The sequence below is a fragment of the Chroicocephalus ridibundus genome, chromosome 2 (assembly GCF_963924245.1).
Source record: "Chroicocephalus ridibundus chromosome 2, bChrRid1.1, whole genome shotgun sequence".
Classification (NCBI taxonomy): domain Eukaryota; kingdom Metazoa; phylum Chordata; class Aves; order Charadriiformes; family Laridae; genus Chroicocephalus; species Chroicocephalus ridibundus.
Genome location: NC_086285.1, coordinates 103,748,965 through 103,820,597, shown reverse-complemented (window position 1 = coordinate 103,820,597; position 71,633 = coordinate 103,748,965). Strand labels below are relative to the sequence as shown.

Below are 71,633 nucleotides of genomic sequence, written 5' to 3'. Positions count from 1 at the left end.
ATTAATTTCCACTTATGATACTTTAAACAAATTAGTAGCGTATGAATCATTGATTAGCCACTGATGTGTCTGAGAACTTTGCTTCTTTTGGATTGCACTCTATTGTACTGAATTGCACCCGTAGAAGACAGACCCTCATTTTAAGAATTAATACAACTCTGAGTAAAGAATCATAGGATCATAGAATGTGTTGGGTTGGAAGGGACCTTTAAAGGTCATCTAGTCCAACCCCCCTGCAGTAAGCAGGGACATCTTCAACTAGATCGGGTTGCTCAGAGCCTCATCAAGCCTGGCCTTGAATGTCTCCAGGGATGGGGCCTCCACCACCTCTCTGGGCAACCTGTGCCAGCGTCTCACCACCCTCATTGTAAAGAACTTCTTCCTAACGTCTCATCTAAACCTACCCTGCTCGAGTTTAAAACCATTGCCCCTCATCCTATCGCTACATGCCCTCGCAAACAGCCCCTCCCCAGCTTTCTTATAGGCCCCCTTCAGGTACTGGAAGGCTGCTATATGGTCTCCCCGGAGCCTTCTCTTCTCCAGGCTGAACAACCCCAACTCTCGCAGCCTGTCTTCACAGGTGAGGTGCTCCAGCCCTTTGATCAGCTTTGTGTCCCTCCTCTGGACCCACTCCAACAGGTCCATGTCCCTCTTGTGCTGAGGGTTCCAGAGCTGGACACAGTACTCCAGGTGGGGGCTCACGAGAGCAGAGTAGAGGGGCAGAATGACCTCTCTGGATCTGCTGGCCACGGTTCTTTTGATGCAGCCCAGGATGCAATTGGCTGTAGACAAAAAGACAGGAGACAAAAAGGCAGCAAAGTGGTGGTCATGCAGATACTGCAACTTGGGTTGGTTATAGCACCCAGAGTTCACCTGTGGTACAGCTGCCCCTGAAAAAAAAAAGGTTTACAGAGAGCTGGAAATAATAACTTGGTAACAACCAATGGTTGAAATTAATTTCTTTATGGAAGGAACTGTTAGGGGACCTTGTATCACGCGAGCAGATTGGCACAGATGTGTTGTTCTTCCTTATGCAAATCCTGCTAAAGTGGTGCCTCCATCTTTAATGAACAGGCCTTTACAAATGGCACATGCTCCTTTATTGTAGTTTTTCTTAGCCAGTAGTTTAAATAAGGCCGTTTAAAAATCCATGGTCCTCCTCCCATAGGTAAAGAGGAATATCTGATTAGGACACACAGGGATAGCTCTCAAAGTGGAAATATACAAAATTAAAATACAGCATTTTCATGGTTGTATAATATCTATATCTTATACATGGTGGGTTATAGAACAAAGGATGCAAACTCCGTTCCTCTCTTCTTATATGAGGTATTTGTCTGAGCCGTGGGATATCTGATCCGTGTACCTCTGAGCAGCACTGCTCTTTTAACGCTCTTCCTTCATTCAATTTTTCTTTATATGTTAGTTTTCTTTAATTCTAATGTTTGTTATTTTTATTTTCTACTCTGCTTGTATCAGGGCTTCTGTAATTATGATGCATCTTTATCCCCATAATTTCTCAAGTCTCTCATTTATCATTTTGAATTACTTAATGTTATAAAATATCTAAAGTTGCAGATTAAATGCAAGTAAAATTCTATGTAAGAATAGGACAATTAATGCTATAGGTCCTCTTCAAAGTGACAATAAAACCAAACACGTCACTTTCTTTGTACATATTGCTACAGATCCTTCCTTCAAAACTGCTAAAATCTTTTGGTGCTTTGTTGGTATAATTTATTTAATATTCCAAACAGCTCATCAGGAAATGGCGATGAAGTCTGGCAAAGCCATGGGGAATGAAAGCTTCACAAAGTTGCAGAGACTCTATACGTGATGATCTTTTACCCAGTCCTAAACCACAATTCATAACGGATACACACAAAGTTGTTTAACAAAAAATAGTTAAAATTGGATAAAGTAAAAGAGTTATTGCAAGCAAAGTGCCTCAAGGCAACTAATGATTGGCAGAGACATCAGTTAAAAATAAGGGAAAGGAGAAATTAATAGTAGTCTCATGAAAACAAGGAGAAGAAATTTAGTGTAATAAGGAAAGGAAAGCCACTGGGGGGATTCAAGGGAAACCTCTGTTTACAAGTGTGCCATGGACCTAGTCAGCAAGGAGGTGGCTCTAAAATCTGCTACATGGTTGCAGTGAGTTGGATGAGGAACATGTGAGTAGGCAGAGATAACAAGGTGCTAAACACAGCAGAGCTCTGCCCACCTTCATGCTCTTGTTCCTGTAGTGGCGCGGAAAATCTAAGTTATAGAGAAGTTCTGACCTGGAAGGGGTTTGCTTTTACTTGCTTTCAGCTTATTATGAAAACCTGGGACAACCTCTTGTATGAAAATAAAAAGAAAAGAAGGTCAATCTCTTGTATGTGTGTCAGGGCTCAGCCCGCTATCAGGTCTTAACAGGCCTGGCCAGCCTCCCCTGGGCATTCAGTCCCTGCCTGAGCCATGCTGTCTGCAGCTCCATCACAGCCATACCTCATTGATCCAGACTGAGCTGCAGCCTGTTGACCTTGGACCTGCCTGGTTGGCAAGGATAGACTTGCCCAGCAATCACTGGACTGTGACTGACCCTGTCTACCATCACCATGACTGAACGTGATTTTTTGACTCATGTTTCTGGCTTAACCGTGGACTTTCCTCACCACTACACACTTGCCTGATGGTTTGGATTCTCGGTTCACCCTGCCTGTCATCTCTGGGTCTGCTGTGCCTTGCTGTGCTGTGGCAACGTGTGACATGACTAACATCACAGCCTCCAGGTTAAAAATGCCCAGTGTCATTGCTGAAGTGGGACAGGGAACAAGAACTTGGTCCCTGCACCCACAGCTTCCAGAGGTCTTCTCCCTCCACCGATCCATCCAGAAAGAAGTCCTTCTCCTCTGTGTGCTGTCAGCTTTGCGTGAGATGTTTCCCTAAATGATCCCCTGCGTTTTTCCACTTTGTTTTACTGGTATTTCTGGTTAAGAAGTGTAACTTCCAAGACGTTAGGCAAGTGTAGTTGATGTGCACAGAAGCACTAAGGCAGCTGTAAGTCTTTGTGGACTGTTTGCCAAAAATCCAAGCAGTGATAATTTAAGAGCCAAACTGATGCCACTTCTAGTTACAGTATGGAAGGAAAGAGAAAATAACTCATTTGTATCACCGAGCCTGACATTATAACAGTAAATTGGATCTGGGAGAATATCTGAGTAATTTCCCTGCTCCAGAAGCTAAAAATCTGAGGAGAGGAGATGACCTGAAAAGCATCCAGCGGCACTCTAAGCCTCAGAGAACAGAGAGTCAAAGCCGTGAATACCAAGAGTACAACTGCCTTTATTTTCAGTGTCACTACAATTTCAGTAGCCTTAGGTGCTGCAGCATTTATACATGTAGCTAACATAGTTTGATGTTTAACTCCCTGAGTTTCAGGTTCAAATGAAATCCTTTGGTGTCAAAAACTGTCCAGACTGTGTGCTCTTTGAAAGGAATTGGAAAACCAGAGGCTTGATTGGAAGTACTTTGAAAATTTGAGCCATGGGCATCCTTCCCTTCTTCAATTAAAAATATTTAAAAAAAAAATAAATAAAAAATGTGCTAAACTGAGAAAACCAAACAAATCAACACAGCCAGATGTACATGCGACCCTTCTGTATTTTGCTCAGGAATGACCTTACTCACTTGTGTCTGTGGATATAAACTGCTGTGTCTCTTTCTTCAGTACATTTTCCTTGAAGTCCTCACTAATGTGCCACTTAGAGATATCTTCCTCACAGTGAAGCCGGGCAGCTCATCACAGACATTAATCTCTGCGTAGCCTGCTTTTGGTAGTCACCTTTTTCATTCCAATAACATGTTCATTGAAGTCACTTTTTTATAAACATTTTCCCATAAACCTCTGTTTCAAAAGAGATTATTCAAACAGCTTTTAAACAATTACTCTTTTGAAGGGTCTAATTGAAGGAAATAAACCTGCAGAGAATCTGACTGAACCAAAGATCCTCAGCAGCCAAGATTATCTATCTGTCACCCTGTGACCTATTTCCTTCACACTACTTTTTAATTTTTGTAGCAATTATAGTGTATATGGATAATACCTATTAGCATATTTATGGTCATTGCTTCATATTTATTGTCTGCACAACTCATTAATCTTCATCTAGTGTGTGAGGCTGACAGCTCAATCTATTTTGCAATCTCTGGGCAGCAGCCATATCCAAAAAGCTTTTGTTTCCCTGTAAATAAACTGTGTTCGGGACCAGAGGACAATGGTACATCATGCAGTGATTGACACAAGCCATGGCTGCTAATCAAAAGTAGATTTTATTACCAGCTGAGTCAAGTGCATTATGGGGCCATTGTTCTAGTGCTGTCAGGGCAAGAGCATACGTAGTCAGTCACCTTCTCAAGATGGGTTGATTGTTCTCCAAGATTAGACAGAGTTGCCTTATTATCCATCCCAGACAACAAGGCATCTCACCCAAACAGACGCCTTTACAGAAACTGCCTGTACATTGAATTGATTTGAATTGCTAATGCATAATCTGTCCAGCACAGATGTGCAATGAATATTTGGATGTTGTTTTGCATGTCAGTGGAGAAGGCTGAATGATGAGGTGATGATCATTCAGTGATGGGTACTGGACATTTGCCAACAATTGAGTTTGAGCACTTTCCCTGACAGTAATCAGATCAGCTTCCAAAACGTCTTTTCTTCAATTCACTGACAATTTATGTTAGAAGATAATGCAACTCTCTCACAGTTAACACAGTTGGCAGCAATTTGCATTTTTTTCATATAATTAAATTTTTCATTTCGCCCAAGAAGAAATACATACAAGCCACTTATAACCGATATACAGATTCCAAGATCCTTCCAAAGCAACTCCACTTGAATAAGAGGCTATCTAGATAAGTCAAGAACGTTGAAACTCTCCACAATACAGGTGGCACTAGTTTTCTTAGTTATAAAGCTACATTTGCTGTTAAAAATTAGGAACCTTGTTATCAGGCTGTATTAGGTAATCTCTCCAAAAAAAGCAATTAATGTAATAAGCACTTAACATATGACCATGGTCATGCTTAGACAAGGTCAACAAACACAATGTTCTAATTTAAAAATTTTCAGTCTCTGTCAGGAGGATCGACTTAGTATAAAATAGGAACAGAAATGAACACCACAAGACTTATATTATGACATCAAGGGACTGATGTGAGCTCATATAGTGACATCCCATGATTCGTGGCAGTGTGAAAGAGGTCTTTATGTAGTCACAATCATAGAATCATACAGAAATTTAGGTTGTAAGGAAGCTCTGGAGATCACCCGTTCTAGCCAGGGACCTACCCTGTTACTTGCTTAGACACTCACTTGGTTGAGTTCTGACTATCTCCAAGGATGGAGATTCCACATCCTCTCCGGGCAACTTGCTCCAGTATTTGACCACCCTCATAGTGACTTTTCTCCCTGTATTCCTAGGCAGAATTTTGCAGCTTATGTCTGTTGTCCTTTCTCTGTGCTCCTCGGAGGAGATTCTCTGTCTTCTTTATATCCCTCATTCTTTCAGATCTAAAAAGCACAGTTAAAACTCTACTTTTAAGACATAAGTAGCAAAAGAGCTACTGATAGCTTAGGAAATCAGGGGCTTATGGGGACACTTCTGATACCTTAAAAATTTTACTTTCTGACTTTATTTAGGTGTGCGTCTAGTGTATCTCTAATCATATAACAAAATGCTTTACCTCAGAAATAAATAATAATGCTTCTCAAGAATTTCTAGAGCTCTTTTTAGAATATACATTAATTAATGTAGGTTTGTTATCTGTCTTTCCAAGGTAAAGATAATTACTCCTGAGTGTGTGGTAGAGGGAAGAATCAAATTAAAGAAAACCTTTAATTTGCCGGTCTTCCCACTAGTGAAATTTACTATAGCTAAGGAAAGAGAGGGAAGTGATTCAGCCAGAAGTTTTACAATCAAGGTCAGAAAGGATTTTATGGCTAAGTCTGATTTTTCCGTGTGTCAGCGTTGTTCAGGGTTAGGCTCTCATTTGAATTTTTATTATCATTTTCATCTGTCAAAAGCATGACACTATTATCCCTGCATTACAGAAGAAACAAATCACACAGTTGCACTGGTGGCCTTTTGGAGGAAGAACATTCCAATTTTGGATGCCTTAATTTTGTGTGCTATTAAAAAGAGAACCGTGTAATGTGTAATACCTGTAGACACTGCATACTTATAATATCAGCTGAAATTCCATGGATTTTCCAGCTAGAAATCCAGAAAAAAGCCTTTGAGTAAGTGGCCTAAGAAGACTAAGTTTAGATCTCGAATCAAGTTAGATGGCAAAAGCTTACCAGATGTCCACTTCGCACATCTGAATTCCAGCCTGCACCCCTCAGGGCTCCCCCCAGTTGGATCCTACCCCACACTGGCACTTCTGCTTTTGACCTTACCATTATGTTTGTGAGCACAGTCAGTCTTGATGTTGTAGTTTAAGCCCTGACTTTTGTCCGTAATCCAAACATATGGGAGGAGGCCCTGCTCAAAACAGACACTGCAACAGAAGGAGCAGTGTTGCCTTGAATGCAGTATCCCAAGCTCAGAGGATTCACCCTCATCAGGACTCGGCCCTTTGAGAGCAGCACCATAGGAACCGGGACTAGAAGCACCACTCAGCCATGGAGTCATATTCCCATTTACTCTCTGCCTCCAAAGAAGTCTTCGTTATTTTGTTGGGCTTCCCGCTGATCCTTTCATTTCCCATCCTCAGCTATCACATGCTTTTGAGGCACTGAAGTGAAAGCCTGGGCATCATTCTCAAAGCTGTTAGTTTCTGCTGCAGGGAGGGTGGTACTTGAAAGATGTCATGGAATAGCTAGAGCTTAATGCTCTTAGTGAAACTAATTTTTTATCCCAAGACATTTAACACAAACGATTATTCCTGCACTGAAGGATCCTTTCCTTAGGGCTAAAAGTCTTATTTTCCAAAGCATGGAAAGTTACTTCAGCTGACAAATGAATGTCAGAGGCATGGTCTTTTATTTTTCAAGCCTGAAAATGGAGGTAAAGATACACAAGAATTGTCCCCTTATATATTCTGTTAAAGAAACATATAGGTAATTGGTAAAACTGTGTCATCTGATGGGTAAAAGTTCCACTTGATCTTGAGGTTGTAGTCTTCCCATGAGCATTTATATTAACAAAACCTCAGAATACAGGAATACAGATTATTCTAGATTGTAGGAACTAAAAGAGTATTACACAGTCTTGAAGAACAGATGTATAGACATGAGGGAAAATTGTAAGTCTTTCTGGAACCTAGGAAGAAGATTCATGAAGGCAATTGACCAAGCCACTAATTGATTTTACCTCTCCCTTAAGAGAATATGAGATGCTTTTTTTTTTCTGGAAGAAATTTGGTGAAAACAAAAATAAAATATGAAGAAATGGAATGAATGGCCAAAGTGCTATTTTTAACAACACTGAGCTCCCACTGCTATTCAAATGTAATCACAATTGCTGTCTTAATAAAGCCATTTCAAAATACACCATCTACAAACATTAAGCAAGCATACATAAGCACAGGAACTTTTTCTAGTTCATGGGTGCCACATGGATAAGCCCATGGCAAAGTATGTGCTCCATGGTAAGTGGTGAGCAGGTCAGAATGGCTCAGGTCCCTCAGGGCAGCTGCTTCCTCAGCCAGGGAACCTGATCCAGCAGATGCTCCTAGGGCAGACCTGGTGGGTCCAGTTCCACAAAGAAGCAGCTGACAGAAAAGAAGGTTGTGATGCCTACCATCCATAGTCCAAGACAGAGGACATGAGTTCAGTGGTGGTCTCTGCTATGTGGGTTGTCAGCTCGGGTTTGTCAGAGCTAGGTTGATGGTTGGACTAGATGATCTGAAAGGTCCCTTCCACCCTCGTCGATTCTATGATTCTCTCTTCCTCATCTCCCATACTGCAGCTTCTGCATCCAAGGAGTGCACTCTAATCACGTGTGTCTGTGGTCAGCATTGCAGGGTCGAAGGGACCAAAACGAAGTAATGTTTTCAGAAATGAAAGGGCAAGTCTGGTCAAAAGATGAAAGCTGAGCACAGAGAGCTCAAAACATACAGACCTCTCCTTGCCTGTAAGCTGAAGGTAATATTATTTTCCTATTCCCAGGAGATTTCTGACACCACATATATTATGCTACTCAGGCATTATGGTAATAAGCATAGTATAAACATTTGATGTAGATAAAGAGGTTTAAAATGCTGATACGAGTGAGTATCTGTGAAAGCATAAGCGCTAGAAGTGCTTTTATGGGTGCTTTGAAAAGCAATTAATGACAAAGTGGCCAATGTGTTACATGGGCAAGGGGTCTGAAGACCAGATGGCCTCATTTACTTCTCAGCTCCAACTGCAAGACACGTGGACAGGTTTCAGGCCATGCTTACAAAGGACCAAGAGGTTTTCTTGGAAGAGCAGTAAGAGTGGCTGGTTCTTTTGGACTCTTCTAGGCCCTTACAGCCTGTTTCAGTGAGGAAAAGCCTCTTATGTTCCTTGGTAACTTTTGCATATGAAGGATGTTTGGATTTGGCATTAGACTTTTCTGTTTTGAGAATACAGGCTACATGTTTATATGACTTACTCTGTTATGCTGGAGTCTGAGTACCATCTGATTGAGGCTGGTGAGTCTGCTTACTGTCGTTGTTACAAATAAATATAATTCAGCATCTGAGGTATTGTAAAGGGTAGACAGTTATAGCAGCATGAGTAAAGATGAAGTGCAGTGAGAAAAGCACACAGTGAAAACCCTCCTTGGAAAGATGATGGAACGTGTCCTCTCGGCATCCATAAATAAGCACATGAACTATGAGAAAGCAACCAGCAATACTCAACGTGTATTTGCCATGGCCTTTGTTGTGTCAAAATGCCTGGTATCCCAAGTGCTGTGGAAGCTTTCGTAACAGAAAGGAAAAAAAATTCTCAAAAAAAAGCTATTCGTAAAGAAGTTTGCAACTGTAAACAAAAGAAACAACTTCCTCATCTCTACAGTATTTAGGGAAACATGTCTGCCCGTGAAGGCTGGACATGGATAAATGCATTAAAGTAATAGTGCCTTCAGCAATTAGGTAACTTGCTGGACATCTGGACATCTGCTGGACATCACCCATTTATGACGACGTAATGCAAGCTTTACAAAAAGGTTCTTCAAGCAGATCTGAATCCTTGTGGCTAGTTCTTAAATGGGAAAGAAAGTGCTTCTCTATTTATAATGCTAAAGCTGCTGGGCAAGACACAGTGGAAGACTTAAATTAAATGTCAAATCACGAGGTACTAACAATAAATAATGGAGAGATTTCTGTTGCCTTTGGTGGCTGCAGATAAGCCACTGGATAAACTATTTACTGCAGGTAGGTTGAGCAGTCCTAGATGGTTCATTCTGTCCTAGACGGATCATCTATGTGTTTTGTTTCTTGGATGAGTGAGCAGACTGGTGTGAGCCTGTGCTGCCCACATATCAGGGTCTTTACGGTCCCAGGCCCTGTCTGTACTATAAAGTGGCTGGGAATGTACCAAAGCTTCATGAGAAATCCTCTCTCATCTCTTCTCCTTATGCAATGTAGACCCATCTAGTGTCCTAGCCTTCCCTACTTGCCTGCATCATGTGCAAGCTGTGGTGGTGGCAGCATGCTTTGCAGATGGATGTGCCATTTGCAGGATGTCTAGTAGGAAGAGATGCTGATCCATGATCCAGCAGGGCATTAGCAGACAGAGAGGGAACACGAGATGACTTAGAGACAGGGATGTGATCCATTCACAGTGCCCATGACGTCTTCCTGCAGGATCTAACTGCTATTCTGTCCCTTGGGGGATACTGACACTTTCAAAATTTGGCTACCTGACCCCCTGGGATGTATAGCCACAATCAGACGGTGTTCGGGTGTCTCAGTGAGGCTGTGAACTCCTGCCTGGCAAAATCTAAGACTTATCTTCATCTTGTTGACTGCAAGGACAAGCTAAATGCCAACAAGTTTTACCACATCCTTATACGTGCAATTTGTTGCACCTTTTGTGGTTTCTGCAAAGCCTGGGAAAACTCTTTCACCAGGTATTAAGATAACATGACTATAATTTTTCAGGGTGCTGCACAAGTGCAGATGGCACCAAGGTGTGAAAAAGTGTTGATCCGGGGTTTGTAGAACTGTGGATTCCTTTACAAGGTCTCACCCATACATCCAGTCCCAAGGGGTCGTATATCTGCAAGGAAGCAAGTGAGAGAGTTCCAGGAGGAAATCCATGCAGGAGCAAAGGGAGGTTCATTAGCAAAAGAGTTCCCAAACTTTCTGTCCATTTGCCATTTGTGCTCGTCCCCTGAGCCCACTCTGACAGAGCAAATGGACAGGCTCACCTCATCTCATTCTATTGTCCTGAGACGTCTCTACTTCTTGGTAAGGCTGATAATCCACACCGGAGCCTGTCCTGAGGAAGGCTGTACCTGGTTTGGCGTAGCTATTAGAGCATAGTGGAGAAACCTTTCTTGGATAAAGCTGACTGAGCAGAAGGCATCTTTCACCCTCACACGAGGAGCAGGGGATGGACAGAGGAAAAGGCACAGCATGGATGCTTCTGTAACACTTGTTACTTCCCAAGAAATAGTAACTGCAGTCCTTGTAGGTTATGGTGGTTCTGCTTTCTGAGACTGTCCCCCCCACTAAGTTTGCAGACCTAGTGCCTGTCATAGCACCTGGGATGAGTGGTGGGGATGAGAGCTGTCAGGAGACACTGCCCATGGCCACAGCTGCAGGCACAGTGAGTGGCTACGAGGAAGCCACTCTGTGGTGTGTTTTTTCTCTATGCAGCAGCATCAGGTAGACACTAACATCAGGTAGACAGGAAAAAATTAGGCTGTAGGACCTGATTAATTGCAAGAGGTCACAATATCCCCTGGTGTATGCTTATTGCGTGACTGCAAAGGGGAAGAAGCTGCTGGAAATTTCCCTGGACACCATGATCTAGTGATACCTAAATCAATCTGTTTCTTACCAGTATCTGTCCTTTGTGCCCAGGTCCACTCTTGTTGGTCTGTTCTATTAAAACACTGGTGTGTGATGAGAGCATTGGAAAAAGGGAATGAGAGATGTCCCGGCCTATGAAGAAAATCATTCCTTGGTCTCTTGGTAAACACAAGGGTCTGTTTCTCAGGCTGAAGCATCTGCCCAGAAACCTCAGTCCTGATGGCAGAGCATCCAATAACTCTTTATTCCCCACAGTAGAGTGATATTTAGAAAGGTGTGCCACCCTGATGGGAAAGCCATGAAAAGTTCAGTTTAAATATCAGCAGCTATTCTAAGTGAAAGCGTGAATTGGACATGTTTATAGAATGCCAAGGAAGCTGCTGAGAGGAGTTAGTGCCATGGGAAAAAGCAGGATAAATGTGTAATATTTTCTGGCTCTTCTTTGATACAGAGGGGATAGGACCTGAAATCTTATTTGTTCAGCAAGATTTTGACACTTGTCAGTTCCTGACACGGTTATGTCACAACTCATGTGAAAGTGAGTTTCATCAGCTTAAATGAGATGTCATCTAAAAGCCTATGGATAACTTTCTGGCTGTAGGCCCACCTCCATCGATTTCTCCTGCTCTTTCCCTCTGTAGGGGTTGTAATATTGTTTGCAATTAACAAAGGGAGTCTTTCACTGGAGAATGCAAACAGCATGGCAAAGGGGAAAAACTATTTTTATCCTTCCTGTCCCTGTCCAAGACCAGCACCAGGCATAGTCTAGTGGGCAATTGGAATATTTTGAGGAGGTGAGAGTTTCAAATTTGAATTTAGTTACTTTGCTCAGCTTGTAACGGCCTGGAGTAAGCGTGATAATAGTCTATCATTTTGCAAGCGCCTTAGGAATCAATTGCTTGGCCTTTTGTGCATTAACTCTTAACAGCACAGTTCTATGGTGAACTTTGAGCCTAGAGTCACTATGGTGGAGGAAACATGTAGAGTCCTATGAAAAGGAAACACTTGTCTTGAAACCCGCTGTGGGAGTCTATTGACATAAGTAGATCCTGCCTGAGTTTTGTCTGTTTAATGCTCTTAAAGTTTTTTTTAACTCACTGAAACTACAGCATTTGTTATGTGTTCTAATCAGCTTTCTATTACCATTGTAAATGACCTTGCTCTTTGCCTGGGTGAAAGAATCTGATATAAAAGGGTTCTAAAGAAGGAAGGTGAAAACTAGAAGAATCCTGCAGGCAAGAGAGAGGAGATTTGAATTAAGCTGTAAAAGGAGTTGATCTTCCCTCCTGTTTATCATCTGCTCATCATCCAGAGGAGTTTGCATCCCAGCAGCCGCAATATTGCAGCGACTGTGTACTGTCGTCTGAGCACCAGGGATCTTTTTTTCCACATTCATACCATGGTCATCAGAAGAAGTCTCACAGATCCCAGTGTGTTGTAAATTTAATCTTTCTTTCACTCTTCTGTACAGCTTTCACAGGCTTGTAAGAGAACAGTGTCTCAGTGCCACATACAATTACATGAAGCATTAATCACAATAGGCAGCAACATCTGCTCCTTTCTTCTTGCCCTTGGTGACCATGCAGGCCATTCTAGGATGAAACTATCTGAGATGAGGAGAACAGCTTCCTGAGTATTTTGTAATAAGAAGGTGCCTCGTGTATCGTAATAATAAAGAGATAAAGAGATGCAGGAAATGAAACCTGATAAAAGCAAAGAGTGTATTAGGTGAGGAGAGAAAGAGAGGGAGAGAGAGCAAACACAGAGTATCGATGCCAATATAACCACTGCTTATCACAGTGTGACTCTGGACTTGAGGTGTGTCTGCTCGCAGCACAATACAGCTTGTTTTTAGTGTGTTTCTTCGTCTCTTCTGAACCACTCTTTAGCAAACGCAAAGCGCTTACGATGCTGCTCGCACATACAAATGATTTCATAGTTGGCAAGCCGAAGAGATGTTCTATCAGGTTCTAGATGAAGACATGAAGGATGTGACTGCATCCAGATGAGTTCATAAGAAGGTCTTACTATTAAATATTTTCTTAAATTGGAATGTATTTATCTACTTGAAATTTTGGTGAAGAGGCTGTGCCTTCCTCCAGTTCATTAAAATGAATCAAATACAGGTACACGCTTGTATATAAATTCTGTTTCCTATTACTGTGAAGAAAATTATGTGTAATTTCTTATACATGTATACTCACTGCTATTACTCCAAGTTAGTTCTTTAAGAAATGAATGTAATTAGGGCCTATTTTACGTCTGACTGAGAAAAATGCCTTTTAGGAGACTGGTTGAAGGAGGAAGCCACTTACTCTGAAGAAAAGCATATTTCTTGCTGAAAATCCTGCCTTTGTTATGATCACTTCTGGAAGTCTTGATTTTTCCTGAATCTCAGTTTGGAGAAGATCTTGGCACAGAGTGTTTTATTTCAGGCCATTACGTATCTTTCTAATCCTTTTTATTAGCCATTTATTTTAATACTTTTTGTGATTGCTTTGTGCTCAGTGGATTTGCTTCTTCAAAATGGATCTTTCTTCTTTGAAATTTACTGCTCCTCTGTATACAGTGGTCTCAGGTCTCTCTCTTGACCTTTTATAAGGATTATCAGAACAATGAATCATTTCTTGGTAACTGCGAGATCTGGAGCACACGAGACGGTCTCCTTTTGCTCAACTACAGAATTTTTCTTTAAGTTACTTTTGGGGACAACATTCATGCTTGGAACCACATAAAAATCAAGGAATCTTCTACAAATGTAGGTACCAGCTTCTTTGCACCTTAAAGGAAGGAATGTTAATGCTTAATCGTTCCTATCAGATTGATGCGTGTTCTCTAGTCCTTCTGGACTGCTGTCTATTAAGCTTTTAAAAATCTGCCTCTGCAATCCTTGTTGAGGTGCTTTGTTTGAGATGACCACAGGCGATATTTTTTCAAATTATGTCTTAGGGAACCTGTTCACCCACGTGAGTCAGATTTTGTTTTGCCTAATTTTAGTTAAACAGGTCCATAATCAAAATCTCTTGTCAAATATAGAAGTTTGTTAGAGCTGCAGGGTTACACTACCATGTTAGATTAATGGCAGGTGCCCTTACTCACTGCAGAGAACATTTTAAATTTAATTCTAATTTATATCTACCTCAGCCTCTAGAAACTCTCCATAACCTCCAAGTTCTAGGAACTGAATTCCCTTTAAGAACATATAGGCCGAAAGAAAATTTATATGAGCATTTTTATCAGTACAGGGACAGCCTGGACTGGACCTCTCTCACTCGAAAGGTTAGATCTTCACTGTGGGTTTGTATGTATACAAAGTATTTTGAGACTTAAGCATCCCAGATTATTTATGAAATATAGCAGGAATGCAAGCTGGGGAATTTTACCCAGTCACTTGTCATGAACTTTCATATAGCTTTAGGTCAAAAATTCATAGATGACGTTTTGCAATACTATTCACTTTATTCACAGTAAATCACAGATTGGTAGCTTAATTTAAAAGTGCCAATTTCTTGTCTTGAATTCACGCTGAAGTGTTAGAAGAATACTTCCACACAGAAAATGAGATGCTGCTGGAATAGGTGACAAGGCATCCTCTCCTTAAAGTATTATTAAAGCAGACACTAGCACTGGATGCTTAAACATCCCCCCTCAGCAGAATTCTCTCAGTGTATTGCTGTTTAGGATGATGCATAGATTTTTTTCTGTGAGCGGAACGGTTTCAGGAAGGGAGTTGTCTGTTTTCATGTCCTTTAAGCACCGTGTGTGCTCTTTGGGTGCCTTCTTGATCCATTTTTCCATGGTTTGGGATATCTAGGGATAAAGAGGTTCTGCCTAAGAACAGAATTCCAAATATGGGTCAAAAATGAGATTGGGTTTATATTCTGTTTTCACTATTACGTTTAGTGTTACTTGTGTGCTATCTAATACAGCTTCTGGCTTCTGATGACCTTCTAATGACTTTCTAAGCAATGACTGTATTTGGATCATCACTTTTTAAATCAGCCTCTTTGCCTAACCCTTTTTTGAGTCTATTTTTGGCTTTTAGTGTTATTTTAGAGATAAGGAAAAGAGTTCCCACAATATAACTGTGCTGTGAAGAAAAAGACTTCCTGTTTTCGCTTTTAGGCTGCAGTAAGCCTTTAGAACCTGCCGTCTAGTGCTAATGTTAAAACAGTGTCATCATGCAGAGCAGAAAGCAACATAATCAAACGAATAAGAAAAAATATTTAGTATTTTCTTATTTAATGTTGCTTTTTTTTGCTGCTAGGTATCTGCACAAGTTTAACACAGAAGCGTGGCATTGGGTTTGCTACATCTAAAGCTAAGGAGCAGAGTGAAACATGGGAAGCAGTAGCAAATAATTTCCATTCATACAGTGACATCCAGTGAGTCCCTCCAGAGGCTTTCTTCACATTTTGTTCCCATCCTTTGAGCAGGAATAAATAGTCCTGTTAGTATCACTTTCAGATCACAAATTCAGACCACTGGGACTTCTCACAGTGCCAGAATATAGCCCTCATAGATAAATGGAATTAACTGGTTGCTCAATAGCTGTGGACAGTACACACAGAAGAGGCTGTTTAGGGTTATTTTTTTACATTCACTAGACAGCTGCTCCCAAGCCAGTCAGACCCCAGCCTGTTCTGCTGCTTAGGATTATTCTGTCCCAAGTGTGGAGCCTTACATTTATCTTTGCTGTCTTCAATTCTTGTTGGCTCAGTCTTCTAGACTGTCCAGAATTCTGTGTATGATGGCTCTACTTTCCAGCATATATGTCTCTCCTCCCAGCCTGGTGTCATGTACGAGCTTGGTGATGGTGCTTTCAAAGATGTTGAATACTATTGGACCCAATAGTGACTTTTGAGGTACTCCACTCATACTCTCTGGCCAGAGTCCGACCTCCTGCTCAAAGCAGAGTCACCTATGAGACCAGACCAGCCTGCTCAAGACTTTATCGAGTCAGGTCATGAAAACCTCCAAAGATGGAGACTGTGTTACCTGTCTCGGCAACCAGTTTCATGGCTTGTCTGTTCTCATGGTGATCAGAGGTTTTTCCTTATATCCAGCTGGAACCTTCCTTGATTTGATATATGCCCTTTGTCTCCTGTCATCTGACTAGGCACCAGGGTGAAGAGCCTTGCTCCTTCTTTCCAGTAACCCCTTACAAGAACTGGAAGGCTGCTATTAAAAAGCTCACTTCCCTCAGCCTCTCCTCACAGGGCATATGCTATTCTTGGACCAGGCTCTTTTACATATTCTGTGCATGAAGGATTTAATATTTAACACCAAGCCTACTTTTTTTTTAAGTTATCTTATGTTATATGGGATTTTGATCTATCAGAGTGATACAGCAATGTACTGCAATCACAATACAGGTACAAATCATACTCAGGAGAGTATCACGACTGTAATATGCAGTTGAGCCACAATATAAATGTAATTTCCATTACTAATCTCTATAATACATTCACTGTCACGATGCTGGGTGTTCCCAGCCTCTGGGAAGGAATATGTGGGTTGGAACCCACTCAAGGCCATAGCTCTCTTCAGAGTTCTTCCTGTTTGTTGTTTGTATTTTATTATCTACATTGCGCTGACCTGTGCTGATATATTTGCATTCTTTTGATTAACTTTGGGACCAACAGCTACACAGCCAGTTCATTCACACAGCTGATACAGCCATTTGCCTAGAACAAAGGCAAGCTTCTGCTGCCCTTTCTGTTGAGGTAAGTTCACAGTTGTGCAACAGCTGCGCTCCCCAGTTCACACATCCTGCCATCCCCAGGCCTGCCCTGCTCACCTTGCCTGCATACTGTGGGATGGCCACCTCGTTATTGCATGCTGCTCCTGGCTCCCTGACCCTTAGTGGCCAAATGGCCCTTGCTGCTTCCTGGCAGTCTAACTCTATCCTGGCTGGATCTGGACAGGTGATGACAGGTAAGAGAAAGGATTGACTGGAGGGAAAATTAGATAGGTGGAGACTGAGGCAGGTGGTCCTAGATATCTTCCTGGTCATTCTGAATTACATTTCCTCCGTTAGGACCAAAGATGGCTTCATTCTCCATGACCACTAATGAGCCTCTGCTGAACATCAGGCATCTTCATTCAGATGCTGCATTACCTGTGCTGCTCCTCTAAGAGCTGTGGTTGGACCTCTCTCACCTTGGTGGAGGGTCAAATGGCCTGCTAGTCTCCAGTCACTAAGTCCCTCTGAGCAGTCCTTTGCCATCTTAGTCTTCTTGGGTTTCACTTTTTTAAGAAAAGGTTTTTTTTAAAGGGGCATGAAGGACGCAAATGGTCGGTCTCATGTGCCAGGTGCTCAAAGAGGGGTGCTAATGAGAGATACATTCCTACTAGATTTTATGCTTCCATAGTTCTCTGTCCTCTTGTCCTGTGTTCCTAGAGGAGGTGATGGTCAGGATCTCTTCCTGCAACCAATCATTATAGAATCATAAAATAATAGAATAGTTTGGGTTGGAAGGGACCTTAAAAGGTCACCTAGTTCAACCTCCCCTGCAATGAGCAGAGACATCAACTAGATCAGGTTGCTCAGAGCCCCGTCCAACCTGACCTTGAGTGTTTCCAGGGATGGGGCATCTGCCACCTCTCTGGGCAACCTGTGCCAATGTTTCCCCACCTTCATTGTAAAAAATGTCTTCCTTCTATCTCGTCCAAATCTTCCCTCTTTTAGTTTAAAACCATTACTCCAGGTGGGGTCTCACAAGAGCAGGGTAAAGGGGCAGAATCACCTTCCTTGACCTGCTGGCCACACTTCTTTTGATGCAGCCCAGGATACGGTTTGCTTTCTGGACTGCGAGTGCACATTGCCAGGTCATGTCCAGCTTTTCATCCACCAGCACCCCCACATCCTTCTCAGCAGGGCTGCTCTCAATCCCTTCATTCCCCAGCCTGTGTTGATATGATTATGAGGTTTAATGTTTGTTACTACACATAGCATCACGTTCAGCTGTAGGTTTGTTTACAGGGTTAATTCTAGGCCAGGATCAAGATCAAAAAAGAGTAAATCAGACAAAGTGTGGTGCTCCTGTGATTTGTTCTACACACTTGTAAATACTTAGAGACACAACCAAGAATTATGCTTTTTTTTTCACTTTTGCCTGGGAATGACTGAATGACTTCTCAATTTTTTGCCTTTTACAAATGCCTTGCTATACAGTGCAGGAGTTCTGTGTATAACTGAGAGGGAAAAAGTTCATTAAATTAAAATATAGTATGTGCCTGTAGTTGTTTGTTTGAAGGTTAATTTCCCAGTGATTTATAATCTTATGCAAGGGTTCTAAAATTTAGCAAGTCTTATTCCCTTTCTCCATGTAAAACAACTCCAAATTATTTCTGTTTTCATTTTCTCAATCGTTGTATTTTTCTTCTCTTTCAGTGCACAGGAATTGGAGTCATAAAGATACCATAATGTTAATAGATTTGTCTCAAGAGTTCATGAGGTCAAACTTGTTGGTCTTCCCATATGACTAACAGTGCAAAAATCTGGAATCAACTCAGTTAATCTCGGGCATAAAATAACCAGCACTGAAGAACTGCACATCCATAAATCAATAGACTAAGCTCTGATTTATTTCTTTTCTAGTCACATGTTCTACTTTAACCATAAAAGCAGATAAAGGTAACTATAATTAAAATGTCTATTTCCTTCTCTATTATTTGTGTTAACATTCATGCTATTGAATATACCCCTTCCATAATACTATATTTTTTCAGTATTCTACAGTTATTGTTTCATTAAAAATACCCCTGTGATAATAACTTTACAATAAATTACAATTCAAAATAAAATATCAGCCATTTCATCCATGAGAGAGAATAATACAGCCATAATAAAAAGGAATAAAGTTTAGCAATATGATAATATAGCATGAGGTTTTTATAGACTCCATGTAAATGTTAAAATCTATAAATTTTTTATATTGTGTAAAATTGTAAAAAATAGTAATGAAAGGAGGTGGGGAGAGGGAAAAAAGCAGGCTGGTTTAATCTTGAAATTGCTGTTATTCCAATTTCTTTTTATAATCTGAAAAAGAATGTATACAAATTATGCATATTAAATGATTTGTTCGTGGCTTATCTTATTTACTATAGGTATTAAAGGTAAATTGAAGAAGGAAAACTGGGGTTTTCCACTTTCCAGCCCACAGTATTGGTAAGTGAAGAGACTCTAAAGCCTAATTACCTTTCTTCTCAGCTTCCTTCGTTCATATCTAGTAACTCTGTATGTAATTTGCCCTTATTTTTCCAAGTATTTTCTTTCTTGATTTGGCTTCTTTTTATATATTTGGGTTTTGTCTGAAGGTAGAAGGATGTGCAAATATGGGGAGGAGAGGATAGGACATGAACTCCTCCTTGCAGCCATTTTTTCTAGTCGAATCATCCTTCACACCCCACTGGTGGGCTAGGAATTTAAAACCTTCATTTTCTTGTAGTCTAATGATAATTTATTTAATTATACTAGTCCAATACTTAATATTTCTTCTGATGGAAGATCGCAGTAGGAATTTGCAATTTGATTTCAATAAAACTCTCTTAAATAAACTTCTATTTAAACAAAAGGGGGAAAGATATACACAGAAAGAGTATGCATTTCTAAAACAGGTGCAATACAGGTACAAATAAATATTGTTTTAAAAACCTGCCATTTTGGAAACCCAACACTAGTTTTGCTGTGTTCTGCTGGTCTAGAGACAGCACAAGAAAATGTACTTGACGTCCCCTAGAGCATGCTGACTTTTAAAATATGGGGACGCTCATTGTCCTCTCACAATGGAGCTTCATCTATTTAATTGACAGACGGCTCCTCACTGACAAGGACATCATGCATCCTACTTGCATAACCGAGATTCTTGTTGGATTTCCAAAAACAAGGAGAGGAAGTTGAGAGGAAATAAAGCTACACTGGCATAAAATAAGGAACTGACTGAGCACGTGCACTTCTGAAACAAAAAGTTTCTTTCTTCTGTAAACCTAAAACTTTGTTTTCATGTGTGGGTCTTTAAAACAGCAGTAGTGAAAGGATGGTATGGGGTTAGATGAAGAGACACTCAAGAGAACATAATCAATATGAGTCACTGCATAATCCAAAAAATATTTAAGGACAACCACAGCTTTAATCTCAAAGGCCACAGCTCTGAGACACTATGTAGTATTAGAACATAGTTAGCTTTCCTCACGCACAGCAGTAGCACTCAACAGTTTAAGACAGAAAATTAAGATAAATACTGGACACAGCAAAAAATCCTGAGGCAATTTATACAGATGTAATGTTATTCTTCAAGATGCAATCCACCCAGGACTACTGAGGATTACTGAACCTAAACCACAAAGAGCCAAAGAGGAGTTGATTTGTACCTCTCCTGTCAAGAGGTAACCTAGGGCAGATTGATTAAACAAGAAAAAAACAAACATCATCTTTATATCTCCTGCCTTATCCCATGCCAAGGAGATGGGCTCTGGGGGAGAGAGCACAGAGTTCCCCTCCAGCAGGAGAAAGTGAGAAGAGATGGCAAAGAGTGAAGCTTTTACAACTGTACTGAGGTTATGAATGGTGTGGAGAAAATGGATAGGGTTTAATTGTCCACTCCCTTCTAAAGGAAAAATGAAGAGGCTTAAATGAAGCAAGCAGGAGGTCTTGAAGAAGGTGGTCTGCATGCTATGGGTAGTTAAACTGTGTAAGTACTTGTAGCTGGGTGTTACACATTTAAACATTTCCATGAATTTCAAAGGGAAAATGGAAAAAATTGATGGGGGAGAAATCTATTTGAATAACAAAAAGAAACCACAACTGGCTCAAGAAGTCCTTCAGCTGTCAGGGAGCCGCAAGAGTCGGGGTGCTCCGTGAGGGCCAGGAGCCAGCAGTTGAGGGTTATCCTGGCTCACAGGCCAGTAGCCTCACCAGCCAGGGCACAGCTGCGATGTACCCAAGCAGCTTGGTGGCAGTGACAGGGTCTCTCAACAGTTCAGCAGTCATTAAACCAACAGGCCTTACTGGCCGTGACCAGCCCCACCTGGGGCCTCCACCCACCCCAACTGCTCATGGGTACAGGGGCTCCATTTCCACTCAGGCCAGGGTCTTCACCTCCTGCGTGAGCTGTGTTGTAGCTGTACCTCTTTCTAGTACTGTCCTTAAGCTGTTTGCCTTTCCTGGTTTGAACCTGGACCCGACGTGTTACCTTATTTCTGCCTGATGATCACTGAACTGTTGATAGCACCTTCTTTTGACACTATCCTTTCTCTAGTTGCCCAGTTCAAGAGCTATGGGACTGCACCTTCTCAATGAGATCATTTGTTGTGGCCATCCTTGGTTCCTGGCTTGTTCTCCATTGTGCAAGAGTCTTGCTCTTGCTGCTCCCTGGTGGTTAGCTCAGGCCTTCTCAGGCTCTGAGCTGAGTACCATGGATCCTGGCCCTCAGACTAAGCCAGGGCTTGCCCACATAGCCTCCCTGCAGCTAGGTGTCATAAGACTTGACCCCATGACCACCCTGCAGTTTCTGTTCCAACCCCAAGCCCCACATGGAACTGTGATCAGTATGCAGAGGCAGATCACAGCCCTGTAGGCTTCTCTAACCTCCCCTCAACCCAAGCTGACACCCCCTGCCCACCAACTCCTTTAGCACCTTTTGGAAGCATCTAGGCTTTGTCATGCTCCAAATCTGCAGCCCTCAAGGAGCATCTTAAGCACAATCTGGTACATGGGTTGATCTGCCCCTCTACCTCCACTGCCAGTGCCACGTGTTTTTTGTCAAAAAGAAGTCTGGGGATTTCTGGCCCTTGATGTAAAGAGCCTGGCAACTTTAGGTGGCTTCAGTCTACCTGGAATCTTCATGCCAGCAGTTGGAGTCCACCTGGCACCCCAGGAACTCAACCCTGTGGTGTTGAAAAGAGCAAATGATGGGCTTGATGTGGAGCCACTATTGCACAAGTGACTCGGGCCTTCCCTGGCATAGTCTGTGTGCCTGTTGAGCATCAGACAACATGAAGATGTCAAGAATGCCACTAATAGTTATCAAGCAGGCTGTGCAGGACTCCACTAACAAAATGATGGAAGGTGCTCAGAGCACAGAAGAGGCCAAATTGTATCACAAGATCCTCATAGTGTCTGTATCTGGTTCAGAAAGCAGCTTTCCACTCCCTCCCTTCTAGCATGCAGGGACTCCAGAGTTTCTTAGAATTTGCCAATTTAAACCTGTTTTACAGTATCATGGTTCCTATAACAGCACGTACTTGGAAGGGGCCTCACTTTCTATGGGCATATGAAGAACACACAGCTGCTGAGGAACTGAAATGGGCATTTACCAGAGCATGCCTCACAGTCCTGCCCAGGCCCTGGCTGGCGTTTTATTGTGGAAGCAGATGCTTCTGTGTCATAGGGGCCATACTCTCCCAGAAGCTGGCCCAAAGCAGGACCCAGGATCCTATGTCTATTTCTCTAGGCAGCTTACCCCCATTGAGAGGAATATGACCTCTGGGACAAGCAGTTCCTGAAAATCAAAGCTGCCTCTGAGGAGTGGTAGCACATTCTTGAGGTAGCAGAAGAACCAACAGTGGTGCTGACCTACCACCAGGACCTGGAATACAATTGAGGGATGAATTGCTTCTCTCCTCACCTTGTCAGACAGGCTTTTCTTTTTCCACACTTTGTTAACTGTGCATTCGTCATTAACTTTGGTTTCCAACCGAAAAGTCTGCCAGCCACAGCAGCTGCCTCATATGTACCTGCACCAAGGGACTGTCAGAGCAGAGGGTTTGTTGGTGCAACTGACAACAGTTGCCATTTCCACCACAGTAAAAGCAATCCACTTTTCTCCATCTGTGTTCTCATTCTTGGGATGTGGGGTGAGGTAGATGGTGCCTATGTCCATGGCCTCTTCCTCTGGGGATTGTAAGGAAGGTAGAGCAAAACGTGGTGGAGGTCTGCATATGGTCTTTCTGGTAGAGACAGGTGCTTCTCCAATGATAGGCCTGTCTGACAGGCTGCTCCTGGCTCTGGGGTAAGCCAGTCCTAGCCATCTCATTTTTGAGGGCCTCAGACAGCCCTAGTCTTTAGAGGGACAGATGGGCTTGCTCTTCACACAGTTTCCACAATAAACTCCATTAATTGAATTGTGTAGTTACTGGACAACTACTTCCCCTGCTGGAGCTCCAGCAAGAGAGTTTTGCACAGTCGCCATGCCCCCAAAACTGCTCCAAATCACTGGATAAGTCATCAGGTTCTGGAGCATAGAGCCATTGCCTTCCGCGTGGTCCAAATCCGCTGTTGGGTTGCCCCGACAGCTGGGAGATCATTACTCCTGAGCATCTAATGTTCCTTGGGATATACAGCCTCTGGATAGGTTGCAAAGATTAGCCGCATCTGACTAGTGAATCCAGATCCCATTGTCCAAATTCCCACTGAATGGTTCTAGAAGTTGAGGAGCAAGAGAGTTGCTGAAGCAGCCTGAAAGGCTATGCCACACCTCTCCATAGCTTCCCGCAGGAATTTGGGGTTAACCTGCAGCTGATGGGCAGCCTGAAGGCCAGGTTCTGTGACAGTCAGCTCAGGGCTTGAGATGGCCCAAGCTACCTGTCAGGAAACAGCAAGACTAGGGCTGCTCTGCAAGAGATAACAGTCAAAAGCTGAAAGAGATCACACCACGGGACAGCAATCTCACCAACCAGGGCACAGCACCCATGCAGGGCAGCCTGGTGACAGTAACAGATTCTATTGACAGTCCAGTGATAGCCAGGTAACTGTGAGATGGCAGGTGAACTCCCAAGTGCAACCCATGAAATCCACTCAACAGGAGCTGCGGGGCAATAGGGCTAGGCACACACCTGCCAGCAACCCAGCTCGGAAAAGGCGTGGAGGCCAAGGCTTGAGCATCAATGGAGCTATCGCTGCAGCTACACTGGCAAGTGTGCACGGACGTGCGCCTTAGGCTCCAGGTTAACTCCAGGGCAATGTGGAGAGAACTTAACATAAGCTAAGCAGCCACGGGAATGAGCTCCAACCATCTTGCCCCTTTCTAACTGGAGCTTAAAGCCTAGGCTGAACACATCTTGAAGGTATTAACGTCAATGACCACAGATAATTTTCACACTCTCCCGTTCCTTCAGTTGGTCATTGCTACGCTCATGCTGAAAAAGCTGCACAAACATTTAGGGAAACTTTAATGCAGGAACAGGCAAGAGAGATGATAGATTCAGGCTTGCCAGTTCTTCTGGCATGGACACAAATGTTGGAAATAGGGCCTGAGAGACCACCCGCTCCCAACCCACAATGAATAACCATCATAGCACCCCATCTTCCTGATTAAAGACAAGGACAGATTTTGCTTGTGGATTTGTGTTTGTTTTACTTTAAATAAGGCTTATACTGTGACCTGGGTTGCAGTCCTAAACCACAGAACATCTGGTTTCCTTTTGTGAAGTATTAAATGTGAAAATGCCTGAGACTATCTTAAATACAAATTGCAGAATTCAGACTACAAATTGTATAGATAAAACTGTATTTCAAAGAATGAGGAAACCGTATAGTTACTCAATCCATTTTAAGACTGCATAGATTGTGTTATTGGAAACCAAACAGAACAATCAACTAATAAAGATGCACTAAAAAGAGAGGTAGATAAAAGCATCACATATTCCTTGCCCAAACATAGGTATTATACTTGAAAAAAAGGAAGTCTAATTACTCTCAGTGTGCGGTCACTGCATTAGAAGTGTCCCCCAGATAAACTATTCAGTAAAGTTATACCAAAAAGTTACCACCAAAACAGGCAAAATGAAATGTCTTTACAGCCTGCTCCGGATTAGCGCCTTTCTTAAAAGTGTGCTGTCATTTAGAACAAAACATTAAATAAAGGGGATATCATTTAAGTCTCCACAAACCGGAAACTCTCAAATTAACATTACATCCTTAAGCACTGCAGATATCTGCATAGACAAAGAATTTCAGCACTAACGTTTTTGCCTGAAGTAGTCTGATGTCCTTGGTTTTATTTTAGTTTCACCTTCCTCCTGCTGACATACCTGTACGCTTGTTTATGACACCCGGTGTGACTACATGATGCAATTTAAGAAGTACAGTAGAAGGTCGATCATTTTAAAACCATACCATTCACATCCTTAACAGTGATGGCTTTTTTTAAACATGCAATTGGACTGCGCAATTCTCTCCATACTTTAACTAAGATGGCTCTTTTACTTAAAACTTACTGATGAACATTTCAAATACATAAAGTTGTCCTTGTCTTAGCTGTACAAATCCACATTCCGTAAAATGAGTCAGCCATAACGTACAGTATTAAAAGTATAATGTGGAATAATTTCCCAGTAAGTTACTGCCATTTAACTATGCATTCTTCCAAGGCACAGTACAGAAAAGAACTCCTACAATGGTGGATCAGCCTACCACATGAAAATTTTAACCTTTTAATGAGACAATGGAACATATTTTGCTCATTCTTTGTATTGAGTGACATAAGGCAGCACAAGAAGCATAACAAGGAAATTCAGATATCCTGGGTTCTTCATCATAGTCACAATAAATACTGTTCCCCTATAAAAATGAGAGATACAAAGCTGTAAAATATAAAATGGGAATATAATTTTATTGTGTTAATCTACATATGTATTGGTACAGCTGTTCTGTGAACACTTCTGAGGAAAATTTTTCCATAACTCTGGCTCTCCCAGCTGCTCCCATTGTGTCCTTTAAGAGAGGATCTCTCACAATTTTTTCCATGGCCTCAGAGAATTGCGTTGGCAGAGGATCACACAAAAATCCTGTAACATTATGCAAGACTGATTCTAAAGGACCGCCTGAATTAACCGCAATAACTGGACATCTCATATACATTGCCTCCAGAGGAACAATGCCAAAATGTTCATTGCTCGGTGTGTAAAGCACACATACAGAGTTACTAAAAAGAGAGATTTTCTGTTCATCTGAGAATGATCTCAGAAAAGTGACGTGGTCACTAACATTAAGCTTGGCTGCAAGTGTCCTCAGCTCTTCGTAGTGCTCCACATTTTCCAGAACTCGTTTATCATAACCACCTGCCATAACTAGGTGAACTTCACTCCACTCATGAGCATCAAGTCTTCCTTGAAGCTCATGCAAAGCTTCAAGAGCCAATGCTAGATTCTTTTTTCTCTCATATCTATTAATGGAAAGAAACAAGAACTTTTTCTTTTTGGGTATCAGGTCAGCTATGTCTGTAGGAACTACTGTTTCAAAGCTACTGATGTTGAGCGATGGGTAGAGGACATCTGGGTTTATGTGAGATAAAGACTTAAATGTGTCCTTGAACACTCTGGCAGTGAACTTGCTGTTCACGACAATGCAGTCTGCCATGCCAGTCGTGTACTCTTCCAGCCAGTCCAGTGGTAATCTGTAGATGCGCTTCAGGAGAGATTCTCTCTTGGTCAGAAGCTGGTCAGGAAAGTGACAGTAGAACAAAACCTTCTTGCGGGTTCTGGCCAGCCTAAGCACGGGAATGCAAGCAGACACCTAGCACAACCAGGAGAGACAGGACAAGAAGGGACATTTGTCATTTGTGTTAGTGACAGTGGTGCCTACACGTGATTTCAAAGACACGGCCCGAGAGCCGGCGCTTTGCAAGCCAACTGCCTCCTCCCCCTCCCCTCCACAAGCGCATCAAGCTGAACTCCCTCCCCCAGGGCCTCTTGCTACGGCTCCAATTTCCTTCCTCGCCTCGGCCTGCGAGACCGCCAAAACCCCCTTCCCCACCCAGGCCGCACGAAGCCACCGAACCTCCCCACACGGAGCCGGGAGGGCAGCCCAAGCGGCGGCGGCGGCGGCTCCCCCAGCTGCCCCGGAGCCCGCCAGCACCCCCCGCCTCCCCTCTGGCCTCCCCCCGCCGCAGCCGCGGGTCGGCAAACGGCGGCAGCGGCACCTGGTCGCAGACGAAGGCGTCGGCCGACTCGTCGCTGAGGAGCAGGACGTAGAGGGCCACGAAGGCCATGCGCAGGGCGGCGCACAGGGCATGCCCGCGGCCCCACAGGCTGCGGGGCAGCCAACTCCCGCACCGTCGCACCACCAGCTCCCGCGTCTCGGCGAAGCAGCGGGCCGGGTCGTAGTGCGCCGTCCAGATCTGCACCCGGCAGCCCCGCGCCTGCAGCGCCAGCGCCGCGTCCACCACCAGCCGCTCCGCGCCGCCCAGACCCAGGTCCGGGTGCAGGAACAGCACGGACGGGCCCTCCCCGCCCGCCTCCGCCGCCATGGCTGCTGCGGCGGGGGACCGCCCGCCGGCCACGTCCCGGGCAGCAGCGCGCAGGCGCGGCCCGGCAGCCCTCCCCACCGGACACGTCAGCCCTCTCCCGGGCCTTCCCCCTTGCCACACCCTCCGGGCGGCCCACGGCGCTGCCCGACACCTCCTCCCGCGCCTCCCCCGCTCGGCTGCCCCGGCCCGGCCGCTGGTGGGGGAGTGAAGGGGAGCGAGGCGTCATGCGGAGGGGGCTCCCTCGGAAAGCGGCCGCTGGAGGGAGGTGGGGGGGGAAGAGCGGCCGGCGCTGCTCAGGCATGGTGCCGGGCAGCCTCCAGGCCCCGGGAGGCGCGGCGCGGGGCGGGGCCTGCTGCGGGTAGAGACGTGGCCGGAGCGGCCGTAGAGGATCGTGTGTGAGGCCGTGCCGACCCTCTGAGCCAGCGCCGCCGCCATGGTGAGGTTCTGCCCTGGGCAGGGGGTGGCTGAGGTGCTCCCTCTCCGTCCGGCTGTGTCCGCCGCCGCCGCCGCCTCACACCCCCTGCCGGTTCTCTTCTCTCTCCCCAGCCCGGGCCCAACCCCAGTGCCACTAGCGTCGGCTCCTCCGGCCGCTCCCCCAGCAAGGCCGTGGCTCCCCGAGCGGCCGGCTCCACCGTCCGGCAGAGGTACGTGCGGGCAGGGCGCCGGTGGGGCTGTCTCCTCACTCCTCCGTGCACCTGGCTGTAGCCCTGGGCGGTGCTGTGCTAGCCACCGTGCTTGCCTGGCTGCACAGGCTGGTGTCCTCAAGCGTCCTGCCTCTGCAGAGTCTCTTGGGGTGGTTAGTGCTGGAAGCTGGCAGGCTGCTAATGTGTTTCCGTCTTTCTTTCATGCCGTTGTCCCCTAAAGGAAGAATGCCAGCTGTGGGACAAGAAGTGCAGGCCGCGCCACTTCCACGGGTACCGGTGGGATGTGGCGGTTCTACACTGAGGACTCTCCAGGGCTCAAAGTGTAAGTTGGATATGTGGGTGGTGGCAGGCATGGGGCTGTGTATTTCACCTACTTATGTAGTCTTTCAGTCTTTGAATGGAGAGGTCGATGTTCTGGTCTGCATGGGGAAACACGCTGAACTGATAGCTTCTTGGATAGATTTGGGATGAAACATTTTATTTCATTTATAAACCTGTAGAGGTGGTTTCTAAAGTTACAGTGGCTTAAAAAAGGTAGGTACAAGTTATATTTTGTAATTGGCTAGACTTACCTTAAGTGGTCTTTGAAGACTGCAAGCAATCCTTTTGAAGTTGGAAAAGATTACTTGTCACAGTGAATTTAGGCATCTATGTGCATGTTTTTTATCTTTTTTTAATTAAGCTTTTGTTTTTTCTATATTAATGGATATGTTGTGATCTAGCCCCCACTTAAAAACATAACTGGTATGCCCCATGCTTGCAGAATCTCAGGTGTTTTTATTAAAAAGCTAAAGCTAAATTATTTTAGCTAAGCTTGCAAAGTGAATAGCATTCTGATACCTCGTAGATCTCTGTTTTTACAAGGTGAACATTCTAAGATTGTGGTCAAATATCTGGTGGTAGTATCCCTTAAGCTGTAAAGAGACCCTAAGTTTTTACTGTTGGCCAGTTGGAATCACTCAGATCAGTTTCCCAAAGAAACCTTGCAGCCTAATACTTGGGTAACAAAGGTGAAAGGTGTATCTCAGCTGGTGGGTGCATGCTAAGTCATACCCTGAGTGGGATTTTGTACTTCTTGTAGAGTTATACTTGTTCTCACCGGGCTTAAGAGATTCAAGGCACTCAGGGATGTCCCTATTGCTTCTGTTTTCTAGAATCCATTTCTGGTTTATTTTGGATCCCTTTAAGAGGGCTGCTACCAGCTGCATGAACAAAAAATTTGGGGGAGGGCTGGTGGTAGTCTAGTTAGTGATTGTTCCGTGAGTAATCCTTCCTCTGAAGTTGTCTTAGGTGTTTTCATTTTCATGTGCTTGAAGCTTTAAAAAACAAAAACTATACAGCAAACCAGCAAAGTAGTGGTGTTCTGCTGCTGCAGGTCTTGCGTTCTCCATTCTGAATCCAGAGAGGAGACAAGGCAAGAAGATGACAATGAGCGACAACAGTGTTCTAGAGCAAATCAGCGCAGATAGGCAAGGCAATTATTTTCTGTGTTGTTTGGTCTACTAAAGCTCAACTTTAAAAAAAAAAAAAAAAAAAAACCACACAAACAACAAATTGAGAAAAAACAGAAGTGTTCTACCATTATGTAGATATTTTTTTCAATAGACTTGTGATACAAGCTGTCAAAACAGCTTTACCAAGTTTCCTTGTGAATCCTTTGGTTTCACTTTTGATGTTGAATGGCCACTCAGTTGTTCTAATCTTCAGTACAAGTAGGTCAGTATGTAGATTTTCCCTTCTCTTTAGGTTGCAACACAGTGGCTCCCAATTTTAAGATCTTGGAACCCTGGGAGCGTTATTTTTGCAAGCTACTGTGGGTAGCTGTGTGGACAGGCTTTTAATGGAAGAAACAAATCTGTAAAAGCGAGTTGGTTTTACACCTGCATGTTATACGTAATGTTTTCTGAACTATGGCTTGGGAGCAACTTTCTTGCTTACAGCTTTCCGTGTATTTTTCTACATATGTTTTTTCCATAGCAACCAATCGTTATGATCTCTGTCCTATCCAATAGGCTTAAAAATGAAAATGGGTTATAGAGGGGTTGTGGCTGCCTCAGTAAAGTGCTCATCAGCCAAAGTTCTTTCTAAAAATGGTTGTGATCACTACTGCATAAAGCAATGTAAAAGCTTAGCCTGGTGGTGGGTTTGTTTTTTTTTTTTTTGTATTTTCTTTTCTGATGTTGTTTAAAAGATGATCTCTTAAAATTACTGTGAAAAAATACATAAAAACAACTGAGACGAGGTTATTTCATGCTAGCTATGATCAGGAGAATTCCACGCTAGATCAGAAGTTTTGTATTTTATATTGTGCATAATCATACCTCTGGTGCTTCAGGTATTTAGTTTCTGTGCTCAGCATCAGAAATAATAAATATGTTGAATAAGCAAGTTTGGTTCGTCTCTGTAAAGTTCATTCATCTGTAGTACAGGGTGCTACAAAATATATATATGTGTCTTTAAAAACGCTGTTAGCAAAAGAGTGCTGTGGGGGATCTGGTTGAGAGTGGGATATGATATTTTTCTCTTTCAAACTCAGATCGAGCATCACGTACTTTGAAAAGAAGACTAAACCCAAACATGTTGCTCTTTCTATGGCATTTGGTGCCTGTGGTTCCTGTGTCTTGTCTTGAACTTTCTTGCTTAAAGAGATGTAGGCGTTGTTTCCTGTGGAGTCATGATTGAGAGTCAAATTGGGCTTGTGGTATTCTTACCTGAAATGAAAGCCCTCGAAACCAAAAGTAGTTTAGAGAGGAGATATTGCTTTATTCGATGTCGGGTGCTAGGGGGAAAACCCACAAATCTAGCACGCCTTAGGGGGGATGTTCACTAATTATTTATACACAAAATATTCTCATTATTCCGCCTACCTAATACATAACTCCACCTAGATTTACATATTCATTAGGATGACTGAATAGTCTTATGGCCCGTGCATATCAAATTTTGCTGCATCGGCAAAACACTCCTGCGCAAGCGTGAGTGTCTCAGTGGTCATTTGGGTAAGGAGACCCTTCCGCACATTATCCTTTTGAGGTATTGAGTCATCTCAGGACATAACAGTTTGCTGTAAGTTTGCCAACTTCTTGAAGATAGTAAGGATGTTCTTTGAAGTAGCCATAACTCTATCCTACATACTTGACGTATAGAAGAACCCTGAAGTGATTAACTACTTCCGGTTGTCTCCTCATTATCACTATCTGTAACATCAGCTCAGTGAATATTTTTACACAGTAAGAACGTCAGTAATTAGCTATTTTCTCACACAGTAAGAAGGTTAGTAGGAAACAACTATTTTAGAAACAAAGCAGAGGCCTGTCTTTGGTAACAGTATAACATGCAGCCTTATGAAAGACATTCTGAGAATGCACAATGTGAAATCTTTAGAAGTGAGGTGCTTGAATTGGTTTTCTTATGCATTTATTTATTTAAACTGTGTGGTGGGCTGAGGAGATTCAGGTGTATAGAGGAGAATTGCAGGGTTTCAGCAGGTTGCCTGTCTTTAGGACTGGAGGAAATGCGATACACAGGTCAGTATGGGAAAGCTGATTATTCTGTAGGAGAATCAATGTCATCTTAATTTTTTAAAAAAACCCACCAAGCACACAAACAGTCCTCCCTGTTCATTTCCATGTTGCTCTGTTCTGGTTAGTGTTGCTCATCTTTTCCTGCGTGCCTTCGGCGAAGGGTAGCATACATATTACTACTACTAAAAGCTCAAATGAATTAAATAGTAATTCAGGTAAAGTGTAAGGACTTTGTGCACCTGATATCATCATGATTTATATTATGTAGGACATAAACTTCAAATATGTATAAAACACTGAGGATTGAGAAGTACATTCTGTTGGCTTAGTGAAAGGTATCCCTTGATAGGTGTTACTTATGTAGTCACTGTGTGTGTAGACTTTTTTTATTGTGCATGTTTTGTCATTGTTGTTTGCAAAATGCTTTATGTCTGTGTTCAGGGTTCTCCATACCCAAGTAAGTCTAAGTATGATAGACAATAATTGAGTTTTAAAACTCAATGTAAGATTATAGTTATAGACATTTGAAGTATATGGACCATGATCTCATAGAATAATATGTTAGTAAATTGTTTCAGTACATTTTCAGTTTCCTTTTTACTTTAAGTAACACTTACCTGCTTATAAACCTGGGGGGTGATCCAGGCTGGATAACAGAATTCATGGTGTTTCTCCCAATAGCAGGTTGAAAATCAGAAATGAGATGGTATGAAGTAAGTGCTATGAAGCAGTGTTGAGTGCATGTAACTGTGTAATAGTGTGTATAATTGTTGTGTCTCAGAACAGTGTGAAACAGCTGATTTAGTCTCTCAACACGCACCCTAAGATTAAACTGTTTTTTAAGAACATCACTATACAATTTCTAAAGAATGTGAAAAAGTGGGAAGGAAAAAAGTTAAGAAATTGTTGATTTATGCATTTTAGGTAATGATTTAATGATGGAGTTAACTTTGACATTCTGTGTATCGTTTTCAAGAAAACAGAAATACCCGTCTCTCACCCACTGCTGCCATTGTCTTCAAGTGAAATAAAACCTCTGAATAAACAGTTAATGTGAATTTTATGCCAAAATTTTACTAGCCGCTAGAGGACTCTGTTGGTTTTTGTATCTGACTACATCTCTGTTCAGCTGGCTATCTGAGTAGTAAATAGAGATGATAATTTTCTGGAGATTGTTTTCACAATGATGAGTAATGATGAGCCATTAATTACTTTTCAAATAAGTGCAGGGCTTTTGTTGTTATATTGTGCTTTATAGTTATGTAACATTTAGGGTGTGCAAAACTGTATCTTTAAAACGTGGGGCAGCAGCTGGTTTTGGTAGAGATGGCTGACTCATTTCTGTGTACTTTAAGGTGTTTCTATGGGAATGGAATAAGAGTTGTCTCGTACAATTGCTTATGAACTGATGAGTTCATTTGGCTGATAATGACTGGCCTTTGGACAAAGCAGACTTTTTTTTATGTTAATGCAATTTTTTTTCTTTATTTTTAGTGGGCCTGTTCCAGTTTTGGTCATGAGTCTTCTTTTTATTGCTTCTGTGTTTATGCTGCACATCTGGGGTAAATACACTCGTTCATAGACTCATCTGCCAACTTAAAGCATACATCTTGGACCAAAAATATGGTGGATCCTGGTTGTTCTTGGAGAGAGACTGGGGAAGCTTCCTATCACCTCTTGAAGTCCTGTCAGCTTTGGCTCTAATATCGAATTAATTTCTCAGTTTGCTATTTGGGCAGGTTTAAAGTCTGTCATGGGTCATTTTATATTTGTATCTGTATACTTAGAATACAGGTATTGCAATAAAAGTTGTATATGGAAAATAGAAACAGTCTTAACTGTATTTTTTCCTCCTATTCCAACATACCACAACTAAGACGTTATCCTTGTGGTTTTCATAGATAACAATATTTCTGAGTAAATGCCATTTGACAGTTCAAATCAGATTCTTCTATATTGTACACTGCTATATAATTTTATGCCAGAAGATCTTTTTTTTTGTAAATGGGAAAGGCAAAATCAGGTGCACAAGCATGCAAAGGTGACAGACATGTTTGTTGAAATAAAACTGACGTACAGTAGCTGAGCTTGTCATGTTCTTCTCTTAAGTCCAGAAAAATACCTGGATTTATTTCCTAAATGCAAGTTAAACTTTACTTAGTGCTCATTATACATAAAAGCATATAAGTATGCTTGTTTTTCAAACTGCACTTGAGGAACAACATGAACCGGTACCCAACAGATTTTTAAAATAATAATTGCATGGCTGTCAAAGACATGTTTCTTCTACAGGTCCAGACTCTTTCCAGGAGACTTAGGGAGGAAAATGGAATGGGAGGACTGGAAAAGCAATGGCCGCATTTTAAATAACAGGACACGCAAACGAGCTGAGATACAGTTAAGTGGCTCTTCATATAATCACTCCAGTTTCCTTGTGGGTGATGTTCTTTATTTTCCTTTTGAACAGTCAGAGAGCTCTTATCTTTTTAAAGGTAGATACATATTGGTACATTGCTGTTTCTAGTGTTTCTCACTGCTGATGTGGTCTTGAGATTCATATAACCAAATCAGGCCTTTACGTACAGTTGGATATAATTATTTCAGCCTGTTGTTCATGTTATGATTCCTGTTTGAATATCAGCTTGTAATGGGAAAATAATATTCTTGGTTACGCAGCGCGATACAAGTGTTGACTGCTGACACGTAGACGCAGCCTCTCTTACACACTACCTTGCTTTAAAGCAATTCTTAAAGTAGCATTACTTCTGAAAAGAAGAAACTTCAGAACAAAAGCAAGAGTAAGGAATGTGGTCTCAGAGCTGTAAGGAAGATTGCTTCGAGCTGTGCTTATGCCATGATACCTAGTGTAAATGTAGAGGGAAAGATAGAAGACTTGGAGCAGAAACTGAAAATTGTCTTACAAAATGTAATGGTAGGAGGGTTATGTTTGCAGAGGATTGAAAGTTGAGGAACAGGGAATTCTGGTGACTCAAAGGCAGTGGGGTAGCAGAATACACTAAAGCATTGGAAATGGAGCCAAATAAATCACGTATCAAAGGGAAAAGGATTCACAAATCACTCACTGCTGTGCATATGGAAGGGAAGTAAAAACACAAGGGAAAGTAAAACAAATAGGGGGATTATCTCACCTCTTCAAAAGGCGGAGAGAAGGATCTCCTATTTAAGAGATTTAATCTCTTATTAAATGCTTTGCCTCACAAGAAAATAAAATCTGCATGTTCAGTGATTTCATTTAAGGCAAGAAAGAAAATGCTAAGAAAAGACCAAATGCAAGGCAGTTGTTCTACTGACCGTGTGGACTGTGCAGCAGACTGTGCTGCTGACTTAATTCGTGGTACTCAAAGGGAAAGGAGTAATGGATAACACTAATATCTAAGTATGTAACCTCTTTTTTTTCACTCTTGATGATACAGTTTCCTAACAAAACAGGAAGCAACTTTATTGGAACCACTTGCGGTCCCTAAAAGCAGTTTTGCCACATCAAATAATTCCATTTAAAGCTTTCCATATTTTTGCTTGTCTGGTATCTTCCTGCTTCTAAAGACCAAAATCAGCTACGAACTCAGAAAAATAAAAGGGCTGGGGGAAAGGCTTACTGCTGTACAGCCTAGATTTAATTCAACTGAGTAGAAAAATGTTGACTATTTCGACAGTGCTGCCTTGATTAAATATTTTGTTTTCTAGAATGACCTGTATCATAGATTTTTGCGTACACTGCCAAAGAGTCTAATGTCTTTAGTTTTGCAAAAATTACGTCTCACCCCTTCTTGGCTTTATATTTTAGGAGTGTAAGCTTTCCTATGGTTTAAAAAATCATGCTGCTTTAATTCATTAAATAAATGATACTTTAGTTGTATGCATTTAGCTGAAACATCCATAGCTTTGTTTGATGTTCCTTGTACACGATAAAAAGACAGATTTCTCTATCCTATGTTTTCAATTTGTGATCATTTTAATGATTAGTGTGAAAGTGTTAGATACTCATGCTCATGTTTTTATCATTTTGTGTACATGAGTTGTAGTGGATTCTTGCAATCAATATTTATTGAAACTTCAGCTTCGCAGAAATACAGATAAAGAAATGCAGGTTGCAAAGACTTACCAGAAGGCTAACAATGAATGTGAAATTCTTTTGGGCCTGGGTGAATAAAATATGTCCAGGCTGATAAACAGTAGCTAATCTGTAATACAGAAAACTTGCCTTTCAGTAATAGGTGGAAAAGAAGAAAGGATGGTCACTTGCAAAGCTTCATATTAGACAACTAGGAATTAGGAGGACTGGATTTTTATGCCAACTTGTATGTGACTGAAATACAAGCTTGGCTGAGCTGACTGTTAGAAATTGTAAATATATCTTTATAGTCTACTTAAGTGCTACAGAAGGCTCTAGGTCCACAAAGATCTTTACTTTGTCTCCTTAACAGTAAAGATTCAGGAAACCTGGAAGAACTTATATTTCCGTAGAAGATATGATGGAATATTTTATTCTTGACTTAAAAAAAAAAATAAATATATTTGCAACTTCAGGCTCCATTATTGCTCAAGTGAAGAAGAGGTTTTATAAGGAAGTGGTCCTGTTGTACATGAGTACATTTGTGTCTTTCTAGCTTTCCCTCCCTCCCTCCCCCAGCAATAGATCTGAGCATGTGAGCCAACTTCAGCCTGGTTTAAGAGAGGAGTAGAAGCCAAAAGACACTGTTCTTGAGGGTTGAATGGAACAGGTAGCTGGTGGAAGAGGAAGACTGTAGAAGCTCCCTCTGAGCAAAAGACTCTCGCTTTTAACTTGTTATCTAGGGAGAACAGGGGCAGAGCTAGACTTCCTAAATGTCTTCATGATGGGAAAAGCTTTACTCTCTGCTCTTGCACCTTTTTGCTCACTGGAGTCAGTCACTCACAAGCTGTAGATCTGTAGGAATGGGAACTCATTAGTTCTGATGTTTCAGAGCTACCTTTTACTTCTGCTGTCTGTGTAGAAGCCAGCTCTACTACACAAAAACAATCCTTTTTTTTTTTTCCACCCTCTAGCCTTCACAATTTACTGGTATCCAGTTGGTTACATCCAGGCCAACCTTTCTTGTAGTGTGGACATAGCATGGGAACTCTGATCTTTTGCCATCATGTCATGATAAATACTGTGCCTCTGGTAGTCACTCACAATGTTTCTCTTTCTTGAAGGGACCAAGGGGAAGGGCAGTTGTTCAAGTGCATAATTCATGACTGTTCCATACATCCACAGCTCTTTTGCAGCAGGATTATTTTTTTTAAATTTTATCACATCAGGCTGTGAATTTACCCTCCAAGAAGAACCTGTCAGCTCTTTCCAATGTCTCATCTACCTCCAGCTGTTTCTTAAGCTCTCTGAACCTAACAGATATAACATAAACTAATGTAAGCTCTCTTCAGTACTGTTCACAGAAAGTTATAACGCGTTTTCTACAGGCATATATATATTTATCTGTACAGATACATGCATGCACTTGTATATGGTTGCTTTATCAATTTAGAAATGCAAAAGGATGCGTCTCTGAAAATGTAAGATGGTATGCCCTTATTAGCCTGTACCGTGACAGCAATGCAAAGAAGCAAACAGAACAGCTTGTGTTCTCTTCCTCAGCTGTGTTGGCCAGAGATGAGTGGATGGTATACTGAGGTCATGTGGTGAGGGCTAAATGATTTTATAAATATATTAATGGATTCTGTGAGGGACTTGGTAGAAAAAATTATCTTTTTTCCTTTTTTTTTTTTGGCTGGAAAAAGAAGTGCCTCTTCTTTTTTCAAAGGCTAACTTATAAATATACTTCCAGATTTGATAATACGGCGCATTTTATATTATAGTATTACTGTTTATATAAATGTGTTTCATAGAAGGCTATGTTTTGTAGACTTGGCATTGTTAGTAATACATTAATAGTATTAATTATTCTTGATTGGGATGTGAGCTATAAGAAGGGACTGTCAACCTTTTGGCTTTTTTTTTATTGAGGGGAAAATTGTATAGCATTTTTGATTTCTGCTTTGATTCAGAACCTGGTGAAAAGAAAGGAAGGTAAAGCAAGAGCAGGTGTGAAGTTACTGAGCACACCTCATCCCTAACACGTATTGTGACCTTTTTCTTTCTTTCCTTCCTTCTATATTCTAGCTGTCTCTCTCTCTCTTTGGAGACTGACAATTATACTGAATTGTGCCATGGAACAGGATAATGCCCTGATGCAGAGATGTGGCAGGTAGTAACAACAGTGAAGAGAACAGATCCGTTTTATTTATGACAAAATCCAAGTTCAGATGTGAATCACCAGAGATTTGATACCTTTATCTCATATTCAGCTGCAGGTTGCAAATAATTATTCTTGTTTCTTATTTTGAAGGATTTTTTGCACAGCTGCCTTCCAGAATAGTGTGTGCCATTTTTTGACAAACCAGAAATGGAGGAATTTTTTGAAGTTACACTATCATTTTGTAAACAGAACGAAGCAAAACTTTTCATACGCTGCCCCCTCCAAAGAGCTCTTTGTCTTAATATTAACAAAGTGAAATTCTAGCTAGTTTAGTGTGATTTTTTTTTCTTTTTTTTTTTTCATTCAAGCATTTATCACTGAGTAAATACACTGACCTGTTTTCCTTCTCTGATACTACAGAGAGATATCAAATATATTTACAAATGCTGCAGAGGTAAGACATTATCTCAGTGAAATTCTTCCAAAATAAAATCAGAACTACATTTACAGTCAGTATGTTCAAGTTCCAGAGGGACTGCATCCCCAACATCTATTAATTATCAAATGCCATTGTGAGGCCTTCTTCCAAGTTTATTAGCTACTGTTCTGATTGTTTTTCCAGTAAGGTAATATGAAAAGAACCTATAACAATGTTGCCTAACATTCCCAAGAGTGGCTGGTGAGTAACGTTACTCCTTCCTTACACAAAGAAAGAGTACACAAGAAAGTGTACTTACCTGCAGTTAGAGTACAGTGTATGTTGTAATGAGTGGAGGAGAGCGTATGTGTTCTTCACCTCAGGAAGACATCCGTGAGGGAAAAAAACATAACAGCATGATACAAACTGCTGAGAAGTTTGCAAAGGACCAAACTGGAGTGGGAATCTGAACCTGGTGCAGTTGCAGGGCTTGGTAGACCTAGCTTTCTAATTTTGTTCTGTTGTTGTTTCCATGCTCCTTGCTGAAAAGCTTTTATCGCCTTTTTTGGCATTTGGACATTATTTAAAAAAACAAAACAAAACTTTACAGAAAGTTGAAAACCCGTGCATGGAGGAACTCACAGTGGTGGATAGTAGAATTAGAGCCTTTGTCTCCTCTGTTCCAGGTGGAATTAAATAATACTAATCTCCCTGCTGTCTGCATGCAAAATGACCTAACAGTAGAATTGCCTTCACTTAATGACAGAGTTTGTGGAGTGAGATTATCTCCCTGTTTTTGAACAGAAAAAGAACCTCAAAACAGCTGTGGGAAGAAGAAAAATGTTTTTGCTAGTTCTGCTTCCAAGAATATTTTCTACCTCCAAGCTGAAACTATTTCTAACCACTTTCTGCCACATGGCAAACTCAAGAACAGAAGAGCATTAGATAGGGCCTCTTGTCTTTGACCACTGCATGAAGATTGACCACTTTGAGGGGAAAATTTTTCAGTAAAATGACATCTTGCAGCAAACCTTGTATCTCAGTTGCTTGGGCTGTTGTGGCTATGGCAGCCTAGCTTCTCTGAAAAATCATCTATGTTCTGCAGAAAGCACAGAGGTCTTTTATTTGTCCTGGTGTCCAAGCAAGGTAGTTCACCTGCAGCTGTTCCATCGTGATATTTAAGGACCACCACTATTTCATCCCGTGATAGCCCTTTCTGACCATTTTTCCTGGCTTTTCTTGAGAATGGGTAACTTGATGAAGTCCTTTTCTCTGTGTGAAGGAACAGAAATCTTGCCTCTCTAAGGTGAGATTTAACTTTAGATTTCCACAATGTGGCTGCTAATAGTCGTGCACCTTTTATAGTCAGTCACTGGTGACAAATCTGCATTTCTAGGGTGTAGTTCTACTAACCTGTTTTAGTGTCAAGTGAAAAGATGCTGTGTAGGTGCCTATTGCTTTAGGCAGTTGAAGAACTGTGGTCAGCAACTCAGAGTAGTTGGAGCATTTGTCAACATTGTAGGTGACAGATTGAGATGAAATCCAAACATACATCCCAGCTGCTGCTGACAGAGTTACTGATCTTTAACTTCATTTTGGTGATGAAATAATCTGAGAGTGTACAGTGGTGATAAAACTCAAAAAAACCCCTACACTTGGCAGGTCACAGTTATCAACAATGACTTTCCAAAGTTTTAGCAGCACCGTGTTCCTTGAAGAAAAAGTAATTGACAATTCAGGAAAGCACTTAAAAAAGAAAATAAGTCAGTAAATGGTGGTGGGGCATGTTTATTCCATGTGGGTATCACTGAACCATTTCATTTTAACTTGTTTCATGTTGGTTGTGCCAACACAGAGGCTGTCTGCTAGTGCCTTGCCATTGCTCAGCAGCATTTTGTGCTACGTACGGCAACTGAGTCGCCCCTATGCAGTGGGGAAAAAACCAAATTGAATGGATATAAATATTTATTAGTTTTCATCTTGTATCAAAATAATTGCGTAACCAATGAGGAATAAAAAGAAAACCTCCTAGAGAAATGTTAGCAAACTTTGTGTGTGATGGGCTTGACTGTCTCATAGTGAAGCTAATGGGAAAGCTGCTAAGCATCTGTGTGAGGAGGACAAGGCAGTTGTAGGTTTGTGTCAAAAAGGAAAATTAATGCTTTTACTGCTCATTTCCTAAGCTTGCTCTTTACTGTAAACCTGAAATAAATACCCAGGAGCTATACTGGTGATTAAATTCAATTTGATTAGAAAAATAGACCCTCCTTGTACTTAAGGTAAGGAAAGAGCTGTAAAACAATGTGCTTCCTCCAAAAGATTGCCTTTTTGATTTATTTTGTTGGTTCTTTGTTTGGTTGTTTGTTGTTGGTTTTTGTTTTTAATATTTGGAGCATTATGGAGACCAGGAACAAGAATATATTTGTTTGAAGTTGCAGTCACTGGGCAGATTGTGAGTTTATGGTATGCGTAGTCTTAATGCTATAATGCTGTCAAAGCCAAGTCCGTGACAAAATTGTGATTCTACACTTCTGAAATACACCACAAGTGACTGATAGAAAGGTTGGCTTCAGGAGTTAGATGATACTTGAACCTGATGACATCAGAAAGTTTTTAGAAATGTGAGTGTGTTGGGAGTTTAAGACACAACCTTGACATTCAGAAATATTGGGAGTATTTCTGAACTTCTCACAGCCTTTCTTAGCATGTCATGTGATGTGTTCACTCTTTTTCTTCACAGACCAGTAAAACAAGTACTATACCATAAGGTCTGGGAATATATCTTTAGCTTGCCCCTGAGGTGGACTTCTGCCCGAATACCAGAGGTAGGTGAGTAGAGCAGAGGTCACTAGGGATGGCCGTGCATGGAAAGGGTAGGCAGAGCAGCTGTGGGTAGGTGTGCTAGCAACCCTGTGGAATGGAAGGAGGAGGAAGTCAAATGAGGGAAGCAGAAATCACTGCTTCGCCTCCTCCATACCCCACGGGTAGCAGACATGTTGTTTTTATGCTTTTGTTGTCGTCAGACTTCAGCAAATGTATCCAGCACACCCCGAGGACAAATCCCAGTGGTTCCATTCTAGAAGCTCAGCGCTTGTTTCTTCTGACCAAACATACTAGCATTTTGACTTTTTAGTAAGCTGGGTTAAAATATATGTATGTGTATTTGTTGGTATGGTATTAGACTATTTGAGGAACTAGTCAGTTGTGTAACTAGGAAATTCCTCTCACCTCCAGATAAGAGCAGGAGGAAGAAATTGTGAATGCTGCTGACTTGCTTCTGCGCAGCAGGAGAACCTGCCCCGTTAAGTCAGCTTAAGTGCTGTCTTCAGTGAAACTGGTGTTTCAGCACTATGACCTCCTTTTTAGCTTGGTCCCTTGCAGCCCTTCTTTTGCAGCTGTTCCCTCAGGCAGTGGAATAACTGGGTTCCAGTGTAGTTTTACGCTTTGGAGCAATGGGTCTTGAGCCTGAAATGGAGGTGATATGGAGCAACAGCCATAAGCTGTGGTGCATCACACCAGATCTGGCTGTAGTGCAGTATGGCTCCCTCCTTGAGCTCTAAGGTCTGCTGGCAAGGCAACAGAATAAGCTCTCTGGACCTCAAGAACAGTTCTGGTAACAACAGGCAGCCTTCAGAAGTGACTTGGCAGCGAAAAGAAAGATGGGGATAGATGTCCCTTTCTGCTTTCTGAGGGTATAAATAAAGACTGAAAGTTGGTTTTCTTTTAACCTCGCCCCACCCCTTCCAACCTCTGGAATCTGCTTTTCTTCTGCATTAGAAATTAAGGCCTTTTTAGCCAGGCCTTTTCACTGGGGAAGTAGAGAAATTATGAAACCACAAAGTGTTAAGGGAAAATGGAGCAGTTCTGTCCAAAAGGATGACTAGAAGATGGTTTTTTCCTTGGAAAAAAAGGTATTTAGATCAACAGCTAATTAACATCTTGCTGAAGGGTGTTTTCGTGTTCAATAGCCTCAGCTTTTCATGTGTCTACTACGTTCTCAATAAATAGCCATGAAAAGATAAAGATAGAAGGTAGTTTGCCAGAACTTACAGTATATAGTAGACTGAAATAAAATAAGCCACATCTTCCCCCAGAGCATGTTCACATACAAAAAAATAAAAAGCCTTCCTCCTAAACAACAAAGTTAGCACTTATGAGGAGCTATTATAAATTCATGATCTTTTCTAAAAGTAATCTATGAATAAAGACCATTAAATGTAATACTAAAAATATATTTTTATATCAATATGCTTAACTTTCTATAATCTCAAAACAACTTCTTAAAAAATTCTTAATTAAAAAATTTTTGGTTTCTTTTGGTCAAAATTAAAATGAAAAGTAATTGTCAAATGTCAACATTTTCCATTAACTGGAAATTCAAATTGGAACCAGGACTTAACACCAGGTAGCTATGACAATGTGAAATAATATTGGAAATATGGGTATAGGTCATAACAAAATGTATTTTGGAAGGGACTCCTGGACATCTCTGGTCCAGCCCCCTGCTCGCAGCAGGGCAAGCATCAAAGCTCGATCAGGTTGCTCAGGGCCTTGTCCAATTACATTTTGAAAATCTCCAAGGAGGGAGATCTCAGAGTTTCACCGAGTACCTGTCCCTGTGCTTAACCACCCTCTGGTGAAGATTATTTTCTTATATCCAATTAGAAGTTCTCTTGTTTGACCTTGCAGTGATTGCCTCTCATCCTTTTGCTGTGTATTGCTGAGAAGACTCTGACTCCATCTACTCCCTAGCCTTAGGTAGGTGAGGACAGCAGATAGCGTTCCCCTCCTTTGCCCTCTTGAGCTAAACAAACCCAGTTGCCTCTTTCCCTGCATGTCGTGTGCTCCAGCCCCCAACCATCTAAGCAGCCCTCTCCTAGGTTCTCCAGTTTGTTATTTCTTTTGTACTGGGGGCACAAAACTAGACACAGTATTCCAAACGAGTGTCAAATAAAGGAGTATCTTTAGGATTACTTCCCTTGGCGTGCTCTTTATACATCTTGCTATATGGTTAGCCTTCATCACTGCAAGGGCATGCTGCTGGTTCATGCTCCGCTTGTCCACTGGAACACCGAGGTCCTTTTCTGCAGAGCTGCTGTCTGGTGAGTCAGTCCGTGTCTTATTGCATGGTGTTGCTCCATCCCAGATGCAGGACTTCGCATGTGTGCTTCCTGAACTTTAGGGAGGTTTTGTTGGCCATTTTCTCCATACTGCTAAAGTCCCTTGGATGACAGTGCTATTCTCCAACCTAGCTACCGCTTTCTGAAATGCGGTGTCTTCACAAACTTGCTGAAGATGCAGATAATGAGACCAATTGCCTTCCTGCCAGGAGCACGAGAACGAGTCTGCATCACTGCAGGTTTACTCTAAGCTGCTGTCCTGTTTTGCAGCATCCTCACAAAAAACCTGAAATGTCTGGGCTTGTGTGCAAGGCTGGCATTGTGATACTGGATTTCACATAAGAGCAGGCTCTAGCCCCACGCTCTACTTTGCATGGAGGATGCAAGTGAAAACTCAGACATGCTTGAGAGTGCCTTCCCAAAATTCCCTAGGCACTGTTCCCAGGCCTTCTGCTTGTTCATTTCTCACTCACCACCTGTGCATTCAGATCTATCTGCTGGCTCATAAATGGATTTATATAAAGTTCTTACTTCTCAATAGCCTACACCATTTCTGTTATGTGTAGGTCTCCCACAGACCATCCTGGAAGATGCCTACAACATGCACTAGATGGCTGGAGCAACACATAAAAGTTAATTTCTAGTATAATTTCAGTAAAAAAGTGTGCTTTTCTGCATTTCCTCTCAGCATTCGCAGTGATCCCAGTAGAAGGAAGAAAACTTCTGAATATATACTTGCCTTTTATTCTATCTTCCCTTGAACTAACTCTTTGAAAGGAAAAGGGTCTCTAGCAGCACAACTGTAACCATTCTGCCAGGCACTTCTTTGCCAATAAAAAGGGTTCAGTCTCTAGGTTATCTCCCTAAAATGAGTTATTCCAGGTAACTGCCAGTGCTGACCAGCCAGATCCCACATAGTGGCTGAAGTATGGATGTTTTCCAGAAAGTTTGGGTACAGGTGTCTGGATGTTTATACCTGGCTCATCTCTACCATATAGGCATCAAAGCCTAGAGGGAGAAAATAATACCAATGCTACAAAGTTCTCTTTCCCTGCTCTTGCAGGCAATGCAACGTAAAAGCTTTTTATAAACCAATCGAACTCTGTAATTTAAGATATATAAACTTCCCATGTCTTGTTTGAGAAGTTACACTGAGATAAGTGGAGCCAGTTAGCCACTCCCGATTTTTTTGTGTATGTGCCCACCTTTGTTCATTGCCAGAAAGCACTGCTTTGGTTTCTGCTGGGGAATCTAGTGACATCCTGTCTTTTCCAGGAAAAATATAGCTTGAGATGAAAGTGTTGGGTGGGTCCCACCCTATCACACTTGCTTCTGAAACTGATCTCACAGTATTAGGGGATATGTCGGCTCTGGTGAGACCCCACCTGGAGTACTGCGTGCAGTGCTGGAGTCCTCAGCACAAAAAGGACATGGACCTATGGGAATGGGTCCAGCAGAGGGCCACGAAGATGGTCAGAGGGCTGGAACACCTCTCGTATGAGGACAGGCTGAGAGAGTTGGGGTTGTTCAGCCTGGAGAAGAGAAGGCTCCGGGGAGACCTTATTAGCAGCCTTCTAAAGGGGGCCTACAGGAAAGATGGAGAGGGACTCTTTATCAGAGAGTGTAGCAATAGGACGAGGGGTAACTGTTCTAAACTGAAAGAGGGGAGATTTAGATTAGATATGAGGAAGAAATTCTTTACTGTGAGGGTGGTGAGGCACTGGAACAGGTTGTGGATGCCTCATCCCTGGAAGTGTTCAAGGCCAGGTTGGATGGGGCTTTGAGCAGCCTGGTCTAGTGGGAGGTGTCCCTGCCCAGGGCAGGGGGGTTGGAACTGGGTGATCTTTAAGGTCCCTTCCAACCCAAAGCATTCTATGATTCTATGTTCTTTTGTCACATTAATGAAGAAAGAGTAGTGTTTGTCTCAAGTCAGACTTGCCGAGTTGGGATGAACTCAGTATATACGTTTCCTTTGAGATGTATGCTGTCCTTCCATGAAAACAGTGTGGAAACTGAAGAATTTAATCCTCTCCTCATGGCAATTCAGTGACACAGGCTGGGATAGAATCCAGGATTTCACATGTCCTTAAATTACAAATAATCCTCTATGTAATGCTGTGGACTTGACATAAATGTGTAAAGTCCATCTAACATGAGTTAGCCCATGCATGAGCTATCAATACTAGGAAATACAGGAGAGTAATGGCACAACATGTCAGTTTACAGCAGAGAGTGTCTATGTCCATTTTTGAGGCCCCTCAGTATAGGAAAGACAGTGATGAACTGGAGCAAATCCATCAGAGGTGGTCGAGGGCTGGAGCACTTCCTCTGTAAAGGGAGGCTGAGGGAACTGAACCTGTGTAGGTCTCCCTGTAGGAGAAGGGGAGGCTTAATAGCAGCCTTCCTATACCTACACATGAAGAAGTTGAAGGCAGGCTTTTCACAGCAAGACATGGCAGGAGGATGGGAAACAATGGGCGTAAGTTGAAACGTGAGAGGTTGAATATAAGAAGAAACCTTTCACCACGAGGGCAGTCAGCCATTGGAGCAGGTTGCCCACAGTGATTGTACAGTCTCCTCCCTTGGGTGTTCTCAGACCTGATGATGGATAAAGCCCTGGGAAGCCTGGTCTGATCTCATAGGTGACCCACCTTTGAGTTGTAGGTAACAAGAGGCTGCACTAGATGACCTTTCAAGGTCTCTTCCAACCTGAATTACCCAATGATTCTTGCAGAGCCTTTCTGACACTTCTGTGTTCTCTGAAACTCGGGATATTTCTGCTGGACAGCAGTTGAGGTAAAGAGCTAAGGGTGAGCAGAACCTCAGTAAAAGCCTACTTCAGATTATCAAAGGTCCTGAAGAGTTTTGGAGAGAAAGAAGATTCTCAGTTTTATGCAGTCTTTGAAGGTTGAATTTTTGATTTACTGAACTAAGTAGAGATAGTTCTATGATACTGGCTAAGAATACAGTATGCACTCCAAATAAGTAAATCACATGTCTGCGGGAATCATCAAAACTGTACATGCTACTCCATCTGGTGGGGAAATCAATAACAACTTCCAGTGTTTAAAGGTGCAGACATTCTCCAATCACAAAGGCAGGATTTTGTCAATCTGTTTTCTATCTGTAACCAAGTGTCCTTGTTTTTCCAATACCTACACTATTTAGGGCAGACAGGAAATCTTAATTAATTGAGGAATTTGGGGTTTTGAAAAATTCTGTAGGTATAATAACTATTTTTTGTCCTGTTTCCTTTTTTCAAGATGAGTAGCCCAAGTCAGTGTGGCTCATGGGTTGCAAAAAAAAAAGACACAGTCATGAAAAATTGAGCCTCCTCTTTTCTACACATTGTAGACTCAGAACATGAGAATGTTTGTCTCCCAGATCTGTTAAAATATCCAGAGCAGATCTTGGAAGTCAGTCTTTGTGATGCAGGATTGCTTTTGGTCTGTTTATAGAGGATTTAGCTCAGTGGTCCCTGAATAACGCCTCTCTACACAACGTCATCAGCTGGAAGTTTCTTCACCAAATTCCTGAATGAATCTGCACCGAGGTAAATGACAATGACAGTGTTGAGGGTGTCTGGAAATAACATGAATCATGTTAGGGTGGAATTAAGTTCGCATATATTTTTGGAAGATAATAGGAACAAAGGTCACATTGCTTCTTCCATGAGCTATGAGATTCCGTGTCTGATAGTAATTTCTCTCTTGAAATAAGAGAACCTCACAAGAAACACATGAAAGAGTAAAGGCTGAGCTAAGAGTTACATGGATTTCATAGACGTCTTTTTAGTAGCATTACGTAACCAGGATCACCCATCTTTTCGAAGTAATGCAGACATTGAAATGGAGAGAGAGGTCAGAGACGGTGAGCCCCAGTCTAAACCCGCATTTGTGTTTGGATATGCAGGCAGAGACTGAGGATTATGTTGACTGTCCTGGAGACTCACATTTGCTGTTTATTCCTATATTTTGAGCTAGAGAGGGAGCAGTGAGCATCTTTCAGGAGTACAAGCACATTTTGGTGAGAAGTAAGCTTTCATTTGAACCAAAGAACAGCTTCTCTTCACAGCCATGAAATCTTCAGTTTTGCTCTTCTTTTCTCTGAATAAAAACGCCTGTTTGTTTCCTGTACAATGGCAAATTTGTAATTCAGACATTTGTCATAGAGACTGACTGATGTGTAATGAAATCTAGTCCCTTCTAATCTAGTCTGAATTGAATATCTGATCTCAAAGAGAAAGGGTTTGCATCACAGTCCCTATCACTTGTCAGAGGTCCACTTCTGATTTGAAGACATATAAATTCTTGAGAGGTTTTTTTCAAACTCAGAATTTGACTAGAGACTTTTCTACTGTAGACTTCCAAATCTCTCTCATAAGGCCAGTGTTCAAGGAAAAGCTGTAGCCTTGTAGCCCAGTGGATAGGGAGTTGCCTTTCATTGTAAGAAGCCAGAGGCTTTGTCTGAAGTTAACAACAGAGGCCTTTGGACCTGTCAGACTTTGTATGGACTTGTCTTGGCCTACCTGCAGATTTCTTTTAGCTTTTTTACCTATAATAGTGATTATTTAATGACCAGGTAACTATTACTTTTTTTTTAGCTTTTGGTCAGCATTGTACAACTGTGTGGTGTAACACCTTTTCTTACGTATTTTTTTGTAACTAGAAGATATTAATGACAGGTACTTACTCTTGAGCTATGTATGACTGATCCTAGAATAACACACCTTAAGAGTACAGGGACAGGATGGTATCAGAGACCTCAGGGCTATGAACAGCTCGCAGAGGTCACTTATTACTGGTTGAAGGAAGGCAACCCTTAGAGTTGGGTAAAACCAGTTAGGGATAACAAAGAGAGGAAGTATTAAATGCCCAACACGCATAATACACACCACATGTAGTAAGTACATGTGTAACAAAGAGTTGGAGATGAGTGGAAAAAGACCAAGGTGTAGAGTATGTTAGAAAACATGTAAAAAGGACTCCAAGCAGATCCGAAGTTGAAGAGAAAGAAATCATCAACATCATACTGGAGAAAGACTTGGATGTTGATAACTCACTGTTCCCCACCCTTGCAGTGAAGCTATCATCGTTAAGACCCGTAGGGGCAGTGGAAATGTAAGTACACCACCAGAGAAATAGATAGATGTTAAAATGTTCATGTATATACAATTTCAACTGAATATAATTTGAACCGTGAAGTGGTAGCATCATTGTAACTGGGCTGATAATTCTTTCATTAGACCGTTAAGACTTTAGCTCATGGTAAGTTCATGGCTTTGCATATACGATGTGTTCTTTTTGCCCTTAACATTTCAAGTGTATCAGACTGATGGGAATTGAAGCAGTCTGTAGCGTAACCTGAATGCAACGATTTGGTAGCAAAAATTAGGAAAAGGCCATAAATGGTTATGTATCCCTGACTGATACAGCAAAAGCAGCTAGGGATGACCTGTCATGGAGGGGTACATACCCACCTTTTGTTGTACTTTGCTGGAACACATCAATCTGTTTCCTGATATTTTTTTCTGAAGAGAGTAAAGGGGAGAGGTCTGTTCAATGAAGATGTGTGATTATGTCATGAGTTGCCCTCATCCTAGAGAGGCAAGATGTATGACTTTTTGAGTCTTTAGGAAAAGGCAGCTTGCACGCTGCTTAGAATAACACTGCTGGATTTGTTCTTCATGCACTTGACCCAAATATAGTGAATATGTCATGTACTTTATGACATATTATTTGGGGATGATTCAAGCAGTCGTCATCCTCTGATACCAGGATCTGCCATCTTTCAAGGAAACTTTTAAATGCTTCTAGAGTCAATCTAGTTAGATCTTGTGCTGGTTAGACTTCTCAGGAAGCAGGAGGAAAACCACCATGTTTAGAGCTTATTTACCTTGTTTAGAAGTGGGTACAGTGATTTGGGTAGAATAGTCATTACATTTCAGAAGGTATGCTGAGAGTGCTTACCTTGGGAGCAGGTCTGTGAAGGAGAAGGGTGTGTGATGGTGTTTAAAGGAGAGCATCAAAGACAGACGAAATGAAGCTACTGCTGTGTCATTTTAAAAGACTGGAGAACAAACCACACCGATATTAAAAGGAAATACTGTAAGCCATAGGCTGTTTCCTGTGAGGCCAAAATGAAATCCCTACAATTCAAGTTGCTCTTCGTATGTGTGAAGGACAGATTTAGACCCACTAGGGAAAGAAAAGCTGCGAAGAAGAGGAGGAGGGCTAACAGCTTACTTCTTGGCTGTTAACATTGAATAATTAAACACTAACAGCCAAAAGGAAAGCTGTTGTTTTCCTAGTCCAAATACCCAGCCAGGAATAAAACATTAAGCAGCTATACAAATGATGTCTTTCATTTTCTTTTCATAAAACAAACCGCCACGTTAAACAACATATACCTTGGATACATTGAATATAATTGCATTTCATATAGCCGGAAGTGTAATTTCTGGAATTTCTGCTTTGCATGTCACTGGTAAACTGAACATTACTTAGTGTGCTGAGTTTTTTCCTTTAGAATTCATTGTGCATCTGTGGAAATTAGGGCTAATATCTAGGATACTAAAGCTTTAAACCATGACTACCTTATGGTAAAGAACCCCCTAAAGGGCTTGTGTGTCCAAAATCTCACCTGTTGTTTGTGGTTTTTTTTTCCCAGCTATGTTATTTGGTCCAAAAATTTATTATTTTCTAACTGTTTTTTTTTTTTCCTGCTTCTGGAAAGTGAGTCATTGGTCTGTGCTTTTACTGATGGGAGGGTCTTAAGGTGTTGTGGCATTAGGCTGTGGCCCCTGCTCCTTTTGTAGTCTTTTCACAAAGGCTGAACTTTCAAGAAGTTCTCAACCTGCAGCCTAAACTTATCAGAGAGGGGAATAGGCCATGTTATTTTACTGGTAGTTTTTATTGTGTGTAAAGCAAGGATTGTAAAAATGAGAGTGAAACAGAGACACGACATTCATGATTTCAGACTACAACCCCATACCCATTCACACATTTTATACTGTAAGAAAACTCAGAGAAGGAAAAAAAAAACACTAAGAGAAAAAAAAAGACACGTGAAATGAAGGAGAGATGTCACTCAGAATCCAGTATGTCTGACAGAAGAAATAACCCCCAGAGCCAGAAAATTGTCATCAGGTAGCAATGATATCAGCCTAGAGCTCCTTCCAGCTTTGGATCACGAGGCCCATCAGCAGAGCTCCCTGTGCACAGCACCCCTTCACAGTCACTCGTCAATCAAACAACTCTGAAAATAAAGACCACATGTCATCAAATTTGTGGAATTCTTCCCTTCCTGTTTATGCAAGAACTGCCAGATCACTTCTGTTGCTGCACCAGCTTTCTGTCCTCAGAGAGGCGGGTGATTTTCTTTTCCTAGTGTCAGAGTAGAGAAGTCCTTTTGCTTCTGGTGTGAAACTTAAGATGATGTTGTTATAAGACAATTTCACACTGCACAGGGCGCCAGGGACCTTTGTAGGAATGCAAAGGTAATAGCTTTGAAAGGCTATACACCTCTATAAAGCTCCTCTGCCACCTTGGATTTGGAGGGATAGAAGGATGGATCCAAAATACCATGTTTGCCTATGCAAAAGCCTTCGTACTTGTTTGTATTGTTTGGATTCAAGCGCTGGAACTGGGAAATTGCTCTGAAGAGGGCAGCGTGTCATTGCATGAAGGCCTTAGGAACATAGAGTATAGAGGCACATAGGAATAGGACTCAAAGGCTATATCTGCATTGCTAAATAAAATGGGCTAGGGACTGCTCTCTGATCCTGGGTCCAACAGGCCTGGCTGAGGTCATGTTGATAAAGCTAGACTCTCTTAACCCGTCCTCTCCATCAGAGAGGCTGGGTGCATCCAGCATGGCGGTTGGCCTGCACTAGCTCTTGAAGCATTCATAGAGACCAGCAATGACATTTGCCCTGGGCCGAAGCTGTGCTAGAAACCATGCTAGCACTTTTGTGGTAAAGCTGGTTGCCTGTCAGTGCTCAGGCTAGTTCTCAGACTCCCTTCAGTTTACTTGGATAGGGGCAGTGAGAAGTTCCTGTGCCCATGTCGTGCTGGAATACCAGGTATGGGACAAAACAGTCCTATTTCAGTGAATTGTCACCTGTATGTAGCTCCCTCCTACTCGGGCTCGACCTACATCTTCAGAGGAGCTGTAAGAAGTAAAGATCACTCCTTGTAGTAACTGGCACTCTTTTCTCTTGCAAAGCAGCATAGATAAGGAAAAGGTGGAAATTTATATTAAAAATATTCAAAAAATAGCAGTACTTCTGCTGGCAGTTTTCCCAGCACACCATATGTTGACCTTTTCTGGTCAATGCAAAAACCACGATCAACTGTTATGGGATTAGTGTTTCACCTCGGGTGTATCGCCCCACGCTTTGCTTTCTCACCGATGCCACCCTGCCACCCTTTCCAAGTGACTTCAGGCTCCCGTCGTGTGACCTTTTGCTTGAGGCTGTTTCCAGTGTGTGTTCTCAGAGGAGCCATCGCAGGCTGAGGAAGCATAGCCTGCATGTTCCCCAAAGCTGGGATTTCATTCATTCCTGTGCGTGCCTGGCCCTGGGCCCTGTTTCTCTAGTGTTGCTTGTCCAGCCTTACAATGTTCTTTGCAAAGCTGTTTTTTTTTGACTTCCAGGTTTCTTTCTTTGATTATCAGGGGACTATCCCCTTCCTTTTCCACACTTGTCTGTGTTTTCATTCTCTTGAACCCACAAGACGAATTTCTGAGGGTTCTCCACCCTCCAGGCCCACGAGGACAACCTGATGCCTGTTCTTTGCTGGTCTTCGCTCCATATGCTGAAGATGAAGGCTTTGTATATTTTTAACGTTCCCCCATAACATTAATTCTTTATATCCATTATGAATTATTGGCAGATTAACAGCAATCTGGAAAAGCAGATGGTGCTTTCCAGACCTCCCTCCTCCTTCCCTGTCATGGTTGAAAGGAAACTAACATTAATGCAGTCCCAACCTTCAGTGAGAGCACAGGCCTACTCAGTGTGTCAGGCTGCCAGATCTTTACGTACAGCTTTATCTCATGTACATATTTCCTATTTCTTATGGATGTAGACAGAAACCTCCAATATATATCAGTATTTTTGTACTGTGCCAAAATTTTATTTATAGTTACAGGTGCAAATATGAACCCACCATATAACAACATCCATGTATAATCACATAAATATATATTGGTGACTCTGCATTTGAACTCCTAAATATATGGATGTGTGTTCACAGAAATACATATGTACATATATGCATACATGATACCTCAGGTATTTATGTTTACTTCCTAAATCCATTGGGCATCAATATTGACATGTTTCTCTGTGGAAACTCTGAAGTTTGGGTCTCATTGAAAGTTGTTAGCATGGCTTGGAATGGCAAATGCCACCAACTACTGATTAATCACAGACATCTTCCTCGGCTAGAAACAGACCCTTGTGTCACTTTCTCTGCACAGTTGCACTGTGTCCTGTCTTTAAGCTTGCATCATGTTTGGCGCCTTTTCGGTCTTTCTGTGTTGGACAACTTTCTTCAAAGATTTCATGTCAAGAATATTCATCATGTGCCTTTTCCCTGTACTGACAGTATTGCTTGTCACCAATTATACTCTTAACAACAGATAAGAACTAGTTTGGATGTGCACCAGTACACCTCAAGCTCTTTTTTTAAGCTTCTTCCAGGAAATCATTCATTTTTTAACAATTCTTTTATTTCATACGAGATAAGATTAGTATGAAATTCACTGAAAACAGCAGAAACTGGTAGCAAATAATACAGGCATATGTATGTACACACAGAGGTTTCGGTCTGAGACATAGAACCTCTTTTTGGCAGATACTTTCCCTTCATCTTCAGTAGTCTATTTTTGACCATCTTTCCTCCCAGCCTACAATTAATAAAGTCAGTCACCAGAGGCAGTGAAATTGTTTCTTTTTTATTCTTTATCCTTTTGTATACTAATAGCCTGTGCTGTTCCTTATTGTGTTACCTGTAAGAAGGGTTTTGTTGGAAACCTTTTCAAGACAGAAAGGATCCCACAGCACTGGGGGTTAATGAAGCCTGTGGTGCCCTCTTAAATTCTGCAGTTCTGCACCATTTACAATGTATTTATTTTCAGGTATTTTTAAAGAATAGTGTTTAGTCGCTTGGTCACAGCTTCCCTACACAAAATGGCTAGAGGCCGCTTTCCCGATTAATATAGCATCAATGAGTACAGCGTCTTTGGTGGCAAGCACTGCAGGGGGAGAACATTGACTGGGACATGATGGAATTTTGTGAGTTTTCGTTGTGTTTTACTTTGGTTTCGTTTCTCTGTTTGTTTCGTTTGTGACATTTTGGATGTTTGGAAAGTAACAAGTGTACTCCAGGCAAATCTTGAAAAATAACTGTTTTCCCCCATCCATGCCCAAGTACCATCTCGTTTAAGATCAAGCCAATTAATGTAAAGTTTACCAAGAGAATTTGGAACCCTGTGATGGAAAGCAAAATTTATTTATTACTATTGGCTTCTGGTGTCATTTTAGAGGGTTTCATGCTCATCATATAAACATCCCCTTGCATTTACTCAGCTTTATACTTATACTCCAAAAGGAGTAGCATATGGTGTGACAACCAGATGCCCCTGCCCACATAAAAGCTCTATACATTTGTTTGAATGTAGTCAGGAAACAGTCACGATCTTCTTCCCACTCTCCGACGAGTCAGCTGAATGCAGCCAAGCCCCTGTTTAGCTCTCAGTGACTGCTGGTGTTGCCCAGGCTCTCCTGGCGGGGGGGAAATGGGACAGGCTGTCTCGTCTCATGGGAGTGTTTCACCATGTTCCTCTGAACTTCCCATGTTTTGCGTGTTAATTCTCTCTACTGACATAGTCTTCCTCTCCGCCTCAAAGGCTGTCTAGGTTCCTCCACAGAGAATTTCTACTTGATTCCTCTCCAGCATCTGGCTCTGTATCTCATTCTTTGCATCTGTGGAGCAGTTACCATCACCAGGGACCTTCTTCCCAATCGCACCCTATAGGCTGTTCTGGCCTTTGCTTCCAGAGGCCAAGTTTGCATCCTGCGTTTAATTCCTCATCCTTTAAAATCAGAGTTTTTAAAATGAGAACCCGCCACAAAGCCTGTAATAAGTCACAACTTTCACTTCTGTTGCATCATCACTTCTGACTGTTCTTTGTTTGGAGGTCGATATTTATGTCAGCCATTAATTTTTTATAGACTCCCTTCAGCTGCCTTGCTCCTGCAATTTTCTGGCATGTACAATTGTAAGTGAATACGATGCTCTGAGCACCAACCCAGGTCCCCTCCATGTAGCATAAAATCCTTGGCATGCTTTGCAATGAGATGATGGGTTTGTCTGTGTGAAGCAGAGGTCTGGTTCCATGCTCTGCTAGTGACCTGCCATGGGGGGGCAGAACAGCTCCACCTAGGAACATGAAATGAGTTCTCCCAAAGAGAGCCCGTGGCTCTGCAGCTCATCTCTCCACAGGAGCAGATACTCCCCTGAAGGAACCTGCAGGATAAACTGAGTTCCCTAGAAGACCCGTAGGTGCAGGAGGGTCTCGTCAGTCTTGTGTTGTCCTTCTGCACATTTGCACTAGCTGATTCAGCTGTTCTTAATATACCCCCAAGACATAGGAAGCCCACAGTCATGAGAAATTTCATACCTTCTGTTGCGCCTGAGTTGTCAAACAAACCAAATTCAGCTCCCAAAATTTAGTGAAGATCAGAATGGGCCAACCGTACATGACTACTGTCTGCTGGAAGCATCATTGTACAGCCTGGGTCAAGTGTGACACCAGCGGCAATTGCATACGCAGAAGCACTGCATGGCACGCAGAAGGGGTCTCCAGTGTATGGACCTCTGCATCTCCCATATACACTCCAGTTGTAAGATGTGCAGAGGCATGGCTTTCTGGTATATTATTTTAATATTCTACTTTTTTCAAGAATTCTGGGCATGGACAGTAAATCTTTAAAGGCATTGGGGTATTTTTAGTGATGCTATTCTGAAAGTCTTCCCTGCAGAAATTGCAAATACTATTTTAAAAAGTCTCTACAGCTCTAAGTCATATGAGTCACCAGAAAAAGGGTTTATATCTTCCTTTTCAGATTTAAAAAGAGTTTCTTTCTCCAGTAGATTCTTACTTTGCTCTCCCAGAAAAACTGATGGGTTTCTTCTTTCAATCAGGCTAAAAGGTGTTGTTGAAGGCCCTTTGATATATTTCTCTCATGTACATCAGATGATGCAGGTAATGAACGGACAGCACTGTCACTGATGTTTGACTTCAAAATACCATTTAATACTGGGCTGGGCCCGTCATTTCTGTCCCGTTGGCAAAGCCCTGCTTACTTCATGCCACTTGATTCTTCTTTGTTGCATGGGACATGCCATTAAAGCCAGAATTCAAGCAAAGGGTCTTTATATTTTTGATCTTTAATAAAAAATGAACATATCGCAAAAAGGCTTATATGGGGGTGGAGGTGAGGACCGCTGCTCTCCCCTCCACTTCCAGCTATAAAGGAGCTTCCCTTCTGAACTGAGTAACAGTATATTTCTGGTAACACATGAATTTCAGTCCTCTGTATCCTGGTCTGGAAAAACTTCCCACTGAAATTGGTGAAAACTGCTAAAAAATTATTTTTTCCAAAACCTGCAAGAAATAGCGCAAAGCCTTTAGAAAAAAACTGAGTTAAATCCAATTCCTTAAATCCCTGATGGAAGAAATCTTATTACCTTCAACACTATTATATACAAGACAAAGCCTGTAAGGCTTTGCTGAGTGATTGAAAAAGGCAAATTAATGACAGCACTTGAAATTACCTGTAATTATCAGTGACACCGGGTCAGCATCATTGCAATGACAGTCTCACAGAGTGATGACTCTGCTGGTTCAGAATTTATACAAAACTGCAAAACAAAACATGACCTCCACAATCAGTATTAAAGTATCTCTGGAGCATTTAAGCATCTGAATTCACAATCTACTGTGTAGCTGCTTTCATCTTTTGAAGAGCAGTTAAATTCTGAAGCAAAGGGTCCCAAGCGTTTTCCTGGTCAAAATCACCTCTCCTTTCCCATTCATATTTACTTAGGCCTCTGCCTTCACTGTCACCGTCACACAATGTCTCTGCAGCAGCTATAACAACTGCTTATATGGAAAAGTAATAATAGGAAGGCGTTTAATGAATTTTAAGCTGACTTTAATGTAATTTAGCAGCTGGAAACAAGGAGAAGAGCCATCAGAGTGTGACCTGCCAGCTCTCTATGGATTGTCAGTGGTCAATGTAGCACATATTTCAGCACTGCTCTCCAGGGTACGCCGGCGATGTTTCTTTTCTCCAGCTACATTCCTGATTTCAATTAAATCAGACTCCGAAGTACTCTTTCTGATATAATTAATACCTTCCAATAAATGCTCTTGGCTTTGTTTCTCCCCAGATGCTGTCCTTCCCCATGCTTCTTCACTCAGTGAGCGAAGCAGACATCACCTGAAAAGCAAAGATGTTCTTTTTGGAGAGACTAGAACCAAAGGTTTGTCTTGAGAAAGCAGGGAAGAAAATATAGTCCTTTGATTACATAGCAATAATTCCTGCATTCCTGGGGAACATCTCTTTCTTTTGTTCCTTCGCTGTTACTATTTCAATATTAGACTTGCAATTTTATTGGTTTTTTTACTCTTTCTATAACTATACAGGTATTTCCAACATAAAGCCCCTCATCAAACTATACAGCTGAAGTTTTTAGTTTGCAGGGAACAAGCATACCTTGAAGTTCTTTTCCCTTTAGTTTCCACTGAGTATATGAACCAAATTGTTAACACATTGACCCAATGCCTTTGAGGCATTATAAAGCTTTTTATGACAGCCTGCAGTTAGTATTATACAGTTTCTTTTGAAGGAGGCTTGCAACAGGTGTCTTAGCTTTCTGCTCCTTGCTTCCGTCCCCTCCAGTTCAACGAAAAATATGCAGTTTATCACCATTTATTAAGATCAGCTCTGTTTCCAGTTCAGATGTGTCTGTGCTAGGCCATGGGAGGAAACTACAGTTATATACTAAACTGGCCAAAGGACTGCATTTGCCTTCATTTTTGCAAAACTTCATTTTGATACAAATTCATTTTTGCAGTTTTCAGCTGTTTTGACCTTTAAAAAAACCCACAAACACAACCAACCGCAAAACTCCCCTGTCACACTATTGTGATGAGCTCCACAAGCAGCTCTTTGTGGAGGTCCCACTACTGTGATCCAGAGCAGCACAGAGAGTTGTGCTGGTGGTATCAGCTGCTTAGAGCTTTGCAGAAACCATCCTAAAGGAGATGGTGGCCTTGTGACAGTTTCCTTTGCTTGCTGTGGAAGGGTTGTGTAGATCACTTCAGGTTCATTTCGCCGGATACCAATATAATCTTTCATTGCTCTTTGACATTCTCATTTTGCTTGTTTGGGTTGATGGCCAATCGTGATAACCTTGTGTCTGCTGAACCACAATAAACAATATGTCCATGGCCGTGCACAGCAGATAGACATAGATCTAGGGACCTGACTGCTGATGACTACCATATCTCCAAAGGCATTCAATCAGTTCTAGATTGTACTAGCTAAATGTTTAAGGTAGGGTAAGGATGCCTGTATCTCCTGGCCTGTGCAGATCTGTGCCTTGTATGAACTCCAAGTGCCGGCAGCTGTTGTGATCACAGCTTTGCGGTTGGGCTACTCATGGCCGTATGGCAGAGGTGGCTTGGGGCTTCTTAGCACTGTAAACCAAACTCATTGCTGCTGCCCTCAAATTGAGGTGCTGGGGTAGGATCCACATTGTGAGCGAGGAGAAGGGAGGGAAAGGAGCTAGCTCAGAGAGAGAGGGGAGAGCCTGGGGAATGCAATTCGTTGCTGCTGTTAAATGGGATGAATGAGAGTGAAGTGTCTCCATCTCTTTGTTGGTGTCAGCAGCTGCACTAAGCTGCTTCTCAGCAGCTCTGGTGTATTCAGAGCAGCTGTCAGGGCTGTGGTCATTTATCAGTCTGCTGCCCAAGGCAGCTGTGATCCTCTGTGCTTAGGAATGGCCCTGCTGTGCATGAAGGTGGAAGGCAAATGTGCAGAGGTGCCCCAGTCCACACCAACAAGATATGTGAAGGCCATTGAGTCCTGACTTCTCACTCTATCCCTTCACTGCACTTTCCTGGATAATTTCACAAGTTATAAAGTCTCAGGCTGCAGATAAACTACATTTAAGTTGGGACCACTGCTGCATATCCCGCCCCAGTTACACATTCAAGGTCAGGTTGGACGGGGCTCTAAGCAACCTGATCTAGTTGAAGATGTCCCTGCTCATTGCAGGGGGGGTTGGACTAGATGACCTTTAAAGTCCCCTTCCAACCCAAACTGTTCTATGATTCTATGATCCTGTGATTCCCGTCACTTCTCTTGTGGTGTCTCTGGCACCCCTATACAGTGGGTAAGTAAGTAGATCAGAAAACTGACCACGTAACAGAAGTGAACCCTTTTGGATCACCAGTAAAGCAGAGGAACGTGAGAGCTAATGCCAGGGAGGAGACTGGGATGTACGACTGGGGTGAGACCAGGCAGGACTGTGGTGCAGAACAGCAGGCTCAGGTCAGTAAGAGTATCTGGTTTACTAACTTCTGTTCAGACAGCTCTTTTTGAGGTCTGGGCCTGCGTTGGAGGTTTTAGGTACCACCTGGATTATTTCTGGTAGATAATTTCTTGTTTCCAAATCAGGCTACTGTCATCATAGAACTAATGCATTTGTAGTTATTGTCACTGAAACAAAAGGATTATTTGTGATGAAGAGAAATGGTATGACACGCGTCTGAAAAAAAACCCTGAAACCCCAAACCATAGCATTTCCATTCCCTTTGCCCTTTTCAAATTGACCCTTTCTCCCCTGACATTTCCCTAAAGCACCAGCTTTAGAGCTCATTCCAGTTTTCAAAAAAACCCACCCAGGCATGTTGACAAATTCAGTGACCAGTATAATTAGTACCTATAGCTGGAAAAGAGCTTGATGCATACAAAAACCCTTGTGATTCTGATAATGCACGTACAAGTTCATTGAAAACCCCACATGCAAATATGGAGAACAGTTGATTTCAAAGTCTGTAAACACATATGTACTTACACTGTCTTGTACTATTACCACAGTTTTGAAATATTCGGTTAATAGCTGGGTTCTTTTCTGAACTATGTACTAAATTATGAGCATCGTGTTCTAAAAATGGTTCTTATTAATATGAAATACAAAAAAAAAAAAAAAAAGAGAATGTTTGACTAAGCAAAAGGGTTCCTCAGGAATGGTGTCTGTAATTGTCAGGGCTAGAAGAGCCTAAAAACATCGCTCAGAGCACAGAGCTGAGGTGTGAAACACATCACTAAGTGCTGGGGGATTCATAGTTGCTTGCAGACCGCAATGTGAGTGGGCAGGCTTGTGAGCCTTTCTGAAGGGAGGCATGATGCTTTGATGTCCCCAGTAATTACATTATGAGTTCTAATTGATGTAAGCAGTAAAGAGAGAGTGCCTCATGGCATGGAAAAAAAAGACTGGCAGGTACTTCTAGTCATTTGCTGTGCTTTGGTAAGAGATTGTCCAAGTGAACATCTCTCCATTCAATCACATTTTCCACTGGAAATTCCTCTTTCCTTTGCATATCTTTTAACATACGAGAGTCTCTGTGGGCTCATTTGAATAGGCTGCCACACAGGTACATCAGATGAAACCACAGGCTGTAGCCTCAAAAGGAGCGGAAATACTATTTTAAAGATCTTGTCTCTCTCTGAGAGTCAGGCTGGCACTGTCTGTTGCTTTCCTGCTTTTAGGTGTACTTGCCAAAAAGAAGCTCTACTGTTTAAGGACTTAAAAAAAACCCAACAAAATAAACAAAAATCACTCTCAAGGCCTAAAAATGCCTCAAACCGAAATGTGCTGCGGTTGCGCTGTACCTTCAGAAAATCCAAGGTCGTTTCACGAAATCCTGCATGTAAGGAGGCTGGCACAACATTTAAACCCTGAGGTGTGTCATAGATCTAATTACTGTATCTGTCTCTGCGTAACGGTGCCAGCTCTGTGTGAGTAATTGGGGCAGGAGCTGATGTCTAAAATCCCCTTTCAGACCCCTGTTTAGCAGCATCACCCAGGTGAGGAATCAGTGACAGCGTGGGAAACATGACTCACATTGATAGCGATCGCTGAGATCAGACTAGAGAACAAACCTTCTTCTAGCTAGAGTGCTGCATGGCGACTGCGGGATCTATATGGCATTTGGCTCTGTCGTTTGCCAGCTCAATAAATCACCTTTTGGGGCCTCTGGTTCCCCACTTTACAGAAGTGCTGGGCAGGAAAGAGGGGCACAGCACTGTTCATCTTGGCAAGGGCAATGAAGAAGAGCTCTGCACAGAAGCCACCTACTGCCAGAATTGTGTCCTTGATTATTACTCCTCACAATGAAGACTAGGGAGAAAAACTGAGGTGAAAAGGTGTTTCTTTTAGGCAACATATGGAGGAAAGAGAGCTTAAGAGAGAGAGAGATGAGAGTCAACCATGGGTGTGTCAGTGAATTCAATCACCAGGTTTGCTTTAATGTTGCTCCTTGAGGAACTGTATTTAATAGACATTTTACAGTGAGGACACCAGTTGCAACTTGACATAAAATCTGAACTGTGCCATACTTAATAGTGGAAGCTTGTAAGAAGTGAATTAAAATCTCCGTATTGTTTTACTGCTTATTGGGTCTGAGAAATGCCGTTCATAAAAATAATGACCCAGGATGTGGTCGTTCAGCTAGATGGGGATGATTCCTTCCTCACCATCTGAATCCGGCACAGGAGCCATCTGGACAAGTAGATGTGGCTGCTGGCATAAGCAGGCATCAGTATATGTGAGTAGAGCAGCTGGAGAACACATGTTCAGTCAGGAGTCGCATACACTGTCTTGTAATTCAGGCACTTTGCCATGACATGCTGTTTCTGGGCATGGCAGGTCATTACTGGCTTAATAAGAGCTTCCTCTGAAGTTGGCAAATGTCCTCTTCTGTCCCCAACTCAGGCAGCATTGGCAGGGAGAAAGACTTGGAGTAGGAGGCGAAGGTGAGCATGAGACGATGGGTTGAAGAAGAGCCACCATTTTGTGAACCCTGCAGGCCTTCTGGAGGGCACGCTTACAGTCTATGGCCTCCTAGATGTTGAAAAGCACGCCTTTCAAGTGGCACAGGATAGGGAAAAGTCAGTATGCAGCACCTGCTTTCGTCTTCTGGAGACGACAGAATTGTTAATTCCTTTGAATATTCTTTAGGGGGCATCAATTGCTCTTCATCAATAACTACTAGGGTATTCTGTTGGAAGATTAACACAGAAACTTTGGTGTCTTTATCGGTTTTTCTCCTCTTCGGTCTCATAGAAAGGATTGTAGAATGTAATCAGTGTAAGTAAAGGATATTTTTTTATTCATTTTTGGCTTCAGTACAACAGTGGCATAATTATTGCGCATAATTTTGCGATGAATTTTTGAGTAAAAGTAGTATAATTATAGTCTATTCAGTCTTCTTGATCACCTATAGGTCTGTCTCCCATTCATTTGAATAGATTCAAAATTAACTGGTTTTTGTGTTTCTAATAATGATAAATGACCATAACTAGATCACACAGTTTTGCTTATATTTGTAAATGATGGTAAATTGTTTTGAGTGTTTTAAGGTGCGTTCATCTTTTTTGAGTTTGATGAATTGCAAATTACGAGTACCGGGAACCTGTTACTCCTCTTTTCCTGCCCCCTAACCCCAACACTCACCCCAGTTATATTATCTTACACTTTTAAAAAGGTGATTGTTACACTAATGCCAGTGAGGATAGGAACTCAAGTGTGTGAAATACAAATGTAGGAGGAGAGCTTCACCCTAAAGAGCTGAAATACTAGTTATAGGATGATAGGAAGAGGTGATGTAGAAAAGATGGAGAAAAAAGTGAAAACAGCAGTAATATTTTGTATGACACTGTCTTACACAAAATGCATGATATGAAGACTTCTGGGGGAAGGTCTTCTGAAACTTACATAAACTATGTGTTAGATCCTGACTGGAGTGCTCTCCTGCCTGAGCACAGGCTGTTTAAGGAAGATCAGCAGGGGAACTGTGCTCTCTGTAGAGGTGCTTCTTGGCTCTGAAGAGCTCTAGTAGAAGTCCAAGGATGTGTCTGTCAAGAGTGAGGGTCTAAGGGCAGAGTGACACTGAAGATACTGTGGTAGGGTCTGACCAAGACCCCCTGAACAAGATGTAGAGGGTGAGGCTTTCTACAGACAATTACAGAAATCTCCTGATTGCAAACCTTTATCTTCATGGGAGATTACAGCTATCCAGATAGCCATTGCTAGGCTTACACCATGAAAGCAACCCAAGAAGTCCCTAGACCCTCGACTATGGCCCTGACAGTTTATAATGCAAATGGTAGAGGGGCTGTACACGACCTGCTGCTCACAAAGTAGGAAGAACTGGTGGAAAGTGTGGCAGAAATGGAAACTTGGGCTGCAATGACCATGACATGATTGAGCTCAAGCTACAGAGGAAGGCTGGGAAGGGAAGCAGCAGATTTAGGACCCTGGACTTTATAGAGCAGAGTTTGGCTTAGTTAGGGAATTTGTACATAAAATTCCTAGGGAAGCTGCCAAAGGAGAAAGGGACACAGGAGGACTGTCTCATTTAAAATAATAATAACAACAACAACAAACAAACAAAAACAAAACAGAAAAACACCACACCCAAAAAAAAACCCAGGCAAAAAAAAAAAGAAACTTCCTGAGAGGTTAGGAACAAACTTCCTCGTTGTGCAGGATGGGCTTTCAGCTGAAGGCTCTCCTGACTAAGCAAGTGAGCCAATAATGCAACAGAATAGCATGCAAGAATTGAAAAGATAAATGTACAACAAAGGAAGAATATAAAGATATTGTTTGAGCACTTTTTCAAAAAAATTAGTAAGCCCAGCTGGAGCTAAGATGAGGAGAGGACATTAAGGGTAACAAGAAGGGATTCTACAGAAACACTAATTACAAAAAATAGTTCAAAAAGGATATAGGCCCACCGATGAATGCGGGAGAACAACATAGTGGCAAACATTACAAAACAAGGTCCCCAGTGTCTTTTTCGCACCAGTTTTTAGAGACAAAGCCTACTCAGAGCTTTATACATACCAGCACCGTTTGTTATGGAGGATAGCCTTCAGGGAAGGAGCAATGACTTAGAGATAGCTACAGCTGGATGCATTCAGATCCATAGGTGATGAGAGTCATCTACGGCACTGAAATAGGTACCTGCTGTCTATCATCTGTGAAAAATCAGGATGATCTGTAGAGGTCCATGAAGACTGAAAAAAGGCTAAACAGCCCTGTTCATAAAGGCAAAAAGAAAGATCCAGGGAACAATATGCCATTTATTGTCACCTCAGTCACTGAAAAAGAACATCTTCTAGAAATTCATTTTCAAACATAGCAAAGACAAGAAGGCAGTGGCCTGCATGAGGAGGCAGATGGCACCGTTAGCAAATTTGCAGACTGTGTTAAGTGGGGGGGAGTGATTGACACACAGAATGGCAGAGCTTTAGTCCAGAGGAATCTTCAGAAAGTTGAAGACTGGGACAAACAGAAATTTCATGAGATTAAGCAAGAAGAAATACAAGGTTCCAGTATTGGTACAAAGTGGTAACTGGCTAAGCAGCAGCCTGGCTGGAAAGGACCTCAGGGTTATGGTGGACTGTTTGAACCACATATGGTTGAGTCGAAAGTCATTGCAAGGTAAACCGCATACTGGGCTAGAAGGAGCATAGCCAGCAGATCAAGCAAAGCTGCTGGTCTCATCCACCTTTACTTGGTACTGTTGAGGTCGTACCTGGAATCATGCATCCTGTACTGGCCTTCCTTCCTCCCCCCAGTTCAAAGGAGGCTGTAAAGAAGCTGAAGGGAGTCCAACAGAGGACTGCCAGGATAGTGCTGATCTTAGCAACAGCCTACAGTAACTGGAGGGAGAATAACGAAGAGAACGGAGCCAAACTCTACTGTTCAGTAGCAAACAATATGACAAGGAGCAATGGCCAAGAACTGCAGTTGGGAGGTTCAGGTTGGACAGTTGGGAAAACCCATGAGAGGAGTAGTGTAGCCCTGGAACATGTTACTGAGAGAGACTGCGCAATCTCTACCCTGGGAAACTTTCAAGAGTCCGCCAGACAAACCACAGCTGATGGGAGCTAGTGTGGGCGATACCCATGGTACGAATCAGGAGGATCGACTAAATGATCTCCACAGGTCCCTTTCAAGCAACTTTTCTATGATTCTGAGATAAACATCATCTGTAAGTAATAGGAGATACCTGTGTGATTGCACAGATGCAAAACCAAGTATTATCAAGATGAGATGGGTTTCTGGGTCAGGGCAAGAGCAAAAATTTCTAAGAATTTTTTTAATGATGTTACATTTTTCTTTTACATGTGTCCTGACGAAGGAATGGTCATTTTTTTCTGCCTCCAGGAAATGTTTCCCACACACTGCTCTTCCTGTTCCTGATAGCCACTGAGCAAAGAGTTCATTCTGTTTCCCAGTATTAGTCTATGTATCTCGTCTGCTTACAGGTTCCTCTCATACTTCAGGGAGTTTGAAGTCACTTCTGCTGAGCTTTTCTTTGTTGTGCGCTTGTAAAATCATTTCCTACTATGGCTTCTGAAACTTTCTCTTGATTTTTGTTCTTGGGTATCTTTATTGGATTTGGTTGGTGTTTGTTGCTGTTATTGGTTTTAACAACCTTTATCCTAAATCATACAACTTTAATGAGCGTAAGTTTTATAAAAGTTTAATTTGTAGTATTCTCATTTACTCTGCTTCAGTTTCCTCTGTATTAGGGAGTACACAGTTCCCATCCTTCCACAAAAACAAAAGAAAAGAAAGCCAAGTCAGATGCAGGCTAAAACAATGCAAGAAGCCAGTAGTGCGTCTGTAGTATACTTGTCTCCCCGCAGCACAAAAAAAAGCACTTGATGCCTACAACACCTGCAGAGGCTCAGGGGAGGGGACAGAGATTGAAGAGTAACTCATGGAAATGGCAGTCTTCCTTGAGACCCCTGGATTTTTAAGCAAAAAGAACTTGCTTCAGCCAACTTGCTGCTCCTCTGAGCTCTCAGAGGAGAGCAGGGTGTAGTGGAGACACCAGGACTGTACATTTTTGAGGGAGAGGAGGAGCCTGGAGGTAGGTGCAGAATAGCCCATCAAACTCACTGAGATTTTGTAAATATTCCCTCCATATATTGACATAAACCTGAGACAGTTCAATGTAGTTTCAAGTGCCTGCTCTGCTGAAACTAGGCTGTGGCCTCCCTACTCTCCAGACGGCGCCTGTTGCAAGGGAGTATGTGTGGGACTTTCTCAGGTTTTCCAGTTGCGTCTGTTCTGTCTTGTATTAATAGTCACTGAACCACAGAAAGACTGACTTGGCTTCCTTCATATTCTTGTTGTGAATCAGGCAGAGCTGGGACGTGTGTCTGGTTCTCTCAAATACCACGTGAATTTCCCTCAGGTTACTAGCCATCCTGGCATTCCTTTCTTCGTAGTTTTCACCAAAATTTGTGGCTCTCCTTGTTGATACTGCCTTATTTTCCCCAAAAGTTTGTATTTGACTAATTAGCATTTTCTAACAATAACAAAAATATTCAGCACATAATTGCCCATCAACCTGTGAAGACAACAAAGAAACTGCAATGTAATGCACTCCCTTCAAGAGATCCAAAATTTGTGCATTGCAGCTCTTAATTTCACAGTACCTTTTTGACGTACACTGTTTTCTCAAATGTCTTTTACAGTTTGGTGGACTTTAACTAGATCTTTGTGAGTACATTTTTCTGTTGCCACACAACTAGGAATCCTAGCAGCTTCATTGGGCTGGTTATTTGCATGCAAAAGGGACAAAGACTATAGGAGACCCCAGACAGCTGATGAGTGACAGGATTCAATAGGCTGAAGCAAGGAAAGAAATGGAGAGTGTGTGTGTGTGCATGTGCATGAGAGGGGAAAGATGTTGATGCAATGGTGAAATGAACATAAAAGATTGGAAGAGTTGTTTTTTGCTTGTCGTCTGTCTTTCCACCTGTCTCTCTTTCCCCAGCGTGCCTTTGTTAATAAACAACACTCTTAGCTTCCAAAAGTTGTATACAGTTTTCTGGGACTGACTTGGACCTTTGTTGGCATTATGACTATTATTATCTAGATTTTTTCTGTTGTATTTGGTGGTTTCTATTCCTTTGTGTCATTGTTACATTATCTTCCTTGTTTTTTCATTTGTTATGTGCTATTTCATATTTGAATGCTGGCTCCTCTGTCAGGTGCCATCTGATTCTTTCCACTCTGATCTTTTTAATTTTATGTATTTCTCTAACTTCATCTCCTTTTGATTGGCTGTTAGCTGGATTATTGCTCTTGTGAATTAGTTTCTGTTAACAATTTGAGATTTTATTACCATGTTGAGCTTTTTCAGCTGCACGTTTTGGTTGTACTTTGATACTACTTCTCCACTTTCCGTTACTATCCCTAAAGAGGTTGGACCTGTAGTGATTTCTGTGATTCAGCTACAGAACAAATATTGCTGTCAGTGAAACTGAAAGCAACTGTAGTGGTGTAGTCAGAGGAAGAAGAGCCGGCCCTTAGTTTTTGCATGTATGTCCTGTAGTAAGTAGTCTAACTGGTTGAAGGAGATGAGGCTGTGAGACAGCAGCTACACAATAGTAGCTCCCTTCACTGTGTGAGACTGAGTCCAAGTATGACAGTAAGTTCTTACCTACTCAAGCAGTCTCTCATTGCCCCCAGAAGAAAGCAGCAGGACGGAGTTTTAATTGTGTTTGGCTGCTCCTTTGAGGTTGTATGTGGACCATCAAGTGGGCTTTGCATGCTACAGATTGGAAATCGCTGGTTTAGAAGAGCTGGCAGAGGAGTGCTGTAAATTTTGAACTGGAGTTGCATAAGGAGCTATTCTTGGTTCAGCATTTCTCAATACTTTTATAAACAATTTGGAAGGAAATGTACAATCGTCATATAGATGCAGATGACATAAATTGTGACCCAGTAGGTGGATGCCAGGATTTAAGACCTTCACGCACTGAGAAAGTCTGTCTTCCTCAGAAGGGGATTGTTCAAACCACTTCCCATACCACTCTTTTAAGTGCAAATGATGAAATACATAGTTTGGCATTTCCCCCTCCATCTATACTGTTCTTCTGGAGATTACCCTACTTCCATATAGTGCCATTTTATGAAGGAAGGGATTGGGTTTGTTTTGTGAGATCTAACAGATTGCAGGTAACAGAAGTTCACCCTCCACAGGTGCCAGTGGGCACTGGTATGCAGCCAATATAGGGGGAGTTATGGACCCTCCCTTCCCTTCCCTTCCCTTCCCTTCCCTTCCCTTCCCTTCCCTTCTTTGAGAAAGCTAGTATTTCTTGTGATTTATCAACACACATGCACACACACAATTTCTCATGGAGTCGGTGCTGCAACAGTACACAGCAGAGCAGGAGGGCAGGATGCTGTTCACGCTCTCTTCTTTCCCTTACATATTATAACACACACACACACAGAGCCAAGTGGGTTTTTTAGTTCAGTTTCTTCCTAGCAATTAATACCCTCTAGTTCTGGTAACAGCTCACCCATGGCAAGTGTGATTATGGCTGATTTCACATAAGTAAATTAATATTAAATACCAAGATATGGATAGAAAAATGTAGAAGCAATGAAGTTTTGGCCCAACAGTATAGATACAGCACGTATTTATTATGTGTATCAAGCAGCTTAGTACATTTCCTAAGATTAGATCTTCCAGAAGGTTCACCTCTGTTTGCTGTCGAGTTTTGTTTGCACAGGCAGAGATTGCTGGTCACACAGTGGTGTTATCCTACCAGGGAAATAGTCCGGCGAGCTCTGCATAGGATTCTTGCATTTCCTCACATAGACTTACACCTAGGGAGTTCTCTAAGAAGACATTGTGTTGCTCTGAAGGAGGAGTACAATCTAAACAAATGGATGGGAATTTAAAGCCTTATGAGGACAGAAGAGGTAAGTGTAATGAAGACAGAGGACCTTCATCTTCCCCTTCCCTTTCCCCCCTCCCCGCATTGTAATCAGGCAGTCATTCCCCAATAAGATGGGGAAAACATTTCTGCTCTCATATTGCTGCTCCCATCCATTTGCTTGTTTTCTCTGCTTGCAACATCAAAACCAGCGTTCACAGTTACACCCATGTAAGGGAAAAGTTTAACACCTTTTTACCTCAGTCTGACTATGTCTTTGATAGTGTCTGTCTTTATCACTAAAAAGGAGTAAATATGTTAATATGGTGTTAATGTGCATCTGCACTGGGCACAACTTTGAATTTTGCTGAAGGTTACTTGAAAAAGATGGGTTACCTCTAACGTAATCATCGTCTCTTTCCAAGTGGAAGGATGCCCAACAAATCTTTACTTTCTAAAGTTCGGTCTTTCTTTTGTTTTATTTTTGCAGTGCTCAGTTTAATAAGGCTCTGATACAATCCCAGTTTGCACTAAAGTATTAATGCCATTTTTGTCAAGAAAATCAAACAATAAAGCAAGATCCAGCTTTAGAGAAGCCAATGGATTTGAGTGAGCTTTATATCTTTCCTGATTAATCACCACACACCTGAACGTATATTTTAAAATAAAATACCACATCATTAAATGAGAATTCTCAAATGTACTTCAGAAGCATTCTGGTGGATGTAAGCTGAAGCTGGCATTGAATCTCTAACTTCTTTTCAAGGTGATGTGTGCAATATCAAAATATTAATATATTTGAATATATTTGTGTGAATAATGCCAACAATTATTACAAGCCCACCTTTTGTTGAACTGTGCAGTCACTTTGTGAATCAAATGTAAAATTTAGGTTTAGTCAGGAGATTTTGCCAAGCATTGTATTAGTCGTCACTGCTTGCCATCTTGTAATGTTTAGAAACTATAAAACTCATGAGACACACACACCACGTTAGTCAGGACCACATACAAAACCCGCTCCCACTGCACAGTCTGAGCAACCAGCTCATTTTTTGACTACCCGGGATTGCACCAAACTTTTGCCTTTAGCAGATGGTGTGGTAGTCATGACACTGAGGAAACGCTAAGAAACAAATTAGCCATGAGAGGAGAGCAGCTAAAAATATTTCCTTTCTATAACGTTTTCCGAGCTTTCCTTGCCGTTATTTCCCTGCATCCATACAGGCACGGGCACACAGGTATGCACAGTTCTCTGTGTCCAGTGCTCTGCTGCCAAGCTTGCTCCGAGACAAGCATCTGGCATTTGCTGTCTTCTGCAGATGGGTCGCGAGTGACACACACACACACGGTGCAGCTGTCCGTATCTGGCACTCAGGTGATTATTTGTTTGCTAATCAACCAGCAGCTCCATTAGTTGAGTTGAAGGTTAGGAGAGGGTGATTAAATATACAGAAAGAGAGGCTGTTTTGTAGTTGTGGGTGAAATGCTGGGTGGTAATTACAAAGGATGTAGGGATTGTTATTGTAACCCGGACTGTAGCAAAAATTAAATCTATCTATTCAAACTGCTTGTCACTGAATATCCAATGGCAGTCCCCTAAAGCAGAACAAAAAAACAAACCCACCTTGTTCTGCAGCGAGAATAAAGAGGTATCTCCATGTTTGCATTACAAAGCTGCGGTCACCTGCGAAAATGATCAAGTTTCAAACTAAATCAAATATGCAGTTTCTCACAACCACTTGCAAAGGACGTCAAGAGTTATGTGTGAAAAGAGAAGGAGTGAAATCTGATAGCTTTGTGCCGCTCAGTTCAATTAATTTAGCTAGCTTACCAAAATTGCAGGTGTTAATTCTGCAGGTGCCAGTTGGGTCTAATCAATCTGCAGGTTTTATCTGATGCTTAGTGTAGCTCAGATGGCCAAGCGGCAGGCTTAATACCGAGCAGAGAGGGATGGTCACCTGCTAGGATGTGATTTGCTGCTGTATTTTATGCAACTTGTAATAAAACATAAATCCGTATAATTTTTAATTTATTATGGTTTTATATGACCATTTTACCTATATAGAATGAGGGAAAAATCCTCAAATGATTTTAAAATGTCGGCATTTTATCATTAAAATATGCAGGGTGACATCCTGAGGTCATTGGTTTTGACCTCTGCAGGAATGGAATAGTGTCATTAATTTTGAGTAAAATGCTCCTGTGCTGTGGGCTGGAGTGTGTAACAGTGGGGTGGGCTGATGGAACTGGGGGTATTTGGCCCACAGAAGAAAAGGGTAAGGAGAGATCTGATTGCTGTCCTCAACCATCTAAAGAGAAGATAGAGACAGGCTCCTCTCAAAGTTGCTTAGTGAAAGAACAAGAGGCAACCGTCACAGGATGCAGCGAGGAACATTCTGACTGTAGGAGGAAAATTCTCCACCAGGAAACTTAGTCAAACACTGGAGCAGATCTCTCTGAAACGTTGCAGGGTCTCTGACCACAGAGACATCAACAGCGTGCGAGGCAACTTGTTCTGCCTTGAAGCTAGCCCTGCCTTGAGAAGATGGTGGAAGTGGAGACCTCCAGAGACCCCTTCCAGCAAAAATCTTCCTGTTGCTCGGTTGCTGTTTTAGGTTGCTTCTGGCCCTGCTCTCCCGTCCGATCTTTCTGAAGGAGACGTAGCTCGTCCTCGCCTCGGGACCCTGAAAGAAATCAGAAAGGACAGCGGAAAAGGCTTGCTTTGAAAAAGAGGCCTTTAAGAAGTGATTGTGGCTTTGTTAATTTACTGTTTCTAATTGAAAGCTTATGAGGAGTATGGTTTTGCTTTCTAGTGGTTAGCCAGCTGACTCATGCGCCATCACTTGTAAGGACCACACAGGACAAACTCTGCACTGAGTTATGCTCGAGACGCCTCATAGGCTTCATCATATCTGGGTGTGCAACAGGGGCTGTGAACAAATAACTGGTTCAAAAATACTGTTTGGTTTAAGTTAACTAATTCCAGAGTTTTTGCTAAATAAACAGCACTTGTCCCTTGGGTGCTTGTAAGAGCAAGAAGTCATCTCAGAAGTAGGGAGAACCTGTGGAAGCGGAAGTTAGCTCTCCCCTCCATTTCCTTACCAAGTCCTGCCTTCAGCCAAGAACTGCAGTGCAGGGGGTCACTGGGACCCAGGGGAGGTTGTGTTGGCCACAAAGGAGGCAAGACTTGAGGGACAGAGACGTAGTTGTGTGTCTTGGGGACCTCTGTGAGATTGTTGGTGGAGTTAATCCTGGCAGGACTGAAGAGTGGAGTGGGGTGGCATTAGATACGGTCTTAGACAGAAAATGGCATTTTTTTGTCTGCTCCATGAAGACCATTTTATCACACATGTCAGAGCCGGGTGAACTTTTGATGCTGGTTC

At 42.1% G+C, this 71,633-nt stretch overlaps 2 protein-coding genes across 2 annotated transcripts; one reads left to right on the top strand and one right to left on the bottom strand.

The window, feature by feature from the left end:
- Positions 1 to 24,495: 24,495 nt before the first annotated feature.
- Positions 24,496 to 27,364, bottom strand: ALG2 (ALG2 alpha-1,3/1,6-mannosyltransferase). The gene is made up of 2 exons (XM_063326378.1): positions 26,925 to 27,364; positions 24,496 to 26,518 (listed from the first exon to the last, which is right to left on the bottom strand). Exons 1-2 carry the CDS (start codon positions 27,249 to 27,251, stop codon positions 25,616 to 25,618), a joined length of 1,230 nt encoding a protein of 409 aa, XP_063182448.1. The 5' UTR covers positions 27,252 to 27,364; the 3' UTR covers positions 24,496 to 25,615.
- Positions 27,365 to 27,532: 168 nt separating this feature from the next.
- Positions 27,533 to 33,418, top strand: SEC61B (SEC61 translocon subunit beta). Its single transcript, XM_063326379.1, has 4 exons — positions 27,533 to 27,687; positions 27,798 to 27,895; positions 28,116 to 28,217; positions 32,914 to 33,418. The coding sequence occupies exons 1-4, from the start codon at positions 27,685 to 27,687 to the stop codon at positions 32,999 to 33,001; spliced, it is 291 nt and encodes a 96-aa protein (XP_063182449.1). The 5' UTR covers positions 27,533 to 27,684; the 3' UTR covers positions 33,002 to 33,418.
- The last annotated feature ends 38,215 nt before the right edge of the window (positions 33,419 to 71,633 follow it).

What these genes read in the sequence shown, in the direction of transcription:
- SEC61B (XM_063326379.1), top strand. An exon ending in GGCTCCACCGTCCGGCAGAG is followed by an intron (nt 27,896 to 28,115) that starts GTACGTGCGGGC and finishes TGTCCCCTAAAG; the next exon opens with GAAGAATGCCAGCTGTGGGA. An exon ending in GACTCTCCAGGGCTCAAAGT is followed by an intron (nt 28,218 to 32,913) that starts GTAAGTTGGATA and finishes CTTTATTTTTAG; the next exon opens with TGGGCCTGTTCCAGTTTTGG.
- ALG2 (XM_063326378.1), bottom strand. Translation starts at nt 27,251, where the DNA reads ATGGCGGCGGAGGCGGGCGGGGAGGGCCCGTCCGTGCTGTTCCTGCAC. An exon ending in ACGCCTTCGTCTGCGACCAG is followed by an intron (nt 26,519 to 26,924) that starts GTGCCGCTGCCG and finishes TGGTTGTGCTAG; the next exon opens with GTGTCTGCTTGCATTCCCGT.